Source organism: Myotis yumanensis, unplaced genomic scaffold (assembly GCF_028538775.1).
Source record: "Myotis yumanensis isolate MYYU_CA2020_CCGP unplaced genomic scaffold, mMyoYum1.0.hap1 SCAF_8, whole genome shotgun sequence".
Taxonomy (NCBI): Eukaryota; Metazoa; Chordata; class Mammalia; order Chiroptera; family Vespertilionidae; genus Myotis; species Myotis yumanensis.
The window spans coordinates 8362398-8422332 of NW_027223759.1; the positions used below are offsets into that span (position 1 = coordinate 8362398).

Below are 59935 nucleotides of genomic sequence, written 5' to 3' on the forward strand. Positions count from 1 at the left end.
ATTCGACCAGTCACTATGACATGCACTGATCACCAGGAGGCAGATGCTCCAACCTGTAGGTCAGCTTGCTGCTGGGGTCTGGCCGATCAGGACTGGGCGAGATGAGCCGGACACGCCCTGGCTGGCCAACCTCCCACGGTCCCTCCCTGGCTGGCCAACCTCCTGTGGTCCCTCTCCAGCCCCGATTGTGCACCAGTGGGGTCCCTCAGCCTGGCCTGCACCCTCTCACAATCCAGGACCGCTCCGGGGATGTCCGCAGGCCAGGCCAAGGGACCCCACCAGTGCACGAATCTGTGCACTGGGCCTCTAGTATAAATATATTGCCATTCCAATCAGAATTTCAAAGGGCTTTGTTTGCAGGAGGTGGGAACGGGATTAAATAATTTTATGTTTAAATATTTCTATATGGATATAGAAAAAACATTCACATCAGATATAATATACAAAGGGGAATATTTGTAATATACAAAGAGAGCTCACAATGTGATTTAAAAAGTTAAAATCTAATAAATGGATAAGAATATAAATAGGCAATTTTTAAATAAATACGATTTTTTAAATAAACATATTCTTTAAACTCATCCAAACTGTCAACCAACAAATTCACTAATAGTCACAAAAATGCAAATTAAAGTAAAAATGAAATTTTACTTTTAAAAAACTAGAGAATTACACTACTTATTGAATACAGGGGCATGCATAAAAGACACTCACAAATACTGGTAGGTATAAATGTAATGTGGTACAGTCCTTTTGGAAAGTATCATGGTAACTTCTATGAAATTTTAAAATATATAACATTTTCTGACCCCGAAATCCCAGCTTCTTGGAAACTGTCCTATAGAAATAAAATGACTACCAGGAAGTGAGGGCATATGTACAATGATGTTTATCGAAGCACTGTTCATAGTAGAAAACATAGAAACAAGGTGGTTAAATTAATTATGGCCCATTCGCAACATGAAATATTAAGTAGCCATTAAAAAGACAAAATAATTGAAAACTACCATATATCAATTTGGAAGGGATTCCATGAAATCCTGCTTTGTTCTTGTACATGCATACATAAGCCTGTATATAATTGTATGAAAAAGGGGGGAAATGAAAGGCTACAGTCCATTTGTTAACATACTTTATCGGGATGGGTTGGAAGAAGAGGAGAGAAGGGATGGGGGAACGCAGCAAAGAGAGAAAGAGAAAAAGAAGATTTTAAGAACGTGTAATATTACCAAAGTATGCATTTACGTAAAGTTATAAAACTACATGTGAGGGTACAACTTTTTTTTACAGAGGAAAATTTAAACGTCACCTATTAGGTTATGATTGAAAAACCATGCAACTGAATTGAGACCCAGGGGAAAGGCTTCATAAAGCACCACCGTTCGATTACTATGGCAACTTGCAAAGTATTTCTGCAGAGCAGTTCTCACAGCTCCCACACGTACCATCAAAACAAATATGCTAAACACTAAAATTTAAAGAGAATTGGTCACTTTGTGTGTTGTATTAACACATTTAATAGTGTCATTGTACATAATACGAAATTTACGTTAAATCCATATAATCTTATATGGTCAAGTCCATCTACTTTTGTTTATTTTGATGACTGTGGTTTTCAAAGGACTAATAATATAAAGAAAAACATTTGATGCTATAGTACAAGATAGAGAGATTTCAAGCAAATATAAGGTGTCCTTTTCAAACAAATACATACACATATGTACATACATATACTTATTTTATATACTATGTTATACTATATCTATATATATACTACCAGCTTTTATCACTTATGTCAGCTAATTTCAATAGTAGTACTAAAAGAATGAGCTATAAAGATAATAATATATAGATAAAATTGTGAAGTGTTTTCCAATTATGAATTTTGCCTTTTTTCTTGATATAATTTTATGTATAAAAAAATACTTCACTATGAATTTTGTTGAAAAAAGAAAAAGCTAAAAATGGTGGAAGATGGAATTTGGGAAGAATTATAATTGTCATACTTGATGATTATTACCAATACTCACAAATATTTGAAATATGAAGTCCCAAAGCAGTTGTGCAACAAGGTCTCACAACGTAGCGCACCGTTTAGTAAATTTAGGAATAACTGGTACATACGAGGTTTTAAAGTACATTGAAGATCACTTCCCACCAGAGACTTCTTCCATCCAACTAAACCTGGTGTTCCCTCCATCTCAGAGCCCCTGTCTTACTCTTCAAATTTGACCTCCTCCGTCAGGAAGGTTTCCCTGACTTCCTCTAGCAGGGGATGTTTTACTCTCCGGTCCTTTACCACCAGTGCTGTAATGGGTGGGGGTGGCGCGGGGGGGGGGGGGGGGGGGGCGTGTATATTCTTTTCCCTACTCGGCTGTGAGCTCCTGGGGGCCGAGACCAAGGCCTGGCCCTTTCTGTACCTCAGTGTCACCTACATACTTGCTTCTCAATAGGCCACCGAGGTGTCGCTCTTTCCCACTTCTGCGCTCTGGCTCGTGTTATCTCATTCTCAACTCTCCTCACCCTTCTCGGCACTCTGCTTCTTGCATCACTCACGGTGTTCCCCTCTGATAAGCTCCCATCTCTGCAGCCCACTATGCCCAGCAAGCACATGTACCTCCCTCTCGTGTCCACGCATTGCTCCAAATTGCTCTCTAATTGCTCCATATGTGCACACTTCGGATCCAAAGCAAGATCCTAAACAGAAACCGGGGGACTATTTCCTGAATTTTCAAATCTCCTAGTACCAAGTGTAAGTAACGGAATCACCAATTCTGGTTAAATTAAGGAACACGTCTTTTCTCTCTCTCTGGATTCTCACTGTGCTCTCCAATGTTATTACATCGATAATTTTCTGATTTGTATTTAACGATGATGAGGGAGCGCACACACGAAGACAATGACTTCAAAACGCTTCTGGAATCACACAGCGGCAGAGACCGCCCCTGGCCCTAACGGCCACACTCACTATGCACTCAACACCTGCAACTGCCTGCGAGTGTCCCACTGTCCAGAGCTCCCTTAGAAACCCAGCGAGGCTGTGGGAAAGGGAGGGAGTACATGACGCTGAAAAATAACAAATTAGGTGAGAAGTGAGTAAAGGGCAAATAACTCAAGGCATCGTCCTTGACTAGTCTCCCAGAGAACCCTCTGAGAGTTACTGCAAGTTGTCTGGGGATAGACGGAGAAGGGGGAGATGTACTTGAAAAGCAACTGACAGAAACACATATGAATGTTTATCATCAATACAAAAAAAAACCACACACAATAAAATTACCACAAACTAGAGAACAGAGGGGATGCAAGTATTCTGAAGTTTGGTTCAGTGCACTTATTCAGCCATTTGCCCTTGTGAATCTTCCCCACAAAATTGTATCCATTCTTCAGAGCTAATCATGATTTGATTAAAACGACAATTAAAACGCTAAGCTAATTTTTCTATATAAACAGTTTCATTTAAAAGATGTAGGGTCCACTATTAAAATACAAGTCGCACCCATGAATGAAGGGAGGGCCTATATGACTAATGGGTTGATAGCCCGTCCTGAACATGTGGCATTGACATCAAGAACTCACACGCACTCAGGCCAAGACCTACAGCCAGCTGCAAAGTGCATCCGCGAAAGCAGCAGAGAAAATTCCTGTGCTGCGTGCGACTTCGGTTTCTGTCCAGAGCTAGTGTTTTACCAGATACTCGTTATAGGTGCGCTGCGCTTCGTTATCACTTCTTTCTCTGCAAGGTTGGTTCAAGGTGTAGGACCAAAACCCAGCGGAAAGGAGCGACGTAAAGAGCAGCATCTGCATCTCTACTTAGCCCGGCTCAGATCACTTCTCCATGCACTGATGTTGGAACCAACCAGTGCCCTGGCTGATCCGCCTGCGAGGGACAGAAATCGCTAAGCTTCAATTCATCATGGAAAATACAGATGCCCTAAAAAACGTGCAATTCCAGATGAATGGGAACGAATGTTGATCTTATTAGTGTTCTCTACTTGAGTACGGACTGATAGAAAAGTTGGGAGCTGGAAAATTATTAATGTTTCCAAGGCTGTTCACAGGAACTGGGTGAATTTTACTCACAATAGCGGGCCGGTTGTATCTGCACGACAGAACCAACATTCTAAAGTACATACAAGTTTGAAAAAAATAAAAAAGGGAGCATGTGGCCAAAGCAAATGTTTCTCATTGAAGAAGAGAAAGGAGTCACGGATCCCATGGATCAGGGGCCCAAAGAGCCCAGCCATCCATGACAATAGCCACACTGCTACTTCTCTGCAGTGGAAAATCTTCCTGTCTCCTATGATGCCAACGACCTCCATGCCCCCCGAGGGCAGGGACCTGTGCCATTCACGCCTCTCTACCTCAGATCTCCGCAGGACACAGTAGAGCCTCCTAAGTAGTTACTGAACAAATGCTTTCCTGAGGAGGAGAAGCTGCCTCCTGCAGGGAATTGCCTGGAAGCAGTGGGAGACGGCACCTCTCCCATGTCCCTGCTGTGTCTCCTTCAAGGAGACCTCTGTGCTCACCGCAGGCTGAAAACGACTTACCAGAGTCTGAGAAGTGTTTGTCCTCTGATCTGTTCAGAGACTGTCTATATCACCGTATCACTCATCCTTCTTTCGCTTGTTTGGGTGTCATCTCTCCTAATTTCACATTTTTAGGAAAAAGCACTATATCCACACAGTTTTCTACCACTGCTAACTTTCATGTACTGACTTGTGTGTTGTGGGAAACATCAGCCCTCTTCATTTTGGATTAAAAATAATGTTTCCCTTTTTTGTTTTACTGCCATTTTAAAAATATTGTGGACGTTTGTCATGGTGACAATAAAAACTAGGAATATAACAGGATAATTCTGAAAAAGCAGAATTTTACCTACATTATTTAGAACAGTTGCTCCAAATTACTACCTTCCTAGGTATCTACCTATAATAATAAAAGCATAATATGCTAATTAGACCAGACATCCTTCCGTCCTTCCGGATGAAGCCAGGGCTGAGCGGGAAGCCTGGGTCCCGGGTGCCAGAGGGAAGCTGGTGCCAGCAGCCAGGGGAAGGAAGGCCTACTCTTGCACGAATTTTGTGCATCAGGCCTCTAGTTAAATAATAAACTTTAAAATGTCAAGAGGAATCAAAATATACTCATTCAATGGACTTATCCTCCACTGAAGGTCTGTACAGCAAATAGTACCATCGCTGAATTTAAAGTACATAGACTGTATTTATAACACTTGCAAATTGTATACTACTTGCCACGGACTTCATTGAATTACAATTAAGAGACTATTGACCTTCTGATGTTGAGTGCACTTGGTTTTAACTTAAACAATCCACTCGAGGTCTGTCATTTCTCCACGTCGATGTCCAGATTTTAATGGATAATTGAAGATTTCAGATCACATACCCATAAGCTGATTAATTATGATTGACACAATCCCTGCTGCTAAAGTCTGAATCAATGGCAAATTTACTCATATTCCAGAATGTGTTCATGCAGCAGTTTCCTTTTGTTAAGTATTGTCCTTAAAAAAAAAAATCAGCTTACACCAAAATGCCTTTTCTGGCTCAGAAAACAAGCAGTAAATATTTAATAGCCTTTGAAATGGCTAATCCTTTACCAAGTAAATTGTGTTAAACTGCAAGAGTATATGTTTTAAGCTCTCACTGACCAGCACTACCCTGTGGGATCTAAATGTTGGCAGGAACACTCTCTCCTTTGCAACTTCTCAAAAGCTGACCATTAAAAGTTCCAGAAAAACGTAAAGAGGCGAAACCTACATTTTATTTTATTAAATATCAGAATCATAACCACAACTATAGCAACAGAGCGTTATTGACATGTAGTATGTATCCTCATGGACAACAGCAATCATTTCTAATGAGAAATATAATATTGAATAGTTATAAAAGACATACTTTTAATTTCATTTTCAATCTATGCTCATTAGCAGTAGCAAAGACCAAATCTTATTTAAGCAGAAATGAATTGCAGTATGCAAAATGAAGGAATCAATAAGACTGCAGGGAAATTACACGAGATAGGCACGTATTTACCCAAAGTAAGTACGAAGCTACATATTTCACCATCTGAGTAGGAATACCTGAAATTTCATGCTTTTGAGTGCTTTAATTCCTTTTTTTATTTACAAAAAAAGCCACACACCCAAAATGCTATTTTAAAATCAAAGAAATCTGTTCTGAATCTCATTTTACTATTTAATAGAGCAGCTGAAAAATGACTTAGAGATGTGGCCATATGGCGTGAAACTCCAGAGTCAAGGAAAGAATGAGACACTGTAAACATGTAAGACGCACTAAAAGGAGGCAGCTCTGAGCTCCGTTACTGAAAGCTGGTGATGGAGACGGTCTCTTCTTGATGACATTTGAGGACACTGACTCACTGGTGTTTTCCAAAATAGGAATTCTGCATTTCGAGTGTCTGAGAGCTTTAGCGGAGTCTCTTCCCTCAGCCTGCGATCATCTGTACAGAAAGACTCCATAGAATAAATTACTGAACTTCCCAGCACAGCTCAATTAACTGAATAAAACAACGAAAGAAAAGCTCCAATCTGATAGCCACAGAAAGAACCTGGCATCATTTTTCTTGAAGAGTTTGCAAGTGGATCGCGGAGCATTTAACGGACAGCCTGAATCTGAGAGTAAAGACAGTAGGGGAGTTGGTTTGGCTCAGTGGATAAAGCGTCAGCCTGCAGACTGAAGGGTCCCGAGTTCGATTCCAATTGAGGGCACATACCTGGGCTGCGGGCTCAAGCCCCAGTAGGGGGCGTGCAGGAGGCAGCCAATCAATGATCTCTCACTCCCTCTCCCTTCCTCTCTGAAATCAATAAATATATATATTTTTAAAAAAGACAGTAGGGAGAGGGGTAAGGCTCTCAGACGCACACTTTGTCCCCTGCTGACATTGCCGTAGGAAGTCAGGGGTCAGGTGTTCGCCTTCTGGAGCCAGTCTCTTACCGATCTTTAGGAAGAATTATGGTGTCTCTGTCCCATTTCCCCAGCCTCACCACAGGCCGAGCCAAAGCTTCTGTTCCCTCAGAGTTCCAAACAGCCCCTCCATTTAAAGGCACCTTCTCGATGGAACTCAGTGGCATCAGCACAGCCTCAGGTCAGTGGACAAATGATTAAATATCTGCCTAGTAGTCCTGACCCAACACCAGGGCTCTGACCTCAGTTATTTGGACATGAGTTGATTCAGCAAAGAGTTCCAGACAACAGGCATTGGGATTACCAAGGTGAGTAAAACAGTCTCTGTTCTCCATGAGCTTGTAGTCCAGCAGCAAAAATACCATTGCAAACGAAACTTATCATAAACTAGAGGCCTAGCGCACGAAATTCGTGCACAGGTACGGTCCATAGGCCTGGCCTGCGATCAAGGCCATCTTCCATGACTGCCCACAGCCGGCCCCGCCCCCCCACCGCCACCCACCCCCAGTTCCCCTTTCACCATCGGGTGATTGGTGCCTGGCGGCCAGGGGAAGGGACTGAGAGGTCAGCTGTTCCCGCCCCTGCAGCAGGTCGCCTTCTGTGTGGGGTGACAGGTGGGGCGGGGGCCTTGGCCTGGCACTGCCCACAACCCCTGCCACCCACTCCCGGTTCCCCTCCCCGTTCACCATCAGGTAATCAGAGCCTGCTGGCCAGGGAAAGGGACCGAGAGGTGGTCAGTGTGTCTCATAGTGACTGGTGCAGCGGTTGTTCTGGTCGTTCCGCCTTTAGGGTCAATTTGCATATTACCCTTTTATTATATATGATTAGTCAAGTGCTCCAGTCCAGGTACAGAGAGTTTCAGAAGGGACCTGCAATTGGGCAAGGGCTACAGGTCCTGCTGAGTTACAGTCTACCCAGGTCCGAAGAGCAGCTTCAGATGGAGCATCGCAGGAAACACACACATGCTTTAAAGGCCTCTGAGACCGCTCTGAAAAGTGAAGGGTGACCCTTGCCACCCAGCCCTTCCTCTGTGGCTGGTGGAGAGAGCGCACAGAGGGGGCGGCTGGGAGGTTGACTTGCAGAACAAGAACTTGGGCTCTGCTCCTCGTTCCTCCCAAACCACTTGGTGACAAGACAGCAATAGAGGAGGAACAATGCTAACAACCCCCGTTTGCTTACACATTAACACTGGCTGCTGCCCTCAGCCACCCACGATCCCACAGTCAAACAAAGTCGGTAGCTGTGGAAGTCGGGAAAACCACAACTCAAAGGCTGGGGAGCCCCACACTGTACCCACGGCATTTTCCTACAAATAGATGACGTCCTCACCGGTAGCAAGTGCTGAAAGCACGACGAATGACTGGAAGCTAGCAGGGCCGGGCACGCGAGAAAGGAAGGAGATGTTGGCGATGGCTGAGAGGGAATCCTGGCACCCCAACCTGACACCCCCCCTCCGGGTGGCTGGGCCCCTGGTCAGCCCAGCGCCCCCCTCCTGCCCAGGGAACCTGGCCTCATGCCAATGGCACTGTCCTCATGTGCTACATTGAAAATAAAACAAAGGGTACCATTCATCATATTTTTCAACAACTGGTTTCTTTTCTTAGTTTGGAAGAAAAACTTGGCAACCATAAAGCTAAGTTTTTAAAAAAATTTTATATATTTTCTTCTTAGTGTCAAAATAAACTGGAAAAAGAAAAAAATGCCCAGTGGTAAGAAAAGAAAAATACACAAAACCCTTCAAAGCGCAGCGGGCCACACACTGCTGTTCGACGGACACCGAGCCGTGGAATGCGAGGCTCTCGAGTTCTCCCAGCCGAGCGAGCGCCTGCCCTGCTCCTGGGACATGTGGCTACTTAGGGAAACTCAAATCGGCTCCCAGCGTCAACCATGCTGCGTATTTACTTTAATCACGGTGACATTTGCCAGATGGTGTCATCCAGAAAACCTCATCTGAAACGAGCAGTACAAGAGAGCTCGGTGGTACATTCCAGAGAAAATTGGACACAGGTGTTCCCCCGTTTTAAGATGACTCAGTTTACGAAAATACGCCACTCTGAGACACACCTTTATGGCATGAATGGCCACCACCTTCACCCCCTGGATGTGGATACCTGGCACCTAGAATGGGTACCCAGCTTCCATGTGAAGGTATGAATGGATGATCATGTCTCTCCATTATCAGCTGCACAAACCTGACCCTCTCAGGGTGTTAATTCTGAGCCTGGTTTGTAGTTCCCAGACCCTCCTCCTGCCTGGGAGGGAGAAAGTTGGGAAAGAGTGTGAAGCCAGAAGCTGCTCTAAGGAGCCTCTGCAAATTAGTAGACCTAAAAGAACAGACTCAGCGACAATATGTACTGACCGCTCCGCTGTAAATAAAACAGCTTCCTCCACCGAGGTTGAAGCATCATTACAACATTCACTTGAGCAATTCAGTCACTGTGATACGGACTGTGAGAGGAAGGACAGACATGATGAAGTATCCAATCCAACCTGGTGGTCTTAGAAGGCTTTTCCGAGGAATGGATGCGCTGCTCCGGAAACTACAGAGCAACGGGTAAGAGCGCGGACTTCAGACAGCACAGACCCGGACAGAAACCTGCACCTGCAGCTGACCAGCTGCATGACCTCAAGGAAGTGACTTATCTGAGCCCCGGCTTCTGCACCGGGAAAGCTGGAATAACAGCGATCTCAGTTAAGTGCTGGGAGGATTAAAGAAAATGATGCACATGTCGAGTGCTCACCTGTGTTCAGCTCATGCTTCTGTGAGGCCTGAAGCTTATGAAAATTTCAGGACCATCTTTAAGAAAAGCAATCATATGGTGATGAATGTTAGCTGGACTGCCTGTGGTGATTATTTTGCAACATATACAAATATTGAATCATTACATTGTACACCAGAAACTGATACATTGTTAGGTCACTTATGCCTCAATTAAAAATAAACAAACATAGATAGAACAATAATTTTAACAAATAAGCTCATAAATGAATTCAGAATGAAAAAATAAATCACAACACATTTTTTAAAAGTAGAGAAATACTGTCACTATTGCAAATTCCTGAAAAAATAACATGACATTTTTATTATTAATTATCTCTGTAATACTTTTCTACGTGTTTTCCACATTTTTATGGCTGCATACTCTTTGATCACCTACTCAAATGACAACGATTGGTCATTTTTTTATAAAGTGAATACAGAGCTAAATCATTCTTCTTTCTAGAATGGTTGATATACATTTTAATTATTAACGTGTAGCATGCACCTTCCCAACATGCAACTTCACTCACAGATATACATGCTCTTTGTGGTTCTATCAGCAATTCATTCCCTAAAAACATGTTTTGATCAATTCTATTTCATATTATTATCATGACAAAAAGATAATCTGGTGTATGTGTAATCGTATATGCTACGTCAATGCACACATTCCCCAGGCCTGAGGTTCCGTTCCGGGTGGACACCATGAAGAACTACACCCTTGGTGTACAGTGTTGTGCTACTGATAATTGGAAGGTTTCCCACAGCCTCCACGCCTCCTGCACCTTGATCTCTCCCTCCCTGGAGTGTTTCTGGGGCCGGGCACCAGGGACACATTCCTCTGTGATACTCCTCTGGCCCGGCCCTGTGTGGCGCACACAGTGGGTGAGAGGAGCATTCCCAGAAGCCCTCCGACACTGGAGGAACAGTGTTTTATAATATTAGGTTCCTCAGAGGAACCTAACTGCACATGGAAGTCACTGAGAACCACATAAATATGTCCCACTAAATCCTAATTATACCCAACTCAATGCTCCCTTCAACTGCGTCCAAAACGCCCATAGTCGTTCCCAGAACCAGCTACATCATCATCTGTGGGGCCCAATGGAAATGAAAATGGGGATCTGGCTCTTTACACGCATCCAGTGTTTCAGCGATAGCCGGGGACTGAACCAAGTATAGGATCTGTGCTACGGCCCAGGCTGTGAGCTCAGGAGGCTGATCCTGGCCACTCCGGTCCCACCAGTCATGAAGGGAAGTATAATAGCAAGTATAAGTGGGAAGAGACAGTAGTTTCAACAAACTGTGGCTAAAATAGCTTACATTTGCAAGTTTCACAAATCATACGGCCTCACAAGGGTTTCATGCAAGTGAAGGAACCTGCAGCTGAAGTTTCATTAGCATCATTGTAATCTGTACCACTGAAATACAGTAGGTGCTAAATAAATACTGTGAATAAAGCTCTATCCTCAGGGACTTTACAGTCTAGCCAGCAAGACTGTAAAGAAGAGATGGATAAAACCCTGCCACGACTCAATGTGTCAAGTCCAAGAAACATAATTGCATAAAATGTGGGGATGTGGATGCAAAATGAAAGAAATAACCCAAGTGACTCTACAGAGTCCACCAGCCAGAAGTTCTGGAATATTGGCTTGCATAAGCCAAATCTCTCCTGGTCCTGTCTGCAGTTTTGGCACCACCTGGTGGCAATTTCCCTGCTGACTTCAATGCCGATGGGGACCATTCTAGGTCCTATGGCTGAGTTGGCTCTTTCAAGACAGCGGGAGTGATTCCAGGAGTCTGCCAATTAGTTGCCGCCAAGTTCTGTGGCTCACCCCAGGAAAATTCAGCTGGGAGAAGTCTGGGTGTGTGGCGATTCATCCTCCACCTCCTCACTTAATGATGCAGGGTTGTGTCTAATGGGACAGGAGACACTGTCCCTCAGAGGAGGCACTGATAGTCCAGGGCGGGAAGCTATGACACTGGAAGCTGATGGATATTCCAGGTATGTGAACGAATAAATGGGAAAAAACTCAGTAGATGACAAACCGTGTAAAAGACAGATCTGGGAGATGTTTTAAGGGAAGAATGCAGAAGTACTGGAGGGGTCTAAGGTCTGAAAGGAGTTCCAGGATTCTTAGGTGAGCCATCCTCCATAGAAGGGGAGGGTTGACCAGGTGGCTGTGCAATTTCTAACTGAATTACAAGAAACTAGAGACAAAAGCCAACGGAGCCTCAGAGGAGAGGCCTGGAGTCCTGAGGATGCGGCTCCAGGGTGCTATTTAGGGTTATGGCAGTGTAGAAACCCACAGGATATGGGATATGCTGGTAGGAAGCTCCTGGTTGACCCAGTGACTAACCGAACTTGGGAAATTTTATTACTTTACAGTCATCTACTCTAGAGGGTTGTTGTGAAAATCATGAACTAGGACCTAACACTTAGTTGGAATTCAATAAGAAATGGCTACAGTTAACGATGCTAAAAGGGTTCAGGGAAAACTTCTTTTCTTGTATCTTGCTATACTTTATCTTTCTTTTATCCTTGTAAAATATTGGAGTAGGTATCAAGAAGGAAGATAAGACACTTGTGGGAACCCTAATCAATCAGTGTACGCCAGGTATTCAAGGCCACTCTGAGTGTGAGAATCCTAATCAGGATGTTCAAAGCCAAGTTGCCATTAGCAGGTACGAGGACACAGCAGTTTCACTGTATGCATTGAACAAGCGTGCCCTCCTATGACCCGAAAGATTGAGGTCACTATTTGGCAAGAAGCTTCTTTTGTCTGAATGAGTATAAAGTATGTTACTGACCAGCCAGCGAGAAGGCTGCTGTTATGTGAGGCTGTTTTACTAGGATGTTCTCCTGGGTTTGCTACTGTATTAGCAAGAACTGCTTTACTGAATTTTGTCTAATGGCTCCCTAGTAGCAATGGCTACTTGGGCTACAATAAAGATTCTCTTATATACCTACAACTTCTCATGTCTTCTCCATTGAATACCTGGCATCCAAGAAGGTCCAGTCCCTGGCAGAGGGGCTCAGACTCCAACAGCTGGCACAGTGAAGCAGGATGAAGGACCTATGCACTGGACAAACAGTACAGAGAGCAGGGTTTGAGGAGTACGTACTCCCCAGCAGCACCAAACATAATTTGGGGGTAGACAGAGAATAATACTTATCGATGGCCAACAATTATTTACACTTACCAGAAACCTCAGAGTTTTATTACAAGGAGTCTGCTAGACAACGCAGTTTGGCCTCCATGAAGATACAGGTATCTAAGAAGTTAGGAGACAACGACTGGCTGCAGGTGGGACTTCCTAAGATACAGTTAACAGGATGATACACAAGAGCTTTGGAAGGAAGGTCTGGGTGGCACCAGCTGAGAAGCATCATCTCACCGGCAGGTGAAGAGGGGTACAAAAGGAAAGACAAGGAACTATTACAAGACTGAAAAGACTGCAATTCTTTTACTTTTACCATGATATTGGTCTACATTTCAAAGCCATTCACTGGAAAACTCTACCCATTGATTTACCATACTTGCCAACCTGGCCTCAAGTGAGCACTGAGACTCCTTATTGGCTGAAAGAATAGCGAGCCTGTGAGAGGGAACACAGACTGGAGCTTGACCAGAAGAAAACAGTGAAATTAAGAGAACAAAATGCGAATGCGCAGCAAAGGCGAGTGGTCGTCAACGAGCTGTTTCCATTGGTGACGCCACCCACTGCGGAACAGGCTCTGCCTCGTTCCCGTGCCCTCCCGTCGGGTCCGCCGGTGGGTTTCCTTCTGACAGGATCCAGCAGGGAGAACCACAAAGAATTTCGAAAGAGATAACATTAGAGAAAGAAACTGGCCCACAGCTGTTGGAGAACGAAAAGGGCAAGAGAGGCCATGCTGCCCAGAGACATACCCAGGAGGCCCCGCCCCCCGCCCCCAGGCAGAGGAAACAAGGGGAGGAGGCTGGGTTCTCTGGCCCACAAGCTTCGAGGGGAGCCTGGCAGAGGGGGGCCCAGATCTCGGAGGTGATGAGCCTGCCAAGGCGGGTGCTTCTGTGGGGCACGAGGAGGCTGATGTAAAAAAAAGAAAAAAAACCCAACCAGCATGGCTCAGTGGTTGAGCATTGACCTATGAACCAGGAGGTCACGGTTTGATTCCCGGTCAGGGCACATGCCCGGGGTTGCAGGCTCATCCCCAGTGTGGGGCATGCAGGAGGCAGCCGATCAATGATGCTCTCTCATCATTGATGTTTCTCTCTCTCTCTCTCTCTCTCTCTCTCTCTCTCTCCTTTTCCCTTCCTCTCTGAAATCAATAAAAATATCTCAATCAGAAAAAAAAAGCTGGAGCCTGGAACGAAGAGTGCCCCCCCCCGTGCCTCCATCAGGTTGAGATCCATGGCTGAGGTGAGGCTGCCAGAAGCAGGCAGCCCACAAGAGGGAGCAAGCCCCTCCGCCCAGCACCCTGCATGGCAGAGCCCCATGGGAAACCAGCTGGCAAAGAAGGAACACCGTTTGCAGAATCCCAGGGGCAGAAGCAGCGTGTAGAAGGGGGTGCGGGGCTGGGAGACAGTGGCTGGACAGCACGCACTGCACATTTACCAAGAGAAGCTCGCCCCATGTTTAGGTCTCCGGCTCCCATCTTAATTCGCAACAAACTAAACTGCCTCCAAATATGTCCAGTGGGGACAGAGGAGATGGCAGGGCAATCCAGCATCAGGCTGCGTCCCACCAGAGCCACACGCAGCGGGACCTCTGCTTCCAGCTCAGAGGAGCCTTCGAGGGGCCCGGGGTTCGCGTCTGCACTGCTCTCTCCTATGAAAAATGGGCTCCCGGAGGCCGTGTGCGGGCCTGCTTAAAACAATAAGCTTTCCTAACCCCCGAGCGCGACATGCTCCGGGAGCGTGGTCTGGATGCTTATCAAACGCGTTCCCGGGCCACTCTCTGAAGTTGCTGGGCAAGTACAAACAACAGAGTCAAACCCATGCCTCTTAAAAGCGAGGCTGTGGAGCACGTACCCTGTCAGGGAGACCCTCGGATCCCCACAGAGTAAACAGTAACATGAGAATATTTATACGAAACAAAACTGTGTATCAGCCTGCGTTGGCTCAGCCAGAGGGAATGATAAATTCCTTGCAGATCTCTCACAGAGCGGTCCTTTGTGGGCCGCGGACGCCACCTCCGAGACAGTACAAGCCAGTTACCGAGCAAGGCTTCTCATTATGTCGAGAAATGAAAATACTGCCCCCCCCATTCGGTTTTATTTTGCGGTTTTATCTTACGTAGCCCGCCCCACTCCCTCAGGTTGAAGTCGTTTTAATTTATTGTTGAGTCAAGCCCAAATTCATGTTGGAAGCAAATGATACCCCTCCCTCCCACCCCCCAAGAAAAGCAACAAAAGCTCCAGCATCCTCAGGTCCTAGCGCAGCCGTGGGCAAACTGTCCAGTTTAAGAACCCATTGTGGCCCTTGAGTCAAAAAGTTTGCCCACCCCTTTCCTAGAGTCTTGTTTTCCTTGTCCCTCTTCTAAGAGACAAAAAGCTAAAGTTTAAAGTTGGGGAGAGCAGAAACATGGAAAAGTTGATAAGATGTCAACTCTATTTGCCCACATCCATTTTGCCCTATTCACAACCTGCCCAAGTCCCGGGCAGTCATCTGGCAGGAGACGAGGTTAAACGAGCCACGTTCCATACAGTGCCCACTTTGTAGTCCCATAGAACAAAATGCCGCAGAAACGTTTGCACAAACTGTCAGTTTGCTTCTAAGAGGCCAGTATGAGAAAAGGTTGATATGGGTCAGGATATCTGTCAGTGCATTTTGCCAGATGTTCTCAACCCAATATGGTAATCCTTCGATGTTATAGACCTATCCCAGCTACTTCTGTCAGCTAAGGCTTAGAAAATGCTGATGATACGGTAGCTGTCTGCCAGTTAAATCTACGGCAACTTACTGCTGGTTCAGATTTTCTAGAGAACCATGGTGGAGCAAGGGAGGAGGGGAAGAGAGAAAGACAATAGGAAAGAACAGGGGAACTAGAATATGAACAAGAAGTAAGATGTGATTGTACTGGATTCGAAAATTCTTTATAAAAAAATCGTAAGATAGCTAAGATTTGGAAACAGCCTAAGTGCCCATCAGCAGATGAGTGGATTAGAAAGCTGTGGTACATCTACACAATGGAATACTATGCTGCTGTAAAAAGGAACTCTTACCATTTGCAACAGCATGGATGGATCTGGAGAGCATTATGCTAAGCAAAATAAGCCAGTCAGAGAAAGATAAATATCACATGATCTCACTCATTTGTGGAATATAATAAATAACATAAACTGATGAACAAAAATAAAATCAGAGTCATAGACGCGTCAAACAGACTGTCCAACCTATGATGGAAGGCAGTGGGTGAGAGGGTAAGATATCAACCAAAGGACTTGTATGCTTGCATATGAGCATAACCAATGGACACAGACGGTAGGGGGGTGAGGGCATGTGCTGGGGGATGGGGGAAGCCGGGGAGAGGTCAATGGGGGTGGGGGAAGGAGACTTATGTAATACTTTAAACAATGAAGATTTTTTAAATCATAAATTATTATTTTTCGATCAAAGGCCAAATTTAATCAACTTTATTTTAAAACATTAACTAACCCTCATATGTAGTGCCAAAGTCCATCATAACTTTATTTAATAAGTATGGGCTTAGTGAAATTATCTTACTCAGATGTCTGTTTTTTTTAAACTTTTGTGGAATCAATATATACTTTTTAATGATTAGTTGTGAATATATATATATATATATATATATATATATATATATATATATAAAATTTACCATTTTAACTGCTTTTACGTATATAGGTCAATGGCATTAAGTATTCACATTGCTGGGCAACCATCATCACCATCATCTCCAGAATGTTTTTTATCTTCCACAACGGGAACCGTACCCATGAACTAGATGTTTGGTTTGAGACAGGCCTTGTGCAAAGCCAGCAGCCTGGGATGCGGCGGCAGCACCCGGAGAGGTTCACTCAGGTGCCTGGCAAACGAAGCAAATCCTCCTACAGCCCCAGACAACTCAGTGGCAGCAGGTGCTTTTTCCCTCTCTCCCCTGCTCACTATTGATGCCCAGGACTGAAGCAAAGTCTAGAATGGGTCTGGGAAGAGTACTAGAAGTCCGTGTCATTTTCACATTTCAGCTTACAAAGTCCCATCTAGTTCCCCAGGACACAGCCCTTGGTCAAGATGAGAACTCTTCTCCCCCTTTTATAGGTGATGGAACTCCAGCTCCATGGGAGGTAAGCCCACGCCCTCCAACCCGCTGCCCAGTGCTCGGTCACCAGGCTGCATGGCCTGTGCCAAGGCAATAGAAGGACTAGGCGCTGCTGCTTCTCAGCTCTCACCATTGGAGAAACAGACACATCGGGTCTAACTGGACAGCACTGGCTCTCTTCACCACAGCAACCAAGTGTCCTTGTGCCTGAAAACCAAACGAGTCCATCATTTTCCCAACTTTTGGGCATTTATATTGACAGCAAAACTGCCCAAAGAAGCATAATTCTGGAACAAAATTAACACAACCAGATTCAAGAGTCAAATGTCAGGGGGAAAAAAAAAAAAAAAAAAAAAAAAAAAAAATATATATATATATATATATATATATATATATATATATATAAAACTGGATCCTATAAAAAGGTTGAATTCAATCTATTTTTTATTTTTAATTCCATAAAATAAATTCACAATATGTGCTCCTATTTGGAAAGACCATAATCTTTCTTGTTAAACAAAATCAACAGAAAAATACATTTCTTTGTGCTTTATGGATAGAAAGGACCCTGTGCTAAAGCAATATAAATACTAAAGATTTACATAAAATTGCCAGAATCAACAAGTGGCTTCTTTTAGTTCACAAAATGACTACATATTTTGATTTCTTTCAAATAAATTCCTTCCACTGATACTCTTCTCTGTGCTCAAAAGCAATATATTCCCTAAATCTTTAGACTTCCCATTTAAATTCCAAAAAGGATAAACACAATTCCTTGAAGTCATGCCCAACACCACCATTCCATCTCCCTATATAAACATTAAAAAATTAGGCAAATCGGGTTTTTGGAGTTATCTCTGCAATAAACAACAGGTTATCCTAAAAGTGGGAAGACAAAAAAGAACAACCAGGCTTTGAAAGAGCAATTTTATTTTATAATTCTCCCCACTTTTTAGTCACTAAGTACTTGATTTTTTTTAACATACACATTTAAAAAAAAATCATTTGAAAAATGAAAGTTGAATACAGACCTTGGAAATAATGAGTTAGGGAAAACCAAGGAAATCAAATCCATCTTTGGTTTTGCTCTCAACAATTAAGCCTATTGACATGGTTCGGCAGCCATGGCCACTCCACTCAGTGGATTCGGGAGGTCTTCTAACGCACAAAGTGCATAAACGTGGTGCAGAGAGGTTCTCGTGAAGTTTCAACGAGGACTAGAACTATCTAGGGGCGATTATGAACAATCCATAAAGACTGGCTGTTGAGCAAAGAATGCTTCCAATTTTTCAAGCTCTTTGTATCTTCCCCTCATCATCACTGGCCAAACAAAACTTCGTAATGATTGATAATTTTCCTTAAAATTTCCATGAATTCTTAAACTGGATCACATGAAAATACCTCCCCGTATCTTCCAGAATTCCCCGATATTTTCTTTTATAGCATATTCAGCACAGTTCTTGCACTCTTGGGGTGTAAATCCAATTAATGCTCTCCCTATAGTACCAATTCCCCGATCACCCGCCAGCTTTTTAACTTGAGTTTCTATGTAATGAGGAGATATGTAAGAAAAATGGTCCCCAAGAACATTATAAGACATGTATCGGGACTCTTCTGAGGTTTCTGTAGCTTCTTGGTCTTCAAAACTCTCCACGTTGCAAGCTATCTCAATTTTCCCTTCATGGGGAAAAGCCATCGCTTGGACGCCCTTCAGTCCACTTGCATTTGAGCCCCGAATGGCACCAGCAATCTCTTTTCCCAAGGCCAAGTCTTGAGAGTCTATGGTAACATTGCAGTTCATCACATACGGGCTGGCGCCGACGCCTAAATCATTGGAAAAGCATGTTAATCAAGCAAAGCAAAACCCTCCTTCTGAATGTTCTATTCTTTAGCCAATTTTAATCCAAGGAGCTACCTTTACGTGGTTGTACTTTAAAATAATACAAATATCATTATCAACTCCAGAACTTTGTAAAATATATATGTATATAAAACAGAGCTATTTAAGCTAAAAGCAGAAACGTTTATCTACTCTGAAAGTATCTGAAGGTTGTCTTTTCTAGAATAGTTAAGGGTCCAGAATTTCCCAAAGATCAACAGAAAAGGGGCAGCGCACTTTAGTATTAAATATCAACAGCAGCAAAAAGTCGGCTTTTCATTCATTTCCAAGGACATCTCCACAAGGGTTGGGCCTAAGGCTCTGGGAGACACGAATAAATCATACTCTGTACCCATCCCTTCCCCCCCAAACACACCCGTTATCACCGAGTTAGGTTAACACCCAATTCAAGGGAACTTCAACAACAGTCTTGGTTAGGGAAGGTGGTCACTAAAAAGTGACAAAAAGCCTTGGAACTGGGAAGAGAAAAAACACTTGCGTCTCATGAGAATGTGGGTTTGGCAGGGTTTGGAGCACTATGTATACCTACTGAGGTACAACCCATTGGAGGCACCTGTCCCACCCCCAGCGTCCCCAGGACCTGGGATGGCCAAGGCCTCTCTGAGCCCCGTTACTTTAGAGCCGGGGGCAAATGTCCCTTTTTTTCTTGCCTCAGGAATGGTGCAGTTCATGTTACATAAATAACCCTGCTCTAATTATAGTTTACATTTTAAGATGGACAACTTGGTTAAATTAGCATTGGCATAAAAAGCTTAGGTTTGCAGTTTCTTCACTTTGGGGGAACCTTATATTTCTGAAAGCAAGGTTGATGAGGGACTGACGGAGGATAGAAGGCTGACCTCATCTCCAGCAGATGACAATTCCTTAGCTACTATTTCAACATCATTTTACTGGCATAGCTTTTTCTTGCTACTTTCAAACATATTGCTCAGGATGTCAGTATCCATCAGAGATGTCCTCTGGGTTCACTTTCCCTGGACGGCCATGGTTTGGGGGCTTTACTGCCTTAGCCTGGGTACGCTCATACTAATAGACGCCTCACAGAAAATCAGCACACGGAAACCACATTTCGCCTTTTTCCCACATGTGTACACATAATAAAACATTTCAACTCCTGAGGTTGGGCCTCCCTACTGGGAATTCTGCAGAAATGAATCAGATTACAGTAGTTCTCCATCATGCTGATTTCACAAAAATTAAATTTCCTAACAGTCAATACATCTCTCTCTCTCATAATCTCATACACCAATCGCTTACTCTAAATATCTTTGAGAAGTATATCAGTTTCAACATTTCACAGAGCACACTGGAATTTTTTTTTTTTTGGTCAATGCTAATGCCGTTCATTAATAGAAAATATCCAAGCATGGCTTCTCTCTCTCCTCCACCCAACAGGTAACGATTTTCTCCAATCTGATATACATTCCCTATTCTGACTCAAGAACTGGTCTCATCTTCACCATCACTCCAATGATCTCACTCATTTTTGCTGAAGAGTCTATTTCTATACACACTCTGCCACAGTAAGCACAACTATTCAAGACACATATTGGGCCTATTGTGCTTAGCTATTTCAAAATGTTGATGTGTCCAATCAGCATTCAGATATCCACATGCAATGTGTCAGCTTGAGGGAGTCCCTGAGATGGACCCAGGGCCCTCGTGCCCACGCTGCAGTGGCTGGGACAGTCCCTCCTACAGCCACAGAATCCAGAAGATTCCAAGGCACCTTTTACCACCACATGCCCAAGAACTGCCCCCTTTTAGTAACATTTCCAAAGGTGATCATTCTTGTTAACAAATGAATTCATTGCCTAAGGTAAGTTATTGAAGATAGAAAACATTTAGATTTCCAGCCCAGAGCACAAGAATTTGATAAAGAATATACTTGTCCCAAGACTGGTTTACTTAATTTTTAAAAACCCACTATTTTAAAAACACCTTTAAAAGCATACGTAAAAGAAAGGCATATGTAAAAGTGAATTGTTTCTTAAAAAAATAAAAATAAACATCAGAAGTAACTTTTATATTCTCTTTTAAATAAAATAAGAGGGAACCACTTAGCACAGAATGATCATTTTTTCCTGTATCCCATTGCTATGTGTTATTTTAAATTCTTCTATTAAACTTTAATTACACAATAATTTGTTTTATCACTACAGCTTCAGCAGCGAATAAACAAAGACGATCCAATGAGTCCTGAGAAGTTTCTGACCTTATCGGGTAGGGGTTCCCTTTCGGCGGGGTTGGGAGGCCATGACCCATTTCTCCCGTGGAAGGGGAGGGAGTGCAGAGAGAGGAAGGAGGAGAGAGGAAGAGAGGGAAAGAAAACCACTTTCTGCCCAAATGCATGCTTTCCCAACTTCCTCCAAGTCCAACACCATCACGGTGCACTAATTCTAACGAATCCAGCAGTTCCACTGACTTTGTTCAAATGCTGAATTTGACTCTTTATGCTCATTAAACTTCGCAAGAATTCTTAAATAAGGAAAGTAATTAATCCCAGCAACTCGTATTTCAGGTGACACGTCAAATAATTAAAGTGATTCCACTTTTTGCTCTAAAATTAGAAAGCTGATGTGAGTTTGTTTGTTTGTTTGTGGTTCGCCCAGCCCCTACCTCCACAGATTGGCAGGCTGCTCTGCGAATCTCCCCACTCGAAGCTCAAATCCCAGTTCTATTCCAATGCAACTGTCACAATGCCCCCAAGCAGGCTAAAAACAGGGAAAATCTCTGCTATGATTTCACTTTCCATGTGTTCTATTCTTTAATAAAAAATTTGTCATTCTAAATATTGGTGTTTACTCCTAGTTAAATACTTTTTTTTTTATCAAAAAGAAAAAGAAACTGAGATTCAGTTGCTATTATTTCCCAAGGAAATCTAACAGGCCTGATGTTTTCCTGACAATCCTGCTATTTTCTTGTGTGGAAACACTGTATTTATCATATACTGCACGGCTGGTGATTTAGATATTGTAGAGACCTTATGGTGAACTGATAGAGATGTAAATTCTTTCTGCCAGATTGTTTAAGCAAAAAAAAAAAACAAAACAAAAAAAAAACCCAAATGCACTTAATTAACATCTGATGTGTAGCTTTTGCAAACACGAATGCGATATTTGTGTTTGAGCACTGGCAGTAATGACTGTGAACTACGCTATTAATGTCTGGTTTAAAGATGCTTGTGGTAGGACCACGTCTGGAAGAACACAAATAAAATTCTGCACTCAGACAAAACAATAGTGAAGAGGCCATTAGAACAATGAGAAGGCAGCACTCAGAGGAGACACGCGTCCTTCTTCCCCCTTAGATCAAAACTATCCTCAAAAATAGTTCTCAGTGGCACCGCCATCAATCAATTTTCAGGTCAAAGGATTCTCCACATTTTCCTGCACAGGAAGTTTCAGTTCGGCGGCTCAGAAGTTGCTTAGGGGTGTCTTAGGCGTCCTACCCGTTAGACTGCGCTCCTCCTCGGCTGCCAGTAGGCACACATGTGCGAGGAGAGAGCTGGGGTGGTGTTCTGGGGTACTTGGCATTTTCATATCTGAAGAGAGAACGTCACCTGTGTGGATTCCTGTGCAAAGTGAATGAACAGAGATTCTCATGGACCAACACGCAACTCCCTCAGTGAGTATGTTTTCCTGAAAACCTGCTGCGTGCCAGGAGCCTTGAGTCGCTGGGCACAAAAACAGGAAGAAGGTGAAAATAAGATAAAGCCCAGCCTAGAGGTGGTCTTCGCTTCACAGTAACAGAGAGAGCAGGCACCCGACCTGGAACTCAGTCCCACAACACAAACAGTCACTACCCCGAGCGAACAGGCGCCGTTACATGCGGGTGCTTTAACTTTTTTAGAACGTGTACTAAAGGGAAACCACAGCTGAGACAGGACGTTTGGTGACCAAAGCCATAAAACTCACACATAACTGCTCAGCCCTGTGCGCCCATGGCAGGGAGCACGCAGGGCTCTGAGGCATGTGGCCAGATCTACGGAAAAGAAAGCTAAGCGAGGAGCACGTGGGCAGAGCTGGGAGTGGCACCCCAGGGATCGGGATTCAAGTTCCACCTCCTCAGGACACTGCCTTTGCTCAGCTGTTTTTCTGCAAAATGCGTATGATATTTTCCTGCTCTGCAAGGAATGGCGAACCTCAATTTCTCAGCTTTGAATCTTTCAGAATAGCGAGAATTCAGAGAGGAAATTACAGCAGTAGGTGCACGTTAACGTCGTCATGGGATGAAGCCAGCCCGGGTGAGGCCAGGCTCAGGTGACTTGCTTGTTCCCGAATTTTCCATAGTGGAGTGGTGCCCTTCATCCATCCAACACCCAAGTCCTTCATGCGCCCATTACAGGTTCCACGTTTAATTACACATCGAGATTTTCGCCTCCCATCATCCAAAGTGGATGTATAATCAAACAGAGAATCATGGAAATTGGTTCCTTAAAACTTAACAGACTCCTTCTAACACAGGAAAGTGATTTTTCAGAGACTAAGTAAAAGGTTTGATGTGGAGTAAATCGCATTACTCAATGTCAAGAAAAGTGGCTGGTGATGCTACGCCTCTGATTTACAGGGAGAGAAGTAGCAGGGGCAGCTCTCAGGAACCCATTTAAATAGCTAAACAGAAGTCCCTGCCTCCAAGATGTGCCGATTACCTCCATCCATGATTCCCAAAACAGCATATGAAACTGTGTAGTTCAAAGAATCGTCCCTGTATTTTTAAACAATGATGCATATAGTATATGCAGGCCATTCATATAACATATCAGCCAGCAGTGTTTAAATTATCCCATAAATGTTTAGGGTTTTTAAATATATATGTATAAAGTATTTATTTATAGATCTAAAAGTATCAACTATTATTGCTTTGCCCTAATTTATGTTCCCCACGAGCTGGCCAACTACAAACTTTTAAAAGGAATTTGGCTAAAAGATTTTGTCTGTTTGGCACTGACGAGGAGTGCTAGTCATTTCTGAGCTCACTTTTTTCCTCCTCTGTTTATAATATTCTTAGGGAACTTCAAAACAGAAACCTGCTCCCTCATAGATCTGCTTCCTCTGGGGGACTGCGCAGATTAATTTGTCACTGGAAAGTTAACTGTAAGTGTTCAGTTGATAGCACCAATCATCCTATTTAATTCTTTTTTTAGGAAAAGAAATAAACAGCAACAATGTGTTGAGGCTTTTCTGTTTTGATGGGAGAAGTGGAAAGATTTGTTGAAAAACACTGACATAACTAAAGAAAGTTAGAAAAATATATAAAGCCATTAAATTTTAAAATAAGGGAAATCACCACCACTGTTGAGAACTAAATGCACTGAAAAATTAGATGAGTAACATGTATACCCTAATGACCAAAGTATTGTAAATTCTACTTCAATATACAGGGCTTTAAAAAATGAAAGCATTTTATTCCTTCCTACATAAATGGTTTTTTAAGGGAGAATTTGTGCAAGGAAGGTATCCTGAGATTTGGGCTGATCATGTGTCTTAATTTTGAATTCCAATCTGGTCTGCAAATTACTAGAAACGAATTGCTTATCCACATCCCTTACTCTTCCACCTTGAAACAGACACGATGTTTTTCTGCAGGCACCTGCTTTGAGCCTATTAAATGAAGGGCCTGTGCTTGGACAAGGTCGCCTAAACTTAGCTACTCTTGTAACTCTCATGTCTTTTTTCACAAATTAAGGCTTCTGCCACTTGTCAGGAGATATTAGCAAAATAGACATTGGGGGGAAGTTGTGCTACTTTTTCTTTCTTATCTTGAATCTTCCATCAGACCCCATCTAATTGAACACATTGAAACCCAGCTTTTATAAAAACTGACCATTGATAAACCTCATGAAAGATAATGGAAAATAATCACAAGATCGATTTAGAGAAATTAAGAAAATGAAAATAAGTTGGAGCATTATAAATTTAAAAATGTGTAAAATTTGAGGTAAATAAGATGCACGTATGTTTCCCAATATTCAGGCCATCTATTTGTGCTACTTTGTATCCTCCGGTCTTGACCCTGGCCAGTCCCTCCACCCGAGACGCCTGTTCACACCTCCAGTGGCTACCGGCCTCCCCTGGTCTTTGCTCCAAAGCTGCATCACAGTGAGGCTGACTCTGGATTATCCCATTGAAATTCACAACTCACCCCACCCCAGGGCTCATGGTGGTGGTGTTGTTGTTTTGTTGTTGTTGTTTTTTGGTTTTTTGGTGTTTTGTTTTGTTTTTTGGCTATAGCACTTATCATTTTCTAACATGCTGTAGAATTCATTATTAATTAAGCTTGTTATTTATTGTCTGTCTTCTCATCCCTACCTCCTGGAATAGAAATTCTTTGAGGGCATATCAATTCTGTTTTGCCCACTGATGACAGTGTCTGGTGGATACTAAGTACTTAACAAATTCCTTGTTGCATTTATTATCTACAAATTCTCTCTACAATGTATTGTATTTTCCATGTCTCTAAAAATTCTTCCGCAACCTCATGCCTAATTGCTTGCATAATAGTCCTTCACTTAGGCATGCCACAGTTTATTTAATTCTCAAATACTGAACATGTATCATGTGTCCAGCACTTGCTATTGTAAGTGATGCTCTGATAAATATACTTGTACATAAGGACATGCACCTTTTACTATCTCCTTCGGGTTTATCACCAGGAACAGGACTCTGCCAGGCGGCCATATACACCTTTGAAGCTCCTGATGCATACCCTGAACTCACTTCCAAAGCTTGAACCAACTGATAGTACCTTTAGCAGTACGGGGCCTGTGACAACATCCTTACCGGTATCAAAACTGCCTTCAAAATACCATCTTTAAACCTCTTTGTGCCAGTTTTGAACATTTGGTCTTTAACTCAGACATGCTTTTCAAATCAGGTTAGAGTTCTTCCCAAGTACGAACCCATTCATTCTCACAGCACTGCAAAAATGAGAACTGGGTTTTCCAAGGTTTGCCTACCTAACGCTAAAGCCAGCTCTGCTGTATTCTAACACCAGGAGCCCGTCTCCAGTGCCTGCCCACTAGCTGCAATCGCACCACCTGGCCCTGGGCGGACTGGTTCGTGGTGCAATCCCTTCAGGCTCCAATGAGGCTCGAATTAGAAACCAGGAACTAGACTTCTGAGAATTTAGTCACAGAACTTACACTTCTACACTTGCGAGACAACTCGTGGGAAAATATGTGAGGTTCAAATTGGCAGGGAGCGATCAGTTTCTTCCTTTTCCGTAACTACAGACGGAAACACACTTATCATCACTTTTTATATACCTCCTCTCTGCAGGGAAGGGGGGAAAGGCCCTTAGTATTGCATTTGGTACTTAGCACACATTATTTCAACTTCACGGACTTATGAGGGAGGTGCAAGGATTGTGTCCATTTCATAGATATGGGAACTGAGGCTTACGGAACTCTCAGAGGTCACACGGCCAGTAAACAGCAGGGGCAGGATTCGAGCTCAGCCTCAAAGCCGTGATTTTTCCGCTGCATCGACTACAAACAGCCTTCGTTTGAGAGAATTCTGCGCCAGGGGACCGTATGCAGAGGCCTCTGTGTGACTGCGCAGAGCTGTGCCGTGAGGAGATGTGTTTCTTACACCTGCCCACCTCTTGGGTAGCCAATATTTTTGTAACGGCTAAGGTATTAATTGACTACCAAAACGTTACCTAACATGGTTGAATTTGTGACCCCTTCAGAAGATATTTGAGAATAAAAGAATTAAGATTCAAGTAAATGGCAGCAGGATGGTGAAGTGCAGGGAACAGGGATGGAATGGGGTGGGGGGCGCTTTCCTTTTCCTAGATAAGCCCTACACACAGGGCAGGGCTGGAGCAGCAGACAGTCAAGAACCAGTGAGACCCCCCAGGAAGGGAGAACACCATGCCTGTTCCCGGTGCCTGCTCGCTCTTCCAGAAGCCTGGTGTCTAGAGAAGGCTCCCCAGCTGCCACAGAACTGATCTCCAGCTGCACGCATCAGCCCGGCCACACTGGCTGGTCAGGTTCAGAGACGCTTTCCTACCAGCAACAAGTAACATGGACCAGGTCCCTACCCCCCAGTGCCGCCCGCCCCCCCCCCCCCCCCCCCCCCGCCCGCCTCCCGGGCACAGCACCAGGCCTCCAGGTCCCTACCCCAGAGGCGGGAGTGACACCATTCTTGTCACTGTGGCCAGGCGGCAGGGCTCATCATGGATCTTCGAATCTCCCTCTAAGGGACTGTCACCAAGTATCCGAGGAGGGCTGCTAGCCTCTCTGGTCAGCTTATGGAGAGACGGGTGAGAGCAAGAGCAGAGAGCCCCTGACCCAACTCACTAGGGCCTCACTGGGACCGACACGATGCGACAAGTCGAGGGCATCTCAGGAGTCTACTGTCAAGTTTAAAAACAACAGCAGAACAAGACCAAACGGCGAACCTGTTAAGCCACATCTTCGGGCAGGTGCGGCTCCCAGGTCGGGTTCCAGGGCACTGAGATCCCTCCTCGAGAACCAGCCCAGCTGCTTCCTTCTCTGGACCAGGGGGCGCTTCTCGGGCAGATCGGCCTCGCCGAAGAGAAACACGCTGCTGCCGGGGACGCGCAGGACGAGGGTCTCGGCCAGGCCTGTGGGGGTGGGAGGCGTCAACAAAAGTACATTAAAATCGGGCCCAACGGAGGAAAACCAAGCTTACAATTGTCTTATTGTGGTAACGTGCATTTAACACAAAATGTACCAGTGCAACCATTTCTCAGGGTAAAAATCAGTGGCATTAAGTACATTCCCATCACTGTGTAACCATCACCATGAAAGCCTATAGTTCATACTCATTCTTAAAATCACAGTTTGAACATAATTTATTTTTCCGTGAAGGAGGAGTCTAGTAATAAACGTTTGTCTTTGTACAAGGAGGCTAGAATGTCTAAGCCATTACAAATATTCATCACTAAGATGAATGAAATTGGTGCCTTCAGTTTTTTAACCATTTTCTGACAGCCCCAAATTGTGCATGTTGTTAGGAGAGATTAAAAGATCGCCAGGGCCAGATTTGCACTGTCCAATATGGTAACCCCTACCTACGTGTGCTATTAAGTTTTAATTTTAATCAATTAAAATAAAATACAATTAGCCTGGCCGGCGAGGCTCAGTGGTTGAGCGTCAACCTATGAACCAGGAGATCACAGTTTCGATTCCCGGTCAGGGCTCGATCCCCAGTGGGAGGCGTGCAGGAGGCAGCCGATCCATGATTCTCTCTTATCAATGATGTGCCTATCTCTCTCTCCCTTCCTCTCTGAAATCAATAAAAGTACATTTAAAAAAATGAAATGCAATTAAAAATTAAGTTTTTCAGCTGCACTAGCCACATGTCAAGGGCTCGATAACCACACACAGCAAGCGGTCTCCTTATGGAACCTCGCAGATATCAAACATTTCCATCATCACAGGAAGTTCTGTTGGACAGCACCGGGCCAGATGTTCCCTAAAAAAGCCCAATATTTCAGCATAACTTTATGGAGGGGACTCTACACGACAACATTTTTGCATCCTCTCTGTCCCTTCTTTATACCTAGATCCTGTCTCTGACCTCGTCTTTTCAAGGCAGATTACAGAACTATCCTGTTTATTCTAGAGAACTGCTACCGAGAGCCTGTTTGCAGCCAACAGCACGTTCACACGGGGCTAATTACAATCCCAAAGGACCATGAGGGCACGCATTCTCGTCTGGTGTATGAAATGGAGGGAATTCTGGAGGTGGCCTGGGACAGCAGGAATGTGGGCCTTCTTTACTGGAGGTGCATCATGGGACATCAGGGGCCAGGACAGGGCCTCCTGCCACATAAGCATAGGAAACCTCTCCAACTGCAATTTTAGGGTCTGTAATTTGTTTCTAATGTGGACTGCCACGTTGATAGGAGGGGTGAAATGTGGAGGTGGCCAACAAAGATTTCATATTTCTGGGTTGTATGAAGTCTTAGGAAATGTTCTTTCTCCGAGTCAGGAGCCCGCGATGTTATAGACCAAGAAGCCAAGACAATCTCCCAAGTTCACTAAGGCATCTCTGCTTCTTTAGACCACTCTAAGATGTGAAAGGACCACTGCTCCTGCGGGAGGGAGGGCACAGATGCCAGGACACATACGGTCAGAGGTTTCAGGATTGTAAAATACTGTCTAGACCAGTGGTTCTCAACCTTCTGGCCCTTTAAATACAGTTCCTCATGTTGTGACCCAACCATAAAATTATTTTCGTTGCTACTTCATAACTGTAATGTTGCTACTGTTATGAATCGTAATGTAAATATCTGATATGCAGGATGGTCTTAGGTGACCCCTGTGAAAGGGTCGTTCGACCGCAAAAAGGGATCGCGACCCACAGGTTGAGAACCGCTGCTCTAGGCAGTTAGGTAACTTCTCAAGTCTGGACTGAGCGGGAGGGGGCAGAAGGGGAGAACATTTTGGAGAGTTGTCAGAGGTTAAGATGCCTTAACACCCCAAATCTCCTAGTTGCTCAGATCACTGATATCTGCTCCAACCATAACTTTGGCTCACACTTTGGCTGCTACAGCTTAATATACAAACTGTGATGCCCAAATAATATGATCTGGAACTTGCTTTAAAATACTTTAGTAAAACCAAAGGAAAATAGCGGAAGATAAAAAGAGAGAAAAGGAGAGAAAAATAAAGGAAGAAACAGAAAAATGGAGAAGAAACTACCCCATAGAATAGATGGAGAGACTGCAATGAGATGAGCCACGGAGAGCATCCAGCACGCCTGGTGCACATGCTCAGTAAATGCCGGCCTCTCCCGCTGGCAGGCCTGCTCCGAGGGTCTGAATCCTGACAAGCTGGAGCCACCTTCCTGGGCCGCCGTGTCCCTGCGACTAGAAATCCCTGTCTTCTCCACAAACTCACGGTGGAAGGAATCAACCTTAATTTCTGTTCTCTAACGAAGAGAATAAAGTATTTCATTACTCTCATGCAACAAAAAGACAACCAACACCAAACTGGTATTCAGTAATGGAGGCAGTGCACTATACTCTTCAGGTTCAGGGAGAGAGCATTTACGTCTCCAGTGACTGCAACCCGGGGGCCTGGCAGGGAGGTGCTCGCAATTTTGCTGGAAGGAAAATGTAGATTGCCCGCATTTCAAAGAAATGTCTCAAATTTAGTCAGAATACTTACCAACAAGCTATTTTGTCTGTCATAGGTTCCATGTTCGGAAGAGCTCGTTTCAATGTTATCACTTTATTTTCACAATTAATCTATGCGATAATCATTCCATGTAATTGCAAACGCTCACACCAAGCAAACAAATAGGCCTCCTAAAGGAGATCAACATTCTGAACACTCCACGCTCAAGCCTGTGGGAAACTGAGTCCAGTCAGCCTTCAGGTCAGCGGCACCGCTGTTGAAGGCCACGGCCCTGCGTGCATCTCCCCTAAAGCCATTCCTCCCTCCTCCGGTGGAGCCCGGCATCTCCAGGGCAGGGACTTGGAGCATTTACAATGACCAGCAAGAAGCCAGAACGACTGAACTCATCCCTGCTTCCTCACCCTGCTCCCCTCCACTGAGATTCATTTCTCCCTCCGTCGTGCTCCCGTAGCATTTTACAGCTCTTGTTGGCTGGAACATCAGATCTAATCCACTGGCATCACAAAGTTAATTGCGGACTTTTGCTTCTACATCTAGGTTTCGAGCTCCCTGAACAATTAAGGTTTGTTAAGCTGAATGAATGGAATCTGGGTCCTGAGCACCTTGCGGATGTTGGACACTGCAAACCTGAAATAGCCGTGTCGTCCCCCTCTCCCCACCTCGCCCCAACTTACAAATGAGAGGAAGGGGTCAGCTAACAAAACTCGAACCGGGTTGAACACCAGGGGGAGTACAATGTGCCCGTGGCGACTGAACCCTGGGATCAGTCTTCCACGGTTGGCATCACGTCTTACGAGCTGTCCTCAGAACGGAAGTCCCCTCCGCAGCCGGCAAAGCCACCTGATGGGGGCAACCTGAGCCTGGCAGTACTGTCAGACACGACAAAAGTCCGAATCGCCGGGTGATGGAGGAGCCGGATGCCATCAAGCACTTGAAACAGGCAAAGCAGAACCCGCCAGCTGCCTAAATGGCTCTTTATTAAAAGAACAATCTTTTTTAGTTTTCCTTCCATTTTTTGACAAGTTTTCCCCACCACCATAATTAATACTTCTGATCTTCCCATTTTCACTAGACATATGCCGAAAAGGCTGATTTGATGATAGTACTTTTTAAAAATATTTTTATTGATTTGAGAGAAAAAGAGAGGAGGAGAAAGAGACAGAAAATCAATGATGGGAGAGAATCATTGATTGGCTGTCTCCTGCATGCCCCCTACTGGGGATCAAGCCTGCAACCCGGGCATGTGCCCTGGCCAGGAATCGAACCATGACCTCCTGGTTCACAGTCCACTGAGCCACACGGGCCAGACTGATGATAGTATTTTAAAAACATATTTTAACCTTCATGATTGGCTGGCCTTATTTACTCAAAAATGATTTTTAGCCATTTCTTTACAGGTATACTGGTATTTATCACTCTCTGTCTTATCTTTAGAGACTTCTCTGAGCTTGGTTATCCCGCTTTGCAAAAGGAGGACTAATGCACCGAGACGTTTCTCTATGTGATAAGAAGGTTAAGCTTCATTCTGTTAACAAATGTTTCCTCTGAGTCTATAACGGACGTAAGTGTGACCAAGATGTAGGATTTTACTGAGGATATACAATAGTTAGAGCAGTTCGTTAAGAAGTATTGAAGAATCTGCTGAGTTAAATGTATGTGCCACATACCTCATGTCTATAGTGGTATTTAATACCCCTTTCCCTTCTGCTTTTGTTCTTTTGGGAGCAACGTAGGATTACTGGTATAAATGGAGTTGCAATTTAACTGTTAAACAGAACTGCATTTCAGCAGCTCAAGGAACGTAACGGAGAAGCTAACTTTTGTTACATTTTTCCACGGCAGCCAAAATGCACAACTAGGAAAAAACCATCAGATCTGTCGCTCCCTTTCCTCTGGAACAGAAAAAGTCTCTTTCCTCTTGCCCACACACGACATAAGTGTGTGGCTTATTTATTTTAAAGCAGAACTCTAATAATACTCAAAAGAGTATCAAATCTTTTCCTAAGTGCATAGCAATGAAAACAGTCTTTTCCAACCCGTCACCTCAGACTCATAATAAGTAGAGGTAAAAAAGCACAGAATCTAAAAATTAGCCTGGTGCTAGACTTGGAATCTTGCAAGCATCCTCTAATTTTAGTAGAGCTCTCTTAATATAGCCAAGTTTTCTGTTTAGCTGATTTTTTATTTAGTATTTTTTTAATGAGAGGGGGAGAAAAAGATTCTCTCCCAGAAGCCACACAGCTCTCTCAGATGGTAAAACAGATAGCCCTAGAAGCTTTTGCCTAAATTCACACACGTCCCTAAAATAAAACTGGCTTCTTAATCTCGCTACAGTACTTTGAAAATACAGCGCAGCGCTGTGATGCGGGCCTGCCTCTCATTAAGTGCAGACTGGGGAACATTATTCTTAGTTTAGTCTATGGAAGGGGGCGGTGGAAATGCCTCCCTTTGCAATTCAAAATTATTTTAGAGACAGAGCCTTTCTTTTCCAGTGTCTTCATTGAACAGAGCTGTTGAGAACTGTCTCCCTACCGTCCCAGAGAGCAAAAAAGCTACCCAGTATTCACCCCATATGCTCGGCTTTGAAGTGTGAAGCTGTGACCGTCCCGCTAGTCTCCTAAGCCACCATCAAAGCCATCTCATTACGCCCAGCGCTGCGAGTTAAAGCGCAGGGCCTAACCGCTCCAACACAAACACTGCATTAGCAAAGCAACCGCAATGTTCCTCCCCCACGTGGCTGCAGCTTGAAGCAATCTTTACCATATGCACACATGCACGAGATACGAAAATGTATTGTGCTAGAACATCGAGAAGGACGTGAAACATGCTGACGAGAACTGGATGTTATTCTAAGGGACAGGGCCGGGGGGGCGGGTAAAACGCAGCTGATCTTTATGATGAAAGAACAGAAACACTGGGCTGAAAGACGAGATCAAGTGCAATTCCTAAATTGCATTTCTACCAACACATTCTGGGGCCTGTTCCTTCTTGAGATAGCAGAAAACAATTTAAGGGGGGAAACCAAACTCCACAGCCCATCCCTGGATGCTACTGTTTACTCTGTCACGTTTCATTCTTAAAGGACAAATAAGCTTACAAATGATGATACGCTGACAACAGCATCTATGACTCAAAATAACAGGACTCGCTAAGGAAAGCAATTTCGCTTGTGTCGCTGAATTGTCAATTTATCATCGCCATAGCGGTAAAAAACAAAACGCCAAGAAAAAAACCTGTTATGTGTCATGAAAACAAGGTCATGAGCAAATGAGGACAAGGACTAGATTAATCTTCATGGAAAAAGTAATCTGTGAAAAACAGTTGCAAATACTGGGACCTAATGATCCCATTCCTTTCTTTGGGCTCTAGAGAAATTCTTGCAGATGTGCACAAAAAAGGTTATTCAAGAAAGTCCACTGCTGCATTCGTTGTAGTGGGAAAAAGGAGGGACGATCTGACTGTCCACAGAGAGGGGACTAGATAAAAGGTAGTAGGTCCACACTTTGAAACTACAGGGATGAACTAGAACCACATGCAATACCTTGGACAGATTTCCGAGATAGCTTGCTGAATTAAAAAGTTACAGTATGGCCCTGACCGGTTTGGCTCAGTGGATAGAGCGTTGGCCTGCGGACTCAAGGGTCCCAGGTTTGATTCCGGCCAAGGGCATGTACCTTGGTTGCGGGCACATCCCCAGTAGGAGGTGTGCAGAAGGCAGCTGATGGATGTTTCTCTCTCATCAATGTTTCTAACTCTCTATCCCTCTCTGTAAAAATCAATAAAATATTAAAAAAAAATAAAATAAAATAAAAAGTTACAGTATGATAGCATTTATATTATAAACACGAACAAGCAGTCCTACAATGGATTTGTCAACATAAACATATTCATACACATATAAATAAAAGCATGGGAAAAATTCTAAATTCAGTGTGAGCCTACTATACTCATAGCATAACTTGGCAGGGGTCGGTTCAGGAAACCATGAATGGGGGAGGTGGTAGAAGCAAACTTTATCCTTTCCTATAATTCTTGAAATTTTAAAGAAGAGAATTAATAAAGAGTCCCAGCCTGGCTGGTGTGGCTCAGTGGTTGAGCATCAGCCTATGAAACAGGAGGCAAGGTATAATAAATAAACAATGGTGAGAATTCTTTGTTCTACTGCTGTCTTAATGAAAAACTATGAGTAAGTTTCTTGATGTTTCTAGGTCCTTTTTCCAGCTACCAAATGAAAAAATTCACTGTAGAAGTATATGATGATCCTCTTATCATCATATAAATATAAGAATTTTGTGCCCCTAAATTCTTTTTTCTTTATCCTCACCTGAGGATATTTTTCCACTGATTTTTAGAGAGAGTGGAAGAGAGAGGGAAAGACAGAGAGAAATGTCAATGTGAGAGAAACACATCGATTGGATGCCTCCTGCACAGGCCCCGACCAGGGCCCAGGCCGGGGAGGAGCCTGCAACCAAGGTATATGCCCTTGACTGGAATCAAACCCCAGACCCTTTGGTCCACAGGCCAACGCTCTATCCATTGAGCCAAATGAGCTAGTGGGGCCTAAATTTTATTGTAATGTACTATGTACATTCATGTAGATATAGGAATGCACGAAAATACATAGTAAATAGTAATATGGGGCACATTATGTGCATTTATTTATTTTGACATTTAATTTACATATGTGTATGTATATTTAAAACCTTTATTAATGTTATCACACACTCTGGGTTTCCTGAAGAAGCACACCCTGACCATGGAGACCAGGTTGATGGGCTGGTGGGGGCCTGAGGGTGTGGAGAGACTTGGGTTGATGCACCAAGTCTTACGGGTCCATCTAGCGTCACTATGTCATCTCTTCAGAATTTTCTAACCCTAGTGGCCTTCATACTGGAAATCACAGCAAGTACTAGGAAGCAGGGATAAAAAGAAAGGGATTCATGAAAAGCATGGCCAAGGTCAGGGCCTGGGCTGGAGAAGTGAACATGGTATCAATCACCTGTTACAAATCCCTTATTAGGTCCACATTCTCTAAAACACCATCAGTACTCACACAAGATCAATTTCTTGGGGCTGTGGATAATGACTCAAAATCAGAAAACCTATAGCCCCTATCCTGAGTGCCCTCAAGGCTCCCTTGGCTAGTAAGGGGTGAATGTCAATTAATGTCCCCCGCAATAATCCCTGGCTCAATCCCAAGAATTCTAAGAGGCCCTTTCCCCAAGGTGAAGTGGCAGTGGGGAGATGGGCCTCCCAGTTTCTAACTCTAAACCTTGTGACTTCTAAACTAGGAAAGAATTACAAGAAGGAAGCAGGCAGCAAGACCCATGCACTTTACTTATTCATTCCAATTAGAAGATTCTTAGAGTGCATTTATTCTTGTCAATATTTTCCATACACCCTATTCAACATACATCAACAGTGAAAAGGGGACGGAGGGGAAGCTAACACAAGGGTGTGTAGTCAAGCTGGTCGCTGTTGTGAGCAACTGGGGCTTGATCTTGCTGGAATGGGCCTTAGAATCATCCATCTCAGGGACAAAAGAGCAGGGAGCCTTTACCTACCAGCTCTGCTTGGACTTCAGACTGCTGCAGAGCCGACACAGGAGAGAAGAGTGCAGCTTCCCAAGGACGTGGGGTTCACCTGGAACTGCCAGGAGGACAGCAGGTGTGTTCCAGATCTCCCACTGGGCCTTTCCTTCCTCACTGGCACCTCTGTTTTACTGTGGTTGATGTAACCCTGTTCATTTATTAAGCCTCTAGCAATATGCACTTATGAACATCCTGGTAACTCTCCTTCATAGACAAAATGGACTATAAAGTCTCAAGAAATCTATCTAAATATTTTTTAAAATATACTTTTATTGATTTCAGAGAGGAAGGGAGATGAAGAGAGAGATGGAAAGATCAATGATGAGAGAGAATCATCGAATGGCTGCCTCCTGCATGACCCACACTGGGGATCGAGCCCGCAACCCAGGCATGTGCCCTGACAGGAATCGAACTACGATCTCCTGGTTCATAGGTCGATGGTCAACCACTAAGCCACGCCGGCTGGGCTATCTTAATATTTTAAGTACTCTCCCAATGCACCATCCCTTGTTTTTTCAGCTTTGTATATGGTGGCAGTATTATAAAATTCTTAAACTAAATGCTACGTCCTACAGCTATGTTAACATGTGCTTGCAAAACCAACCATTGTGTTTATGCTATGGCAATGAGGGCAGCGCTGAGGGTCGAGACAACTATCTCAGAACCCAGCATCTAAATTGACTAATCTCAACCACACCCAGGCTGTTTTATGAGAAAATCTCCATAGCAACTGGAGAATCAGAGTAAAAAATTCTTCAAGTGAAAAGTTGTTCCTGATTTGCCAGATCAGCCCATATTTTGACAATCTGTAATAAAGTAATCAAAGGGTCTCATGACTACCACACAAGTGTTGACGTCGTGTGAATCTGTCATGGCACATATCCTCCAAGTCATAAAAATACTCAAGAAAACATCAAACAAGGCTGATAATTCTAATCAAATTCATTAATGCTTATATATTTTAAGATAAAATATTTTTAAAAATCAATCATGCAGGAGCTATTTCTTTATACATATAACTAACTTAGCTAACACTTTATCTTTCTAAATATTATCAATTTAAATAGTATTGTAGCCCTAGCCGGTTTGGCTCAGTGGATAGAGTGTTGGCCTGTGGACCAAACGGTCCTGGGTTCGATTCTGGTCAAGGGCACGTACCTTGGTTGCAGGCTCCTCCCTGGTGTGGGCCCTGGTCGGGGCCTGTGCAGGAGGCAACCAATCAATGTGTTTCTCTCACTTTGATGTTTCTCTCTGTCTTTCCCTCTCTCTTCCACTCTCCCTAAAAATCAATGGAAAAATATCCTCGGGTGAGGATTAACAAAAGTAAGTAAAGAAATAGTACTATACAAACATTATTTCATTTAATGACATAAAACAAAAAGCAAGTTTCCATATCAGTGACAAAATTCATAGCAATGGTCCAGACTTTTAAAGCTGCATACTATGAACTTCCATGTTAGGTAAGCACATTTTCATGGGTAATTCATTGGGAGAATTTGTAGGCACCTTCTTCCCTGACCCCCCACTCCATTTTCACTCTATCCTTCTCCTGAAGGTTTGCATGTAAATGTGAAACAGGGTCATGTTCAGAGACACTGGCTCCTGCCTGGGAAAACACTAGTAAGGAAGAAGTGGAGAACATACAGGAAGCACTATGACCACAGGAATCCTTCAGAAAAGCTGTTGAAAAAAAACTTGTACAAGTCCAGGAAATGAGGCTAAATATCTTCAATATTGGGTTGGATGTCAGACAAAAGGATAATGTTCCTGTAAATTTACCACTGACACCAAATTAGGTGAATTCATTGTTCTTGAAGGATCCAAGATAATTAAAAATCATAAAGAACTAGAGAAGTGGGGACTTCCCAGCAGATGGGAGTGTGGATCCCTACATTTACTTTCCTCCTCCTGAGAACCCCAGGAAAAGGATGGTAAAGAGATATTTTTTAAAGCCTTCATTCATTCAAACAAATGGAAAAGGAAGAGTATTGGAATGTGAAGAGCAGATATAGGCATGGTGGTTACTCAATAGCCTCAAGGCAGCAAGAGAAACAACAGCAACCTCACTTATACCACAGGCACCTGAAACTGGCAACCTAGCTTTGGGAGGTAAAGGCAAATATCAAAACAGGGACACTGGTGGAAAGCCTGCTTAAAGAGCAGTGGAACTCCCCTTCCCCTGTCTTCTAATTAGAACAGGTCAGAGAGTTCTAGAAGACATTTCTTCAAGAAGATGAAATTAATAGAATACTCAACACATGAGATGTTGTATCTGAATACATGGAGAAATGTTATTAACAGAGAGTTTGGGCTCATACCAGTGATAAATAAATTTTAAAATAAAGTAATCAATCAAAAAGATAATGATCAACTCTAGCAAAAAAAAAGAAATATTTACAGAAAGGCCAAAATAACAATCTATATATATAAAAGCCAAGCAACCGGAACGACCAGAATGACTGGTCGCTATGATGTGTACTGCAACTGTCTAACTGGCCCTATTGGGGGCGGGGCTGGCCGGCCAACCACCCACTGCCCCTCCCCCCAGCCGACCTGGCCCCAATCAGCCCCGATCAAGGTGGGCTGGCGGTACCCCACCTGTGCACAAATTCATGCACCGGGCTTCTAGTATATTAAATAAGTCATTGTGAATAATACTTATCCTATCTAATAAAGAGGGAATATGCTAATTGACCCTCATGCCATCACAAAGATGGCGGCGCCCACAGCCAATAAAGAGGGAATATGCTAAATGACTGCCACACCCTCAAAGATGCCAGTGCCCACAGCCAATAAGGACGGAATATGCTAATTGACTGCCACACCCTCAAAAATGGTGGTGCCCACAGCCACAAGATGGCCAGCATGGGAGGGCAGTTGTGGGCGATCAGGCCAGCAGGGGAGGGCAGTTGGGGGTGACCAGGCTGGCAGGGGAGGGCAGTTGTGGGGGACCAGGCTGGCAGGGGAGGGCAGTTGTGGGGAACCAGGCCGGCAGGGGAGTGCAGTTGGGGGCGATCAACTGGCAGGGGTGCAGTTAGGCATTGATCAGGCTGGCAGGGGAGTGGTTAGTAGTTAGGTTGGCAGGCAGAAGCGGTTAGGGGCAATTGGCAGGCAGGCAGGCGAGCGGTTGGGAGCCAGCAGTCCTGGATTGTGAGAGGGTTGTCCGACTGCTGGACATCCCCCAAGGGGTCCCAGGTTGAAGAGGGTGCAGGCTGGACTGAGGGACACCCCCCCGCCCAGTGCACGAATTACATGCACCGGGCCTCTAGTATAGTCATAATAATGTAACCACTAAGTATTTATCCAAATTTTGATATTGAGAGAAGGAAAAATTGGAAAGTAAGAGTGTGAGAAGGTGTGTGTGTGTTGGGGATGAGGGACGGTGAGAGGAAGCTAAATTCTCATCTTCTGCAATAAGAAGTCAATAGACAATGCCTAAAATTGAAAAACTAAGAAGTACCATTGATATTTAGGTATCTTGGGTTGATCTTAATAAAATAAAGGAGTTGAAAGCACTTGGCTCAGGGAAGAAGGAAATTGAAGTTTGTGTATGGTGAGGGGGGAAGGTGGGTTGTGTAGGTGCTTAAAGTTTGGGGAATAAAGCCTGTAGAATATCTGACTTTTAGCTCCATGCATCTATCATTTTGACAACAACAAAAAGAAGGTAAGGAAGGATGAAAGAAGGGAGAGAGGGAAGAATGGAGGGAGGAAGCGGAAAAAGGAGAGGAAAAATCTAGAGACATATCAGAGATAAAAATGAGATATAGCCTAACTGATTAAATGTGGTTTTTATAGAAAGTAAAAGTCAGAGAGAAAGGAAGATGGCGGCATAGGTAAACACCAATATGCACTGCCTCCCACAAATACATCAAAATTACAACCAAACTACAGAACAACCATCATCCAGAACCACTGGAAAGTTGGCTGAATGGAAGTACTACAAGTAGAGAAGTAAATAAGGAAGCATACTGAGACTGGTAGGAGGTGCAGAGGTGGGGGATGGGCTGGTCTGGCACCCATGTGGGCGGTTTTTTTTAATTGGGAGGGAGATCCTCTCTGCAGTGGCTTCGGGGAGGAGTAAGAGGTCCCAGCCCCACACTGAACCCCTAGCCCAGGGTCCCAGAGCTGGAAAAATAAGTCCTTACAGGCAGTAAGAACTATAGGCTGTAAAAACCAGGGCGGATTGGTGTTCAGTGATACAGAGGCTGCTGGAAACCCAGCTGTTTCTCTTAAAAGGCCAGCACCACAAACTGACCTTACAAGGTTCCATTTCCTCTGAGCTCCAGCACCAGGGCGAAGCTCTGGGGAACACAGACACATACAAGGAGAAACTGGATTGTCTGGCCTCAGGGCAGGAATTCGGGGGGCAGCTTTCTCCCAGACAGAGGTGCTTGAAGGGATCCTTGTTCCTATGCTGGGACCTCCCTGGTTGCAAGGCTAACTGGCAGCCATTTCTGTTTGCTCTACCCAGGTGATTCTGAGACCTCACCCCATCCAATTTGCAGCCCCACGCAACCAGTGTGCAGAGGCTTTTGCATATGAATGGCCTGTTCCTTGCTCAGGCTAAAATCAAACAAGCTATAGCTGGGTCAGGGAGCCCCAAACCTATTAATAAGTGGCCCAAGACCTGGCACCAGCACCAGCCTGCCTTGCTTCATAGCTGGACCTCATCTGGGAACTTCCAAACCCAATACAAAGAGGAGGAATCTACAGATCTCTCTGTAGCTCCTGCTGGGTGGCCTCAGGCAGTGGCTGACTGTGCACCTCCCTGGAGACCCAAGAGCCAGTGCACCCAGTGGTCAGTGTCAGATCATACCAGATTACAACTCTACACATCCAGAAGCGACACACTCAAGGGGCAGACTCAGTGAGCACCAAAACCCCACTGAAGAAAGTCCTGCTCCATAGGGGTGTCTCCTGCACAGCAGCTCTCCCATGGCAGCAAATACATACCTATCAACAATTGAATCTAAAAATCAAAATAAATGAGTAAGAAATCTAATGAACAGAATAAACTGGTGAATAAAACAGAATCAGAGGCATGGAAATGAAACAGACTGATGATTCTCAGAGGGAAGAGGGATGGGTAGGGGCAGGAAGAGATTAAACAAAGATCTTACATGCATATATGCATTACCTATGGACACAGACAATAGGGTGGTGAAGGCTAGGGGTGAGGGGGGAACTGGGTAGAAGGAGACAATGGGGGGAAAGAGGGACATTTGTAATAATCTCAACAATAAAGATTAAAAAATAATAAAAAAAATAAAAATAAAAGTCCAAGACATTTTTTAAAAAACACGGTAAGCCTTAAATACAGAGTAGGCCTATGTGTCTCCTAGCTGTCAACTGAGGTATATTCAACTGCCAATAGCAGCTCATGAAAAACACACTCATGCTCTCTCCCCCAAACCTCCTTCCTGCCATCATTTGTAAGTGATGACACTTCCATGCCACCGTTTTGTTCCCCACCCCCAACATCCTATGGAGTCTCTCCATTATCTATTACCTTCGGCCCCCTTCAACTTTCCAAACTGATCCGCCTGCATTCTGTTAGTCTCTTTCATGCAAGCATAGAGTGATCTTTCCAGAGTTCAAAGCCAATCAGACCACTTTCTTGCTTAAAACTCTTCAATGGTTCCCATCCTTTTACAATAAGGTTTGAGCTCCTTCACCGGCACATAATACTCCATGATATGACCTCCAAGCATCACTTGAGCTTCTATCTTAACATTCCCAGGAATGCCTTTCCCATCTCATCCACCTCTAAGTGCTGGCCACACACTCAAGTCCCTCGCAGGCCCCAAATCCCAGGCTGCCCTCACCTCTGAACCTCTGCACTGCTGTGCCCTTTATTCTAAAAGTTCTTAAACCAAAATGATTTGTGAAGTTATGCGCGAGAGTATGTATCTCTGTATGTATACAAGAAAGCACAGGCATAAAAATTTGCATGTGACTTTGACAGTATTTATAAGTCTCCTCAACACCAATTTCATGCCCCACTTTAACCCCTTCCTTAAGGTATAGGCAAGCTTACAGCTGATATCAAAAAGTTCTGAAATTTATTATTCAATGAGTTTCTGCACACAAAAGCATATATGAATTATCAATATTAATAACCAGTATCAACTATATTATGAAACTGGACTGTTCTCCACTGCCCTTCTTCCCAAAGAAAGTTAGTTCAATTATTAACTTCAAGTTGGTTTCCCTGAGAAGGGGTTACCCTAGTGGAAAACATCCCTTCACCGTTTGGAGAACAGCCAGTCCTTAGAATTTGAATACTTTTGCCTTATAAGAATGTCTGAGCATGTTGTTAAAAAAAAAAATTGGATGATATTAGATGAACAGCTGTGCAGAAAGGGGAATGTAAAAATAAAAACTGCATGTTGGAGCATCAAAATAGTAACCATGTACAGTATCTGACTGTTTTTAATCAGATGAAGATTGAAGCTATTACATTTCAAATCAAATGTTATAAATTAGTTCAAGAATGCAGCTGAGCTCTCATTTAATTAGAAATGTCCATGTTTAAATCATGAGGTACAGTAGCTGCCAATGAAGCAAAAGGGCAGGGGAAGGGAGAGATCTCGTGTCCAGACCCTCCGATTGTTGACTGTCTCCTTTGCAGGACGCACATCTGGGCAGACTCGTCCTGATGTAATGAAGAACTTCGTGTACTAGCTAATTTGAGATTTAATGTAATTGAACATAATTGTTTGGAAGACAATTAAAATCATTATTCTGCCCTGGACAACTATGAACTCTTCTTTTTTGTGTGAAACATATTTTTCCCCCATGTTAAATTTTAACTCTTTCTTGGATAAAAAGTAAAGCACATTTCGGGCCAAGATTTCCCTGCGAAGCAATCCTTCGACTGTCAGGTCATATTAAAGTGCAGTACAACAGTGAGCTCTCCTTTAGAAACAAGTCTCATTTCCTATTCCTGGTGCCTGATGCCGCTCAGCCAGGGTCCAGACCTACATCCCAAATGTGAGACGATTCACTATTAAATAAAAATGAGGGACTTCTGAGGTCATACAGAGAAGAATGCAATTATCCGAAGGCGGCCTTTTCCCCACAGGTTATGAGCCTCTGTGTGCCGTAATTAACCGTGGCACAGCTAGACAGTCCAGGCAAAGGGTCTTTCTTTTCTCCCAATTTGCCTAATTCCAAAACACCTCAAGTGACATAGCTCAAATTTTCCAAATTAAACTCACCCCTGGGGCTGAAATCAAGCATGTGACAGTTCAGTTCTAAAGAAAATCTTAAAGAGAGTCGTGCACAGGGAGAGAAAAAAGTCAGGGTAAAAGGGGGTAGGAGTTAACATTTAAGTGGTTTTCAACCTCATCATTACCGCTGCTCAACAAAATAAGACACAGATGGGCAAAACACAGCATCGTCCTGCCCCAAAGAGTCTAAGGAGCTCATTAGAAACTACTGTTGCTTCCTCGTGGTCCACCATGAACTCGGAAGGGACAAGTGATTGATGTGCTGCATCCCACAGCAGTTAGCGCTCCCACGCCCCGGCGTGGACACTGGAAGGATGCCACAGAGACACGATGGGCCACTGCAACCCAGGAAAGCTTACTGTTCAGACACGTCCTTAAGGTAGACCTTTCCCGGGGAGCTGAGGAGCGATGACATTGTCAGGAGCTGTTCTGCTTTGTAAAAATGGTTTCCGTTAGAAATAACACACAGCCCCAAGCTTTCTCTTACTTCTGGCCACAGCTCCACACTCTTCCACTCCCACGCCGGCGAGCGGGTAAATGGGGATCAGGTCCACGGCTCCTAAACACGGGTGGATCCCCTCTTGAGCCTCCATGTCGATAGACCGGAAGGCCTCCACACAGGCAGCCAGGACAGCGTGGTCTTAAAAGGTAAAATTGTACAAAACAATCATTAAACTTTCAAACACAGTAAAGAAGCAGCTATATTTTATTGTCCCACTAGTTGTTTTTATTTTTCGTAATCTGTATAGAAGATGATTTTCACCCAAAATAAAGTAAAAGATCCAACATTTCCCCTTGCCCTAACTCCCAATCATCATAAAGGTTCACATTTCTTCACATTTATCCCCCAAAGTAGAGGAGTTATGCAATATTTATGATTCTTAAACACCTGTGTATGTGTGTGTTTTATTGATTTCAGAGAGTAAGGGAGAGGGGGAGATAGAAACATCAATGATGAGAGAGAATCATTGATTAGCTGCCTCCTACATGACCCCTACTGGGGATCAAGCCCGCAATCCGGGCATGTGCCCTTGACCAGAATCGAACCTGGGAAACTTCAATTCGCAGGCCAATGCTCTATCCACTGAACCAAACCGGCTAGGGCACCTCTGTGTTTTTTTTTTTAACAACTGGTTACTTTAAATGTTTTCAACTTTATCAAATTAATCTGATGAAACTTTGTATTTTCAGAATGCTTTATGAATTTTTATTAAAATATATACACAAAGTTTTAAAAGCATAAGTATTTATTTTAGTTTTCCTCTTCTCTAGTAATTAGATTTTGCATTCAAAAGATTTTACTTCATCTAACTACATATGATAGATACCTAAGAGTTATGTTATTACTCTGAGTTTTCATTAGCAGTACAGTACGACCATTTCAACAAGAAAGATAAACAACAAAGAAGCAAATTTAACATCTTATGATTAACATTCAAGATAATTTGTCCTGTTTGCTGGGAGCTACCAGCCAGCGCTTAGTTCTTCAAACAAACATACCTTTTGAAAAAAGACAATCTGAGTCGAAATAAAGTCTATTTAAAAATATTTTGAGCCCTTTGTAAGCAATATTAGATAATACAAGTTTTTGTTCAAACAGTTATGATCCTTCAAATTCAACTTGTCCCACTAAAACTTACAACATGAGATATTTCATTTCAATCCGTGAACCAACTCAAGATTTCAGGCTCCCAACCCAAAACACAACTGCTTAGCATGTTTCATTCTATGCCAACTTATCACTGAGATCAAGGCTGACTTCAACACTATGACTCCACAGGTTAAAACTTAAAGATTGTCTTTCTTATCCATAAATGATATGCGACCATCTTCAGGGGGAAAAAGGTATTAACTCTTGGACCCAAGATTCATTGTAACGAAGAGGAAATGGGAAATGTTTGAGATGTGTATGTTCAGAAAAATGATGAAATGCATTTTTGAGGTAGACTCTCCAGGTAATGGACTATTCCTATGGCACAGGAAATCACCGAGTAGAGAGCATGCAGGCCTACCTGAAGCTACCCTTCATCATATATATATATATATATATATATATATATATATATATAGAGAGAGAGAGAGAGAGAGAGAGAGAGAGAGAGAGAGAACTGCGGTCTCACTTAATTCATCAACAGAAGCTGCTATGGTAATGACTGATCTGTTGTAGTCTTGATCAGAAAATATATTGAGCACTGATACTTCAGGACGTTTCTTCCCTGTAAAGGAAAAAAAAAATATGAAGGCAAGAATTATTTTTCTCTGCTGAAGCCTTAATACTTTACTTCTTCTGATGCAATTATATTTGTTCAACAGAGAAATTTCGGGGTTGTGACCTTTGAGGTGACACTGGCTAATCATGACATTCCTGGGTAGTAACGCCCACTCCTTACGGCGTCTTCCTATATCGCTGGACGGCTCAGCTCGGACACTAGGCTTTGGCGTCTCTCCACTCAAAGATGGCAGCCTCTTCTTTCAATTGCCACGCTGTGTCACTCCAAACCCGGTTCCTTCTCAGCCGCGTCTTTCAGGCCTTATCAATTTTTCCTTCCTAAACCCAGAAATCAACCTGTCTGGATGAAAATCTGCCATCTGGAAAAACTAGGATGGGCCAATTAGTGCCTGAAGCAGAGGTTTCTGGGATGCATGCACCTGTCTGTTGGAGACGCTCGGACTCCAACACCTCCTCAGAGGCCACCCACAGCCCTCAGATGTTAATGGCTTCCAGCCTCCCATGGCCTGTGACTCCGGGACCGCGTAACCCGGAGGAGAAAGCTGCCCTGCCCTGCCCGGCCCTGCCCTGCCCGGCACAGCAGCCACACATAACCCCACATTATTTCTGAAGTTTACAAGCCTGGTCCAGGCCCCTTAAAAGTCCCCCTCAAGCTTGCAAAAGCAAATTCAAAGAGAAGGACAAAAGTTTTCAGGCGGTAATTAGATCGTTCGCCATGCCATTATACCTTTGTCCACCCCCCGCCCCCCAATCCCCTGGCAGCTTAACAATTAATCTTTTCAGAAGAGAGGAGAAATAAGTTGCATGCAGGCACGACAGAGCTTATAGCAGCCCTATGCCATTAACTTTAATAACTTTAAAAGATAAACTTACAGTATGTCACTTGCTCTTAGCCAAATGAGCATCTTATACAGCCCTGCCCTGGTGTAGGTCTAAAGTTTATAACTCAAGTTTCTTTACCTTAGACCTTTTAGGCCATTTAAATGTTTTAACATTACTTAGTTGGGAAAATTATAGGTGTTACGGTTTATTCCACTTGCTGAAAAATAAATGCCTCTAAAGTATTTGTAAAACAATAGGTCATTTTCTTAGCTAGTGCTACTTCCTTGCATTTTCATAACTATAAAAGATGAAGCAAGAACCAGACCATACAATCTCCTTTTTAATGTGATTTTATTTTTCCATCCTAAATCTTCTTCTGAAAAGCTTTTATTCTCAGTTTCATCTGACTCAATTGAATCAAATGCTGAGAGAATGGAACACTTTCTCCTGCAATCTCTTCAGCATGCATATAGAAAAAAATGGACTGCTGGCAGGAGGAGCTGCCGGGCTGCCTCTCAGCAGAAGTAAATTGTTTGGTGTCTGTAATGGAGTATAATAGCTATAATTCCATTTGAGCTGCTGCCACTAATAAGCTGATAAAAACTGTGAGTGAGACAAGGCATCCATCAGTGTGTGGCTTCCCCAAATGTCTCCGGCACATTCATTTAATCACAGAGACAGGTAACCTGATCCCATTAGATGTACTTGTCTGACAATGAGGGGCCCGAATGGGCTATTCCCTTCCCACAAAGAGAATGCAAGAGCACAGCTGGCTGACTCCAGAGGTTTCTTTCTTATCAGCAATTATCAGGAATTTTCGTAGACATTTCCAGCTCCTGTGCAGTTGCAAGACAGTAATTTAAATGCGCTCGTCGTTAGAAATGGGCTGAAGGAAACACTTGTTTCTCATGAAAAGCAGGAACGAAACAAAAAATGACAATCAGAAATTACAATACACTGTCTGAAATGCGTCAGGGCTAGGGTCCTAATGCCCGCCTGTTGCCAAAAAAACTTCATTTAATAACAAAGTTTTCTATTTGAACAACTGTGTGTAAACTCACTGTGTTGTCTGTGTGTATGTGTGTGTGTGCATGTATGTGTGTGTAAAAACAAATGATGCCTAGAACTATGTCATCACATGAACATTTCAACAAGAGTAAAAAATAAAAATAAAAAAGGAGAGTAATATCTCTCATTGTAATCACTGGCCCAGGGAGCAAGGAGGCTTGGGCTCCAGTCTCCTGAATCACTAAGTGATCTTACGCACATCACTTAAATGCAATTGCCTAAAAGCCTTTCTTTACAGGGAAAATATGTAATAGAAATAATAGTGCTGTAATGATAGCAAGGGCTTTGCTGGCAGGAGTGCTTTGAAAAGTGGTTGGTATTTGGCAAGTTTATTTTTTATGTAACCTGCTGAATAAAAAGCAAAATGCCCAATTATGCTCATTCTATTAATGACCAAATAAATGGCCTGTGAGGGGGACATTTAACCTTTGTGTAACTATACCCTCCTCTCACTCTCCGCTATCCCTAACTGCACGGCTGAGCGCAGGCAGGCGTCTGGAAAAGACCACATGTGCACATCTGCCTAACTGCTCTACCTCAGTATCCTGGAGGCCTGCTACAGCCCAGGAACGGGGCGGTGGTGGTGGTGGTGGTGGGGGAGCCCACAAAGAAAGAAGAGTGTTCCATAGATACTGTCTGCAGAGCACAAAAATTACCGTATTACCAAAACACTACATATCCACTTCAATTGTCTGTTGTTCCTACCATTTTCCCCAAGAAGAGCTGCTTTTGCAATGTTCTCAACAACGTGTTTCCTCCTGGCTTCTGAGATGTTTAGTAAACAGGCAGCCAAACGGAGCCCCAATCTGGAGGAAGACATGCTGGTTTTTCCTAGAATGGGAGAAAAAGGAGTCTTCATTTCCGCCTCTACAGTTCATTCATATGTTCATGTTTATTAACCATTAAAAAAAATCATAGCTCTTTGGAAACCAGTTAGTCATAATATTAACACGTCTCTCTTTCGCTCCTTAGGGAACACCTGAATAATAAAACCCTCAGGGAGACTCCTCAGGAGACGGTGTATGTGGCCACGCACAGATGAACACAGTAGCAACACTAGAACACTAGCATATCCTTCAAGTTATTCAGCCTGGATTCCGTCGTGCAAGTGAAACTTCCATTAAAGTATATTATTCCCTTTTAAGCACAGTCCTCCTCCGCTTTTCCCTGTTTTCTGGGTCTTCTTTGTGTAACCAGTAAGCATGATCCTGTTGTTAAATGAGACTTACCAAAAAAAGAGGAATGAAGGAGATTATTTAATATGCTGATGCCTACAAAAACGATTCCTCTAGCAAAAAGAAATAAGGGGGCTCACTTAGGGGCTTTACCTGACAGCTATCTGACTCTGTTCCTCTGGCACTTTGATCTCCAAAGTTTCTAAATCAGTTGCAAACCTTTTCACAGGACTTTGGACCTTGAACTGTGAAAGCTGACATGTGCTCTGGTATGTCACCCAGTAATGCCGAGAAAGTGAGTGATTCTTTCACTGAAAATGGATTAATTACACACGTTTTAGAAGTTGCTTTGATGCTCTTTAGTACTCCAGAAAGGCATTTTTCAACCCATTATCTTTCCATACCTCAGATGATATGACGTGAGGACATTTCAATAACTCAAAATAGTAAGAACCCCCCTTTTCGAGGCCAGGCCATCCTATTCTGGCCTTTTAACAGATCATATCGAAAACTGAATGCAGCCCTCATGACCTCATGCAACAACTACTTGACAAAGGTCACTTGGTGTCAGGCAATGTTCTCCGTGTGGGGGATGCTTCAGGAAATGGTGGTCTCCTCGGAGACAAACATTAAGCTTACGAGTTTAAGCTAAAAGTGCTGGGTGCCAATTAGCGCTCTCCACGCATAAATCCACTGGCGTCCGGGACACTAGGATTGGTGGCCTAATCATCCCAGTCTAAAGGGAGTGCAGAGCTCATGGATAGTTCAGGCTTTTAGTGACCATCATCGCATCGAAAATTCATGAAAAATACGGTCATTAGGTTCTTCTAGACTAGACACTAATAACATCGCTGTATTAGAGCAGCTCAGACCTCTGGTTCTCATGTAAACAAAAAATTGCTTTACACAAGGGGCGTGGGCGTCTTCTGGCTTTCATTTGTTTTCGGTGTGTTTATGTAGCTTAATTGTCTCATCAGGCACTTTCCCAACCTAATTATGCTTCTTAACAAATGGTGTTTATGGCAACCCCTAACAGTGCAAGGGAAAGGATTAGTTTCATCTTCTCATTCCACATTTGATTCCCTGTGGACAGCTAAATCACACAAAGATGGTGCTGGGAAAACCTGCCTTCCCAGCACGCGCTGGAATGAGCGGCTGCACCAGGCTTTTGGAGAGCGGTCAGGCTTGTTAGTCAAGGGTAAGCATTGCTCCCTCCTCCTCTAACCGAGGGACACAGAGCGAGCCCTCCCCACCCTGGGGGAGAGGGGAGCCCAGACCGCCCACCCTTTCAATCCCCGTGCGGTTCAGTGACAGACCAGACCCTGGCTCGCCGGGAGGTGCTGGCAGGGCCGGTGCGGAGCGGAGCAGCTGGCGAGGGTCCCGCCAAAGCACCGGCACGCACCGCCCCGCACCTCCGGGAGCACTTTCAGGGTCGCAGAGGGAGCCGCGGGCCGGGCGGCAGCGGGTGCTGGGGCTGGAACTGCCGCTGGGACCCCCACGCGGCCCCGCCCCGGGTCCTGCGTGGAGCGTCCCAGGGCCACGCGGGCCCGAGAGTAACGCAGGGGCTCGGCAAGACTCCCGGCCGCCCCCGCGAGGTCCTCCGGGAGCCCGGTCTGTGGTCTGCGAGCGGCCCAGCCCGAACCCGTGGCCGCGAAGCCGCCCTGCGGTTTGGGAGGGAACCGACCTGCGCGCGGAGGGTCGGGCGGCACAGCCTTAATCGCCGCAGTCGCCGCGCGTGGCCGCTGCTTCCGCCGCCAGCCCCGCCTCCCGCCCCGGCGCGCTCCTGCCTGCGTTCCCTCCGTGGCCATGACCGTGACCCCGGCCCGGCCTCGCCCCGCGCGCCCGCGGCCGGGAGAGCTGAACGTCCTTGCTGGCACTGCCCGCCGCCGCTCCCGCTCCGTGGGGAGTCTGCACAGTTCCCTCCGGGAAATGACTGCCTCGCTCAGAGGGCAGCGGGATCCAAAGGCGAGGCCATTCCCCTGGACCAGGCACCTGCGGGGGCTCTTCCCGGGCACGGGCGCACCAGCACCCCGGCCCAGTTCCCCTGCCGCGCGCACCCGTGGGAAGGAACGGACCCGCCCTCGGACCAAGCAGTGCTTGCACCTGACCGGTTAGCCCAAGTTTCAACCACTGTGAACCAAGCACTAGGCGTTCCCTTTTTTCTAGGCCAGTGAACTTGGGAGAACACATCTCTCTTCCAAAAATTCAGGACCTGTGGTGTTGTTTTTTTTTTAATGCAGCAACCATTAAATGTCACCATTTTGATCCAATTTCGTTTCTAAACTGCAATAATCACTAAATAACTACTTTGACAGAATAAATTAATTTTTAAATCTATTTTTTATTTTCTAATTATACTTTTTAAATACAGATTTGAGGAAATTAACATTTATGTGGACATTTGGTTTCTAGCCTAATGTGGCATAAAAATAAGTAACATAATGAGTGCTAAAAAAAATCAGGTTCACGACGCTTCTCACATCATCATCATTGTACTCAGATGTCACAACAGTATTATGTGCGATTGTGTCAGATCCTGCCTTCCCCATCTCAGAGTGTTGGCAGGTAGGAGGGTTGTTGGCAAGAGGCGGGGTGTTAACCTCAGGATCCTGGATCCATTCCAAGGCTGGTAATTACATTCTGCCAGCCAAAATTCATCCCATAATTTTAATTGGATAAATCCTTTCTGGCCTAAGCTACTGCTATGCCTGTCAAACTGTTGCCACATTTCACCCCAGAGGTGTCTGTGTTTTAGTAGCAAGAATCAGTCCCTTTGAGGTTGGCTTATCAGTTTAAATCCTCAAGTGCTTTGGGATCCTATGGAATTAAGTATATATTTAAGCATTTTCCCTACTGAATCTGCATAGAAATGTATAAAATAGACAGTCGTGTTAATACCTAAAACCCAATACCCATCTAATGTCAGCAGATAATTTTGAGAGCTTTTTAATCAGACCCATGTCCCTAACTTTCTCTTCTTTCCTTTTCAGAGCTTTTATTACCTAGAGCTTTCGCTTCCAATTTCCAAAAAGTGTCCAAAGTTGACTTCCATGGAGGACGACGGAACGGCAGCCTGTGTACCTTGTGTTTGCAGACAATCCTATGATGAGACTACTTGCTAAGATGAAAGACAGAGCAGTCCCATTATATTTGGTCTTTGTGTCTCCTCCCAGAGGAAAGTGTGACCACTAGGGCCTCATGGTTCTGGCTGTAGGGAATGCCGGAAGTCAGGCTTCTCCCCACTTCTAATCCTGTGAGTCTCTCTCTCTCCAGGGCTCCCGGGCTTGAGTAAGCTCGAACACCCGGGAGTTAGTCAACCTCAGTCCCTTTCTCCACTCTACTCCCATCAAACACAAATGGAGAGAAAGCAGGCCTCCACGTTCTTTATGGAGGGGCAGCCACTGGCCCTGCCTAAGGACTGTCAGCCTGTCTTTTGGGACGAGACAGAAGACAGAGACCAGCAAGTCTGACGAGAGGTTCAGCAATAAGATGGAAAGTGCCATTTCGTTCTCTTCAAGAACAGAGAGGTGCCCTCGGCGTTAGTTGAGCTCTACCACGCGTGACCCTGCCCATTCCGTGATTTAAAGAGTTGTGTGTCAGATTTCCGGTATCTGTACACCAAGCCTCTCATTTTTATATACCTTAGCATGCTCTGCAGGGGTTCTTTATGCTTTTGGGGTGAGTGTGTAACTCTTCTCGTTTCTCCTGCTAAATCCACGCTGAGGGCATGAATGCCTGTGTCACTATGGTTCCTGTCCACACACAGAAGCCACAGCCAGTGTCAACAGCTATGAGAGCTGTTACCTGACACTCCCAGTGGTTCCCCGGGAGACCAAGAGGATGCTTGTCTGCACCCTGCCCCCCATGTGTGCAAGCAGGAGCCGTGGTTCCTGTGGGAGCCCTTCCCTGGCCCGTCAGAGCTGAGGCGGTGGGAGCGAAGGCTGTGCTCCAGTGGGGCTCCAGGTTCCGCTGGGACCCAGAGCCCCAGTGCCGGAGCAGAGCTGGGACTAGGGTGAGGGAGGGAGTGAGATACATTTTGGGAGCCAAATTTAAGTGGGGGCCAAAAAACTCAGTCATGCAATACCTTAAAAACCAACATGAATGCAAAGTTAGAAATCCACGGTGAGCACAATAGCAGAATTTTAAATAAAGACTGGCTCATACCCTGCAGTTGCCAACTTCGTCTCCTCGCCTCACCCTGATCCCTGCCCAGTGGTTGCGGTCCCCCTTGTGCCAGCCCGTTTCTGATTGATTGTAGGGTTGAGAGGACACTGAGCCGCTCGGCTCTGCCTGCATCCTATCTTTGGGCCCCCAAATGGGCAACAAAACCAGAAATGTCAAGGGTGGAAATTTCCAGGCCAATGGATACATATAATTTATAGTCTGTTCAAGGAGTTCCATATATATTCGAATTGGCCAACTTATCTTACAAGAAGGCAAACCCTTATTAAAATGAGCAAAATAACTCTACCCACCTAATACATTTCATTACCTATTTACCTGAAACAATTCAGAATATGAGTAATTAGGAAGTTTCCTATCGTGCGCTGCAATTTTGAAACAATGTTTTAAAGAACATTTTAATTCATGTTATGGCTGTTTTCTATTTTCATATTCTAGCATCTACATGTGTTCCCGGATAACACAACTAGAGAGTTCCCCTTAGAAAGACAGAGTCTAGTTCCTAATGCAATTGTTCTCACTGAAGATTTCCCTTTCACCTTCTTGCACTGTGTCAGATTCAATGCTACTTCCTTCCCTCCTTATGGAGCATGGAAAGATGTTATCTTTTTCATGTAAATGTGGCCTGGAAATGAAAGATTTTTAAAAGCAACTCTGCCATTTTAGAATAACTGCAGAAGTGGTTTTAATCACGTATATTAAGTTATTTGAATCACATGATATTATGAAATATAGGTTTTATTAGTCATTTTCTAAAATAGCAAATGGGTTCCACTGCTGCCATTTTTAGTTTGGAGTGGGGGAAGCTATAGCATTCATTTACTTTGAAGAAAAGAAGCTTGATGGCTGCCCCCTCCCCCCAAAAAAGTTACAGCAACTAATAGAAATACCCCCATTGCCCATTCATCTTGGCCTGAATGATGAGAAATGATCTCAAGCAATTTTTGTCTTAATGAAGGAGGAAAAAAGCACAAAATCTCCAGGATTAACCTTTTTTTTACCTTAAAATTTGGGAAATGTCTTTCCCTTTACACAGCATAAACTGGACTCTTCCTCTGTGGTCAGCTGACCTCTTTACCATGAAAAACCAGCTGCCTAGAATGTAAGCATAGATGGTAGCTTAAATTGAAATCACTTATTATGCTTCTATTCATTCGCCCTTGAAAGATCTCATGTAACTAGCCAAAAGTTAAAAGTCTATGATCTACCCACCCCTTAATCCATTCCTTGACTTTTCACACCTTCCACGTGGTCATACAGTGTGGGTGCCTTTATTCTTGGACGTAGGCACTGAATGAATGAGGGGTCACTGAGAGCCCCTCTCCAAAGCTGGGTTTTTTTTATAGCTATTAATCATATTGCAGATGAAAAGCAATTCCTAAAACTAACTTAGAATCTTTGCTGAAAATTTAACTTATAGGACTACATTAAGATAATTTCTAAAACTATTGCAAGTCACAAAAATGTATCATGTCCAGAAAAAATGTTGGGAATGTTTAGAAACATTTTCCCCTTAGGAACATAAATTTTCATTGGCTCATGAGGTTTTTATCAATAAAATATTTACTTGAAAAATTGTAACCAGTGGATAAGAACTGCCAAATTGCAGTAAGAACAAGGGCAGGTATTATGACGGTGCACGTGTAGGCACTTCTGGACTGTGGTTACTTCATGTCCTATGTATATGCAAGAGACTGTCAGCTCTTAATTGACAGGGAGAGGGTCACCCCTTATATGAACAGGAGTCGGAGACCCTGAAGAGAAGCTCCCTGTGGCTGCATGGCCTCACTCACCTTGTTCCCAGCCGTCCTGGCCTTGAACAGCCCCCTTCCTAAGAACTACTTCTGCTCTTGGGCGGGTCTCCAAGCTCGGTCTCTGCAGGACATTCAAATGGAAGGTTTGAGTGAAGGTTTTCCTGTTGGTTTGTTTGTCTTTTACTAACTATCTCAGGGTTTGAAGGGATTTAACTTTTTAAATTTATTTTAATTACACTTAAATAGAAAATGTCTAATTTCTTAGGAAGAGGTGGGCAAGTTTAATTTTTGGGTGCTGTTGTTTTTAATGTTTTCTTTACCCTACTTTGTGCCTCAGTTATTACGCAATCTTTTTAGCTTGAAGTTCTGCGTTTTTGGAAAGAATCTGAAAGTAAAAATGTATAGAAGCTCAGCTCAGAAGGGATCTTAGAGATCATCTGGTGCCTTCTCAGGGCCTTTGCTAGTGTGTGACCTGGAACAGACGGGCTAGAGGTGGAGGCAGAGCTTGGGAGAAAGCAGTGTAACCCCCCGCCCCCCACCCGCTACTGCTTCTTCTGTGGCCCCTCTGGGAACCCTGAGGTGCCTTTGCAAACCACTGACTCGTTCAACCCCTCTTCTGGTGCCTGTTACCCTTTTTATAACATCGTGCAAGGTCATCATCTTTTGAAGATGAACTCTCTATCCTGACACGAGTCCATGATGCCGTTTCAAAATGCAAGCACTGTGGGAAATCCACACTACTTTTCAATCACTGGGTGGGTTTTGACAATAATTTTTGTGAAGGAAAGTAAGTATGGATGGTTATTCATATCTGAAAGAATCCATCCGAGGCTTTAATTAATACCTGAGGGAATATGGTGCAGAAACAGAAGGATAACAATTTGGGGGAAGGAGAAACAAGGATTCAAACAGATGCAATTAAATACAGCAGACAGACAGTCAGACAACAGGCAAGGATGAAAGTGGTCAGTTAATGCCACTCTCCAGTTCAGGAGACTGTAATACGGCCTGCTCTTCTCAGTGCCTCTGTCACTTTTAACATCAGTATTTTCATTTCTCTATTCAGGGCAAGAGGACGGCCATTTTCCTCAAAGGAGATTTCTGTGTTTTAATTTAGATATGGAGCCCATTTTTCTTTTCTGCAACCCTCAACCCCCATCTAATTTTTTTTTTTTTAAATCTTAGACCATTTTATCTCTGGGCTCAAATTCTGAATGACAACTGAACTGGTTTATAGCAGTGGTTTCAGCTACCGATATTTTAAAGCTGAATTTAAATTATAAGTATAAACATACTAAATGAAAAATATATATAAGAATATATTTTATAAATCACAATCAAATTATATCAAATATTCACTTGATAGTTACTAATTTTACTCAAGTAAAATCCAAACAGTTGTTAATTATGGGGTTTTCTTCATTTATTAATGTAAAACATAACTACTTCATTGTTTTATTTCCCTGAAATCTAATATTTTTAAAGTAATTATTCAAATTATAAAACATATGTTAAACCACTTAGATCATCTGAAAGGTATTGATAAAAGTACATATAGTAGAGAAGGTTGAGAAAAAAATTCAAAAATTTGTCCTGGGTGTAACCTAAAGTACTTATTGACATAGGAATAAACCAATTGGAAGACTGTATATTCTGCAGAATAACTTGATCTTTTTAAGTATTTCCAGCCTTAGAAGGAACACAAAGTATATTAATAGGGACATATTACATTTGATTCATTATAATGAAAGTAAATACCTGGGACAACACAATTTTTGTGTATAAAAAGGTGTTTTCTTTATCGATATTATGATCTTTATTGATAGTTGTAATATAAATTTAAGAATATACAGTATTTAATATTTCTAATAGGTTGATTTTATAGTTTTAAAAGGAAACCTGAAAGTATCTCACCAAATTCTTTAATGGTGTGAAACTCAGGCCTCAAGAGGTTAAGTGAGTACCACATGGCTAACATCTTCTATTTTTAATTTTAAATGCCTGGAGAATGAAGTCCAAGGCCCTAACCATGGGTGGTGGCCCCATTCTACTTTTTAAAGATTTTCTCTTTTTCTTTTCCCACTCTTCCTCCTCACTCTAATCTCATACCATAACAGTACACTGCTCACCAAACACACTTTGGACTACTCTGTCTCAGGCTCTGTTTGTGCTTTGCTCAAGATTTCATTCTATGACCCCCCTGCACCCACTCACCCAATAAATACCCCCACCTCTATGAAGCCTTCCTGAATTCTGTCACATTCTTCAGAATTCATCACACCCTTTGTGTGTTCTTGTGACATCTCACACTTACCACTGAAACACTGAGCACATTTGATGGCAATATCCTATATAATAAAAGCGTAATATGCAAATAGACCAAACGGCGGAATGATCGGTCGCTATTATGCGCGCTGACCACCAGGGGGCAGATGCTCAATGCAGGAGCTGCCCCCAGCCTACAGGTCACAGGCTGGCCAAGGTGGGTGCCAGTGCCCCCCCCCCCCCCATTGCCCCACCAGTCGCTCCACAGATTGGCCCTGATTGCCGGCCAGGCCTAGGGACCTACTCATGCATGAATTTCATGCACCGGGCCTCTATTTCATAAGTGTCTCGCTCCCCAGTTAGATTGAACAAGAATAGGATAAGTCTTGTCTTTGCAATCCCTAGAGCTTAGTCCAGTCTTAAGTCATAGTAGACAGTTTATAAAAATCTTTTGAAGGAATTAATTAATTGGCTGATGGATAGATAGTACATAAATAAAGGAATGTGTGGACTAATTAATAAATGAACAGACAAACCAAAAAAGGAGTGAATACATAGGTCACTGATACCTTGGGCAGGAGAATTCTTTAATGTGGAGATCGTCCTGTGCATTAGCAGCATTCCTGACCTCTACCCACTAGATGCCAGTAACGATCGCCCCTACCACACTACCAGTTGTGACCATCAAAATGTCTTCAGACTCTGCTAAACGGCCCCCTGGGCAAAGTGTCCTTGAGAGCAGCTGCATGTGGCAATTCAGGTGGAGCTTAGAGATCAGAACTCGGGTCTCTGTTTTAGTCCTGCACTTTTTACATTATGACTTAGACCTGCTAAGATCCAAGTTCAAGTCCCAGTCTTCTCAGAAAATACCCTTAAAACCTCATCTCAATAACAGAGTTAACAGAAGTGTAATTTATGGGGTAAAGTATTTTTTAACAGCAACACTAGGAGTAAAGGTAGGCCTTCCTTAAATCAACTGATCTGGTTTACACGGTTGTTGTTTTTTAAAAAGCATTTATCTGTAGTCAATGTTATTAAATGGTATTAATTTGGCCCTGCCTAAAAATAGCTCCTAGAAGGCATATGGTTTTTAAGAAATTTTTAAACACCACTTCATAGCACCATCTTGTGGATTCTAGAGGAATTCATTGATTTCAGTTTAAAATGTCTAATTATTTCTCCGGAAAAGGAGAAATGAGAATATAGAAACTATAAAAAATTAGGATATTCTTTACTTATTTAAATGTTCTATGAGTCTCTGAATTGGGCCTTAGTGAGCTTTGGCTTTGAAGTATGTGGTCAAGCTTTCTATTTGGCTTCAACTACAGATGCCAAATCAAATAGCCACACACCTACGTTATCATTTTGATGTCTGCATCACATACAGTCAGCAAAGCAGGAACATAATGCCAACAAGGAAGGCCAATGAACCAGTTAATATTTAAATGTTCAATTTGAATACACAGATATAACTTGGAATCAAAATTTCCTTATGTGCTATAAGTACTAGAAGAGCAAAGTGATGCAAAATTAGGGAAGCTTGTGAAAGTTGATAATCTTATATAAAAATGTACACTTTATTGTACACTTTTACAATTAAAAAATCTCAGTAATTAAACATTTTAAAGTTTGATATCATGGTACAGGAACAAATACTCAGACTGTGATTAATCCCCCTATTTCTCTTCTTGGATATTCACAATGGCCATTATAATTTTAATGATTATAAAAATTATAAAATCCATTTTTATCTTATTTTCTGATTTTTTTGTTTTAATTTAGTTGATTTTGGTTTGGTTAATCTGGCAGGATTTGGGGGTTTGCGGTGGGGTGGGGTGATATCACTTCGGGAAATGGCCTTATCTTTCTAAATCTATCATTTTAACTGACGGACACAGAAGCCATTCTGGGAAGGTGTCATGCTTCCCGGGAGCTTTTCCAGCTCCTTTGTTTTTATTGTATTTAATTTCTTCCTAGAAACAAGTAAGAACCTCTGACCTTTCTCTTTAACATAAGGATGGGCACTTAGCAGATAAGTGAACTACCTTAGTTCAATAGTTAGGTCTCCTCAGTGATTCAGGTATCTCCTTCTTTCATTACTGTACCTGTCATTTCAGTATTAGATAGGGTTAACTCAAAGGTAAACTAAAAACATTTGTGACTACTTTCGTGGGTTCCTTTGTGAGACCTTGGTCAAACATGGTAACTTAAAGTCCATGTTCAATATTCACTGGAATCAGAAGCACCTGAGTGTGAGAATTACAGAGAGAGAGAGAGAGAGAGAGAGAGAGAGAGAGAGAGAGAGAGAGAGAGAGAGAGAGAGAGAGAATGAGAATATTAACTATTTACAAGAACTGAGAAGATCAGTATAAGAACCTGGAACCTGCAGCAAGCAGTAAGAAATAAGAGGGGATAACATTTCTACTTAATGAGAACTTCTTACCCCCACACCAACCTCTCATCTACTGAAATAATACACTAACTTCGTAAAACCAGAATCATGACGTGTCTTTTGTTGGACACTAGGCAATCATTGTGGCAAAGGTGATGAGTCAGTTCATCTCAAACATGATTTTAAATTTAAGCTATAGACACACCATAAAAAATAGTGTTTAGGATAACCAACATAAATTACTTATTGGCATGAAATATATATTATCAAATATTCTGCTAAAATAATCATTCAAATTGTTTTTGTTAAATACATTTCATTAATTTCTATATTTTAATGTCATAATATGGACCTTCATATCTTAGTATTTTATAGCATTTGCTGGTGAAAACTTTGTTTCTATTTACTATTTAAAGATATTCATATTGTATTTTTCTCTTAAAAGTTATCTTATACACATTCATGTTATTTTTATCTTATTTACAAATTAAGCACATTTAAATTATGAATATACTTTTAAATCTTAAATGAGAAATACTTTTTTAAAAAGGCAACAGGAATTAGAAATCGAGTGTCAAAAATATTGAAAACATAACCCCTTTAAAAATATCTACCATCTCTTTCCTCCCTCTCCTTCTAATTGAAACTAGTTAGTGACTTTTGAACATGTCTTTTGCCAATGTTCCTGCAAACTATTTTTGTTTGAAAATTTCAGGGTGGAGTAGTCTGTTAGATGAAGGAAACTGTATTTGCAATTACAGCTTATAAAGTAAAGAAAACCAAAAACTCTATTTAGCATCAGTTTGACTCAAGGTCAAAATTAGATTTTCTCTTCCTATAATATTTGAATTATAAACTTCTCTTCTTGTAAGTAGATTTGAGGGGTTGTCTGGAAACTGCAATATAATGTATGAACACCAGATTTAAGGTACAATTTGAAGCGACCAGCTCACTTAAATTTTGACCTTGTTCTGTTACAGTAATGATTTTCCAGTCTTGGTACTGGTGCCAGTGTATACTTTCTTAATTCGGTAACAAGACTGGTTTTTAACGTTTCAGATGAACACTATTAAAGATTGGAGTCATTTATTTTCATGCCAGGCTGTGAGGTGACAGATGGTAATAGTTGCAAAGAAAGGTATTGGGGTCTACTGTGCAACATAATTATACAGTATTAGGTGCTATGAGAAAATGAAAAAGGTACTGTGGAGAGCTAATTCGTGACCTGTAGAGCCCTGTA

At 43.3% G+C, this 59935-nt stretch overlaps 1 protein-coding gene and 1 long non-coding RNA gene across 2 annotated transcripts; one reads left to right on the top strand and one right to left on the bottom strand.

Annotated features, from left to right (window-relative positions):
• Positions 1–17457: 17457 nt before the first annotated feature.
• On the bottom strand, positions 17458–49861 carry FTCDNL1 (formiminotransferase cyclodeaminase N-terminal like). The gene is made up of 6 exons (XM_070423272.1): positions 49787–49861; positions 47633–47758; positions 44928–45023; positions 43295–43447; positions 27275–27460; positions 17458–18792 (listed from the first exon to the last, which is right to left on the bottom strand). The coding sequence occupies exons 2-6, from the start codon at positions 47745–47747 to the stop codon at positions 18356–18358; spliced, it is 987 nt and encodes a 328-aa protein (XP_070279373.1). The 5' UTR covers positions 47748–47758; positions 49787–49861; the 3' UTR covers positions 17458–18355.
• LOC139015498 (uncharacterized) lies at positions 49210–52265 on the top strand. Its single transcript, XR_011472453.1, has 2 exons — positions 49210–49300; positions 51093–52265. It is a non-coding gene; the product is annotated as an uncharacterized lncRNA (long non-coding RNA).
• The last annotated feature ends 7670 nt before the right edge of the window (positions 52266–59935 follow it).

What these genes read in the sequence shown, in the direction of transcription:
- FTCDNL1 (XM_070423272.1), bottom strand. Translation starts at nt 47,747, where the DNA reads ATGTCTTCCTCCAGATTGGGGCTCCGTTTGGCTGCCTGTTTACTAAAC. An exon ending in AGCTTCTGTTGATGAATTAA is followed by an intron (nt 43,448 to 44,927) that starts GTGAGACCGCAG and finishes TTACCTTTTAAG; the next exon opens with ACCACGCTGTCCTGGCTGCC. An exon ending in CCGAAGATGTGGCTTAACAG is followed by an intron (nt 18,793 to 27,274) that starts GTTCGCCGTTTG and finishes CCAATGATTTAG; the next exon opens with GCGTCGGCGCCAGCCCGTAT.